General features: G+C 44.0%; 3 protein-coding genes, 2 long non-coding RNA genes and 1 other non-coding gene across 9 annotated transcripts; 2 read left to right on the top strand and 4 right to left on the bottom strand.

Moving 5' to 3' along the window:
- Positions 1–24,626: 24,626 nt before the first annotated feature.
- LOC133889660 (uncharacterized) lies at positions 24,627–32,226 on the top strand. Of its 2 annotated transcripts, XR_009903917.1 has the most exons (4): positions 24,627–27,238; positions 27,344–29,545; positions 29,631–29,768; positions 30,321–32,226. It is a non-coding gene; the product is annotated as an uncharacterized LOC133889660 (long non-coding RNA). The 2 variants fall into 2 exon arrangements; XR_009903916.1 differs by having other exon boundaries at positions 24,627–29,545.
- Positions 32,227–38,022: 5,796 nt separating this feature from the next.
- LOC133888542 (uncharacterized) lies at positions 38,023–40,003 on the bottom strand. Its single transcript, XR_009903803.1, has 2 exons — positions 39,648–40,003; positions 38,023–39,317 (listed from the first exon to the last, which is right to left on the bottom strand). It is a non-coding gene; the product is annotated as an uncharacterized LOC133888542 (long non-coding RNA).
- Positions 40,004–44,777: 4,774 nt separating this feature from the next.
- LOC133889872 (small nucleolar RNA Z247) lies at positions 44,778–44,916 on the bottom strand. The gene has a single exon (XR_009903953.1). It is a non-coding gene; the product is annotated as a small nucleolar RNA Z247 (small nucleolar RNA).
- Positions 44,917–45,726: 810 nt separating this feature from the next.
- LOC133888541 (auxin response factor 10-like) lies at positions 45,727–48,330 on the bottom strand. Its single transcript, XM_062328821.1, has 3 exons — positions 47,137–48,330; positions 46,067–47,040; positions 45,727–45,948 (listed from the first exon to the last, which is right to left on the bottom strand). Exons 1-3 carry the CDS (start codon positions 48,241–48,243, stop codon positions 45,879–45,881), a joined length of 2,151 nt encoding a protein of 716 aa, XP_062184805.1. The 5' UTR covers positions 48,244–48,330; the 3' UTR covers positions 45,727–45,878.
- An 8,921-nt stretch (positions 48,331–57,251) lies between these two features.
- LOC133888504 (pentatricopeptide repeat-containing protein At3g53360, mitochondrial-like) lies at positions 57,252–68,284 on the top strand. Of its 3 annotated transcripts, none has more exons than XM_062328778.1 (5): positions 57,252–59,816; positions 59,921–60,316; positions 63,817–64,639; positions 64,767–64,902; positions 67,370–68,284. In XM_062328778.1, exon 1 carries the CDS (start codon positions 57,273–57,275, stop codon positions 59,595–59,597), a length of 2,325 nt encoding a protein of 774 aa, XP_062184762.1. In that variant the 5' UTR covers positions 57,252–57,272; the 3' UTR covers positions 59,598–59,816; positions 59,921–60,316; positions 63,817–64,639; positions 64,767–64,902; positions 67,370–68,284. The 3 variants fall into 3 exon arrangements, with proteins under 3 accessions (XP_062184762.1, XP_062184763.1, XP_062184761.1); XM_062328779.1 differs by adding an exon at positions 61,783–62,018 and having other exon boundaries at positions 64,767–68,284; XM_062328777.1 differs by having other exon boundaries at positions 64,767–68,284.
- LOC133888505 (UDP-xylose transporter 1-like) lies at positions 60,479–68,019 on the bottom strand. The gene is made up of 8 exons (XM_062328780.1): positions 67,882–68,019; positions 64,726–64,867; positions 64,413–64,597; positions 64,270–64,337; positions 63,822–63,954; positions 63,321–63,482; positions 62,409–62,681; positions 60,479–60,735 (listed from the first exon to the last, which is right to left on the bottom strand). The coding sequence occupies exons 2-8, from the start codon at positions 64,838–64,840 to the stop codon at positions 60,649–60,651; spliced, it is 1,023 nt and encodes a 340-aa protein (XP_062184764.1). The 5' UTR covers positions 64,841–64,867; positions 67,882–68,019; the 3' UTR covers positions 60,479–60,648.
- Positions 68,285–71,792: the final 3,508 nt, after the last annotated feature.

The following is a 71,792-nucleotide window of genomic DNA, read 5'->3' as shown; positions in this document are numbered from 1 at the left end:
CCCGAACCAAGGCCAATGGATCCGGAAGGCGGCGCGCCTCCCCCTCAGACCATGGCTAAGGGTTTCCCTTCACAGCCCAAATTCCATCATAGAGGGATTTTTGTTCCTTTCGGCTGCTCCAACAGTTTCCCTTTACGATTCCCGTCACGAAAGGATTCCCAAGTTCATTTCCTCTAGGATAGGATTCTCTCTCCTTTTCTTTCGCGATTCTTCTTGAAGGAAAGATGTTGAAGATGAGAGAAAATAAAGGGAATAGGAACGCTAAAGAAAATCGAGAAGGGAACGAAATTAAGAGAATATAGTTGAAGATAGTCTGAGGTGTTCGCTCTCACACACTTCTTCCGCATTGACATGGCATTGTCGTATGCAGACTCTTCTGTTTACTAGGTCAATCTCCTCACAAGGGTCCTGATCTGTGACTGGCTCACATCACAAGAGCCTAAGTTCAGATTCATTCCGTTGCCCGAGGGTTATTCGACTAATGTCCTCCGCCGCCTACCCCCAACCCTCGGATGTCGTCCACAGTCTTTACGTATGAAAAACTATCTCAACTGTCTATCTCTCTCATATGATATTCATTTATCTGTAAATTCTTTTACTATTTTATGATTTTTTATTTAACTTTTTTAATAAATCTCAACATAAATAAATAGTTCTATAAGATATACGTCATAAACTCTAGTAGAATTTTCGTGTTCGCGGTCGGAAGAGTTCCATACCATGGGCTACATTCGCGACGTTATAAGTTTCTTGCCGTGGTTGATTACTATGAAAACTATCGCAGTAATGACATAATGCTGAAAACTTGGACTCTCTCACCTGACCTCAAGGAGTGGAAGGCAGGCACGCCGCTATGTATCGGAGATCTCTAGACAAGCAGGAGGTTTTGTGAAAGGGATTTTCCGCACCTTACGTCGTTGTTACTTGTCCTCAGAATGGATAAAATTGAAGTCGTGTTATATTCTGAAGAAGCAGTTGGCTACAAAGTACTCTTTAAATGTGTAATTAGTCAGATGACACAACTCAATAGTGGTTTTGCTCGTGGACACCGCTCCTTCATGTAAATTTGCCCATAGACACCAAAAAAAAAAAAAACCCGAAATAGTCGTTTCCTATTAGTGAGGAGAGAGAAAAGATGTAAAAAATCTATTTTATGCTTGGTTAAAATGGGGTCCGTAAGCCAGTTTTTCTTCCTCTCCTTTGCCGGCCGCCATGAGGGACTGAGTTCGCCCGCCACCGTCAGCAGGTCCCCATCGGAGCGAAATCTACTGGAAGGTGCGCTAGGAGCTCCTGAAGCCGTGGCCGCCACCCAATCCCCCTTTCCCCGCTGGAAGTTGCCGCGCCGCGGCCCTTCTTCTCCGCCTCCGGTCAAGGGCCGAGCTCCACTGTGCCCCCAAATCCGTCGCAGTGGTGAGCTCCTCCTTTGATTCCTCACGACCGTGACCTCCATATTGTCTTGCGCACTCCCTTGGCAGCTCCTCCTTGTGAATCCGCCGCTGTACAGGGTCTCTTTGCCATTTTCCCCTCCAGTCACCATTGCCGCCACAAAGGACCTTCACCGACAACCCACCGCCCTGAAGCTCTTCCACGTCAACAAGCATCACGTTGAGCTTATGCTCGCCCCGAGAATCCTAATGCGCGCACCGGTTTGCCCTTGGCCCGTCGCCGGTGCGGTGCTCACCGGGGTCCGAGCGCCGCCGAGCCGTCTCGCCGTCGCTGGCCATGCTCCGGTCGGGCCCGCCAGCCAAGAAGCCCCTGTGCCGGTTCGCAACGAAGCGTTGGTGCTGCTGTTGCCCTCCTCCGGCCACGACGCAGCTCAGCACGCCGCCGGCGAATGGCGCAAAGCCGACCGCCATGACGCACCGCGGGGCTCGAGGCGACGTCGGTTCCGATGCGGGCTCCATCTCCAGGCACAACGGAGGGGAGCAGGGAGGAGACAATAGCTGGGGCAGCAGGAGGAGTGGAACGAGCTTGCCGCCGGAGAAGAGCTCGTCGGCCGCGGAGAGCGAGACCGCGGCGACAGGGACGATGCGGAACTCGAACTTGTCGCCGTCTGCCTCAGCCGGAGCCGCTGCCGCAGGATCCACGGGGCAGTGGAACGTGAAGGATCAGGCGAGGTCACCGCCGCGGCAGCCATTGCCGGAGGTGGCGAGGCATGAACGCGTGAGGTGGCGAGCGGCAACTGACGAGGGACGACAGGGGCATTTGCCAATATAAATTCAGCGACTTGGATTATTAATGAACATAGCAAGATACATGTTGAACTTCAGTAATTAGTTTCTGAATTCAGGACGGCATGAGCTTAAGTTAAATCAAAAGTGTAGCATGCAGAAGCGTAAGTTCAAACTACTATAAGCGAAAACCAACTGAAGCGACAAGTTATGCCGACAAAAGTACAATAGCTTTAGCACATTTACCATGTCTGAGTTAACTATTTTGATTCAATGCCTATTGGAATTGACCTTAGCATGTGTGTGTGCATTATATTTGGAAAATACAACGATGTGGCTAGTGCGAATTTTGATGGAATATTATATGGCATCAAACCAAACCTTAAGCATTGTCCTTGTTGCAGTTGCACACGGCGTCTTTTCTTTCCACCTCGAAATCGTTCAAACTTCTCACTGAAACTTTGACATAGATATAGTCACTTTGGTCGGTACTCTAATTTTTTTAATATAGTGTATTAAGATTTGAAAAAATCTTTTAAAATATATTTTAACTATTAATTTCTCTTATAATATATTATTAATTGCTACAAAATCAATATCTTATTAAAAGATATGTAAAATATAAATCTGTTGATACATTTTCTTTACACTAAACATGTGCATTGACTAATTGTTAGTCAAAATTTATGAAGTTTGACTTCTTTGAATCCTAATACACCCAATAATTTGAAAGGGAGGGAGTATAAATTATAATGTTTGACAGACATGCGTATTTGTTCCTGCTAGGGAGGGTTAGAAGCAAGCAGGAAGCGGATGAAGCGTTGATTGGATCATCTTGTGGGATTTACACTGTTGCATGGTTTTGCTTACCTCCTGTGACATTCGAGGTTAAAGGTGCCTAGTTAAGTAGAAGATTTGTATCTTATCATCATCATAGCTTACCAGTTGGATTGAACGTCAAGCTAGTACATTAGGCCAGCTAGTACACAGGTTTTGCAACAGTTTTAAGCTCCAAGTCCAGCTAGTGCACGGGTTTCTTCTGAACGTCAAGTTCTGAACATTAGGCCTTCTAAAGCTGTTGCATTCGGTATCTAGAACTTTCGTACATGCATGCAACTCAAAGATGGATATCAAAAAGGAGAAAAACAAAATAAATTGCAAGCAAATATAAATCAGAAAAAGAGATGAACGAATAATTGAAAAGCAAAGAAAAATAAAGAAGAGAAAGAAAGAAAGAAGAGGCGGGTTTAGGGGGGGGGGGGGGTATTCCCCTGGGCCTTCAGCCCTCCATGCGCTCACATGGGTCACCGGTATGTTTGTCAGCCAGGTCCAAACTGGAGCATGATGTAAGATCCGGCTAATCTGTACTAGGTTGTAATGACATCCGGCTAATCTATTCTAGGTTGTAGTGACGTTTGTTTTTTATCACAAAATGACCACTACTGCAGCAAACGCACTGTCAGTTAAAAAGTTATATTACTGTCAATTTTTAAATCAATAATAAATAATTATAGATTATCGCTATCGGTTACAGAACTAATAGTGATATCACATATCACTACCGGTTCATATAACAAACCGATAGTAATACAAGCTCACTGCTATTTATTGAGTTTATTCTAACGAATTTAATATTTATCATTTATCATTGTCGATTCTTGCTACGAATCGGCAACGATACTCAATCTAGGAAAAAAATTAAACATTCATACATCAATTTAACTGAGATTTATATTATTAATAATTATAATATTTGAGTTTATATCTAACTAATCCTATTGCACACCAAAAACTACTACGTCATGCACGGCTACGCGCAAAACTATAAACCCACACATGCAAAAGCCCTAAATACGTGCGACTGAGCTACCTGTCGAAGAGCGAGAGAGTGAGTTGATTGAGTGTGAGAGAAGAATCATTTGAAGATGTTGGAGAAGTCGAGCAAACGCACATGTGAAGACATACAAATTTTATGTATTACTGTCGGTTCTTAAATACAATTATCAGTGATACATATTATCACTATCCATTTTTAAAGGTACTTCTTTTGATGAGCTAATATCACTATTGATTTTTATTGGCTCGGTTTTTTATACACATAGAGATTCCGAATTGACAATGAAGAGAGGGCGTAGATGACATTTTTTATACTAGTGGATTCACATACACACGTCACTAAACACGTATACCATACTCACACACATACGAGTGCCCCCATCATATGCATATAAATAGTACCACGGATAACATTCATATGTGTATAGATCATCGACATCTAGAATTAAATGTTGATTGTAGAATTGTACACTCACGCATCCATCACAAAGGTAAGAGGTGGTTCCTCGATACATAACCACTTGACGATCAAAATGTGCAGGCTAATACGGATTTTCTTCAAGAAGCGCATGCGCACGATTCTAACTAGTCAATTATATTCCAGAGGTCATTCCGGTTTAGGCCTTGAACGGAACATTTCGTGTCGATCCATTGCGGTGTACAGCTCCAAAGTGCGATATAATAATATTATTTAGAATGTATACTAAATAAGTGTATGTTGTCATGCTGAAAAGCTAGATTTTAAAGAAAAAGATATTAGCATGGATTAGATGGGCCGGCCCATTTTTGTAACAGCGATTTCGTTATGCAATGTCGTTTGTCTTGTTCTTTTATTCAGATGCAATGTCGTTTGCGTTGAGAAGAGAAGAATACCGGAGAACCGTGTCTCACCCGGTCGGTTCACCCTGGGCCTGGTCCACGAGCCCTTTTGGGTGTGTTCGTTGCGGGATGGCAGTTTTATATATTTACTTATTTACCCATAATTAAACATCCTAATAGAGTCGGAATTGTTTTCTTTTTATGCTCGTGGTTACGTGGGTACGTTCATGGACACGAATTGCTATCCGACGGGTATATGGGTACAAGTATGGTAAAACTTACCTGAGTACCCATGACACATATTTACCCGTATCTATATATAAGCCGTGGGCAGTTTAACCCTAAATCCATCCACCTGATGCCTGCCGTCACCATTTCACACCCACCGCCACCATTTCCCACGGTCACACCTGATCCCCATCCCCATCCATCGCCGTCTGAGATCCCCATCTCGAGTCGCTCCACTGGGCGTTGCCCCTTCCCTTCCTGAGCTGCTCCGTCCCTCCCTGTCCTCCCCGCTATGCTTCATCGGGCGGCACCTCTCCCCGCCCCGAGCTACTCCACCAGGCATCACCCATTCGTGCCTCGAGCCGCTTCGCCAGGCCCCTCCCTACTCTGAACTGATCCGCCGGGCGCCACTACTCCCCGCCTTGAGCTAATCCGCCAGGTGTCACCCCGAGCCGCTCCACTGGGCACCGCTTGCTTGTCGCCTTCCAAGCACCGGTCCATCAGGCGTCTAACCTCGCCAATCCATGAGTCACCACTTGAGCCTCGACCCCGCCCTGCTGCTCCCCGAGCCCCCGTCCTGCCCCGCTTCCGGTGGGTAAATGGGTATACGCACGGGCGACGAGTTTGGTCCTCACTCTTTGCCCATGAGCGTTCGTGGGTATACCCACAGGTAGAATAAAAACTGACAGATACAGATATAGATAAATACTATCCGTACATATCATACCCGATTATCATTTCTAGTTGTACCTGGAGTTTGCGATGTGAGAGGTACATGATGGCATGATATCGAGCACCGACAAGAGCCTCGTCGTACTCTACACCAGCGGTTACTGACCTGGCAACGGTGGATACTCTCGGTCCGGATACTACATGGTTTACGATGCCTCCAACAACTCCCTCTCCACGATTCCTCCGCTTCGCGATTCACCCAAATATTATTTTTGGGCTGGGCTCAGATTACTTCTAAATGATTGACAATTGTCCAAGCCCACCCACTAAACCCTAACATGTCTACTTTTTTGGGTTGAGCCTAAGGCGGGCACGACCTGGGCCTGATATGCTCAGGTCTGGAGCAATCACCTAATACTTCCCTCCCCTTTGTATCCACCATCAAACACTGGAGAGGCACGGAAAGGCAAACGATAAATCTAGGTTGTGAAACTAACCAAAACTACGAGAATATGAGCTTGCAATGGTGCATTGGCTCTTCCTAAATCAAGCCACATGCCACGCATAACTAGAGCACCAACACGTCATTGATATAGACATAGTCATGGAAAAAGGGATTCTCCCCTTTTTAAAGACGTGAGCATGTAGGTGCATCCATGCATGAATCCTAGAAAGGGACAAAAGATGTTAGGAAACTTGTTCAGTGATAATCTCAAGGTCTCGCCATGCCCTATGCTGCCTCCTCTCTCGGCCTCATCGGGCATCAGATCTGCCTTCTTCTTCCCCTTGTCCATTTGGTATCCAAGCAAAAACATCTAGCACATGTGGTGATTATATACATGAGGATTTGGGACCACCATTTCAATCAGTATATGGAAGGTCACAAGGGACATGCCTAACGTCCTTGCTGCATTGATGATGGGACAAAAGGTAGAGTGGTACTATTGAAAGGCTGGTGCACGATTAGAGAAACTAGCGTTACCATCTTTACAGGCATGCCGCGGTACAACTAGCCATTTGAGGTTGAGTTGTGATCCTTATCACTATCTACAATTTGTTGGTTTCAGTTACCATTGTGAGTCCTACAAAAGATATAGGACAATTGTTGGTGGAACATTGATGTTACTGGCGACCATATGAAGCAATGGTATGTCCCTTAACGGAAATTTGTTTTTTTTTGTCATCTTTATCAGAGGAAACTTGCTTTTGGATCCATGTGGACATAATTGGTGTAAGCAAATCGAACGGTTAAAACTTAGAAAATCAAGCCCAATCTGGTTAACAACAATACATGTGTTATGACTTTATGTATTCTCAATTGTCTGATCGCACAATCAACAACATAGATCAACATATTGATTCAAAAATAAATCTTATGTTTTCTTTTTAACTGTGTCCAATCCTAAAATGCCCCATTTAATTGGGGATCTGGTTAACAAAAAATGCTTACACTTTGCTAGGGATAGTAGTTTTCCAACAGAGATGGGTCCTAGCTGGCTTCCGATGTAGATTGGGCTTCTCGTTAACATAAATTGACTCAGACACCATTAATTTCCTGATGGGCCTAGGATTGGGAGAAGGACAGTTTTTGCCCCGTGGGCCACAAGAGCCTGAACAATATGGTGATGGGCATAATTTCCTTTCATTCTAGGCAGCCATGTACTATAATGCATAAGGGCCCATCATTTCATGGAATTAACACCATGGCTTGAGCCACCACCAAGGCAGGTGTAAAAAATACAACCCTTTCCATGTCATAGTTTGTTGTAGTATTAGTGATTTCGTGCAGCGCCACATGCTGATAAGGAGCGGTCACAAAACTTCCACAAGTTAGATGAATACATAGTCAGGTTGTACATGTTGTGGATACTACATGAATAGATTATGAACCATTATCCTATATTTCTCTGTTTTCCAATACACTTGGAAAGTTGACAAAGGAATTTGTGGACCTTGGCGATGAAGAGTTTTTTTGTGTGTGGAAGGAATATGACTATTGATTCTATAACATTTACAATGAAGTATGGCTGTTGGAGTTACAAGGAGAGAAATATTGGATGTAGCAAGTCTGTAGTTACAATGCTCCTTGTGGAAAGTGATTCAGTTACAGATGGTGCTCGACAACAATAATATTAGTTGATACCAAGTCATATACGCACCGGTTGCTCAAAATCAATAAATAGGAAATCAATGACTTCACAATTGAAGGTCAGTTGAACCATTAAATAGGTAAAAGTAGACCTAGGCAAATAGGCAGCCTAGTAACGTCACAGCCCAGTTAGGCCCGTTAGCCAAGCGACCCGTGCTGTGCCAGCTCGTGTGTCGTACCTTTGGCCCATGCACGACCGACATAAGGTTGGGCTAGGTTGGGCTGTGACATAGTAGGCCCAATGGGCCTTTTGGGCCTATTAAGCCCGTTAGCATGTGAAAAAATGGAAAAAAAAAGAAAAAATAGGAAAAAATCAGAATAATTCAACTCTAAGCCTCTGAGCTCCCATTGTAATACCCTAACAGTGTTTTTGATTCTGGCTCATGTGGCCCAAGTTTTCCAACGTAATGGATTTAGTACCACCTTGATAGTTTAGATATGTTGGGGCTAGCTTATAAGATTTCACGCTCCAAACATAGCACATCCGGATGAACTCTTTTACATGAATTAAGGACGAAAGTGTAAGGGTGCTATGCGTATGCGAGCCTGCCACATAGGTGGGCTGGGTTGTAAGCGAATTTTGGAGTCGAGGTGTTACATATGGTATTCAGAGCCAACTCTCGCTGCATGAGCACATGTGTGTTGACTCGTGGAGGGGACATGGCATTGCCGTGACACTGAGAGGAGATCCTGTATTTGTCTACCATGTACACGGTAAGCTGTCGAGGGCGTCAGCCCCGAAGGGGGGGAGGGGGGAATGTAATACCCGGGCTCATTAGTGTTTCTAGCCGTGTGGCTCAAGTGTTTTGGTGTGATGGATTGAGTACCACCTTGGTAGTTTAGATATGTTGGAGCCAGCTTATAAGCCTTCACGCTCTAAACATAGCACATCTGAGTTAACCTTTTTATACGAAACGAGGATGAAAGTGTGAGTGAGATATGTGCTATGTCTATGCAGGCCTGCCCCACAAGTGGGCTGGATTGTAAGTAAATTTTGAAGGCGGGGTGTTACACTCATATCCCATCTGATCATCCCTATGAGCACTGTTGCATGTGAGAGAGTGTGAGATTGTGTGTGAGAGAGAGTAGAGACTAGAGACGCATGAGCATTGTTGCCTCTGAGCTCTCATGTGACCATGCCCCATCTCTCTTAGCATTGTTGCATGTGAGAGTAGATAAGCAGACACGTAGGCACGCACGCACTGTACGACCGCCCTAGGTTGAGTCGCTAACGCATGAGGTCTGATGCTTTGTTGCTACACTTGCATGGATGCATGCGGCTGTAGTGCTATCGTGTTGCACTGCTACTACTAGTCTGCTATGCTACACAAAGAAAAGTATGGGGCCCATAGGTGATCGTTGTAAAATACCAAGGCGGAGGGACTCGCCCGAGTGCCGAAGGCTCGAAGTCGTGATGTGCCAACCGTTGCTGATGGGCCAGGCCGTACCATGCTAGACATGCCATGGGCCATGCTGTGTTGGCCCAACGTGTTGTGGTTCTGGCCCAAGCACGGCCCAACCCGTTGTAACACTCTGCGTTTTAGCATGTAGAAAAATAGCCAAAATCCACCCCTGTATAAAAATTTTCTTTGATAATTAAACCAACTTAAAATATAGGATATATATATATGTGTATTTGTATGTGCATATATACATGTATATTATTATTGGGTTATAAATTCTAAAATTCACTAGAGTTAATTTCTAAATGTAAACCCTGTATTAAATTGAGCAATTGCATTTGGTTTCTCGGAGTCCTTGTTTCTTTGTGTGGCGATTCAAATTTGAATGCCTCTCAAATTCTAATCCATTTTAGTTCTTATTGGCAGTTTCCTAGTTCAAATCAATCCGTGAAAATTGATCTTCCGATCTGCGTCCAATTCAAGTCTTAGATTTTCAATCATCTAAATCATCGTCTAAATCAAACCCTAGTTAAATAGTTAGATCTTTCTTTAAAATCAATCCAACTCTAGTTAATAGTTCAATTTTTAAATTGAATTATCCAAAACCGACTTCCCTTATCCCGAAATCAAATCCCAAACCTCTCAATTCTAGACTCATTCAAATCCTCATCGAGTTTCGTATTCGAATGCAATTTTGAATTGTTCGAGTTTTAATACAATTCGTAAATCTAATTCAATTCGTTTCAAATCTTGGTTCAATTTCAAATCCTCGTTCCAAAGTCAAGTCAATTCTAATTCAAATTCGATTTGAATTACCCCAACCAATTCAATTCAAGTTATTCAATTGAATTATCACAAGTCCAGTTTTCAAATTCAAATACATTCCTCCTCTCACAACCATGCCGGCCCCAGCATACATTCTTCCTCTCTCCAGATCCTTCTCTCTCAGTTCTCTTCTCCAAAGTCTTCACCTCGTCACTTGTGCCACCGCCCTGTTCCCTGGAGTTGAGCCACCGCCACACACCACCGTCCGCTTTCACACCATAGCAGCAGCGGCGGCGGCCATCTGCTCCTCTCTCTTCCTCCACCTGTAAAAGACCATCTCCCCACGCCATACATACAACAGCACAGAGCACCAACGCCGTTCTGCTCCCCTCCCTTCAGATGCACAAACACAGAGCTCCATCAGCACACAACCGCGTCACACCAACCGCCACCAGAAGCAACAGCAACTCGGCCGCACCGTCCATCCTCGGTGAGCCCCTCTGCTCTCTTCTCCCCTCTCCCTTGCGCTTAGCACAGATCATCATCCCTCTCCGCGCTCGGCTGCACGCACGCCGTCCCGGCTGTCACACCCTGTTTTAAAGGAAACAACCAGATGTATTCCACATGTATGCCAGGATCAAGTTTTACATACATGCAGCGACATCATTAGTGATAACATAAACTGTGCCTTAAATAACGTAAACATTCCTTACAAAAGGACCCGAAGGTCTGAAAGAAAATACAAAGAAATCTTCAAACGGCAGCGGAACACCCATCCATCCACAGGCGTTGTCCGGGGGAAACACCAGCCTAGGACATGGTCTTCAATCGACGCCTTCTTCCTTCTAGAATTCAGCGTCCTCGCCCGGGACTTCCTCGAAGACTTCACCTTCTGAGCAGCATCCGAGGATAGGGAAAAGGCAAGCGTGAGTACATAAAGTACTCAGCAAGTGGAGGAAAAATATGACATGCAGGCTATTGACAAGGAAAAGTCAACTTGAGGATTACTGCGACTATGCTCAGCTAAACCAGACTCAAACAACCTAGCAACCTATTTACAAGATTTTTATTCCAACAATTTAAGAACATAACTCATCGGATTTCATCCGACTACCAGACTCACCAGATACCCCATATCCGGCTACCGACTCATCGGGAGTACCACCACCCGACTACCCAAAACCAACCCTTAAGGTTCCCATCTAATCCTGAAGAAGTCTAAGCCGCTCTTGACCGTGAGCACGGCTGATCGATCAGTTTATTTACTCTGCAGAGTTTACACACTTTACCCACGAGTCGTGATTCCCGTTTTACCTTACACTTCCGAGGTGTATGGCCGGGGTCTCACTACAAGGCCGTTACAAAGTGCCTCCACATCTATAAGCACCCATTGAGATTTCACCGCTAACAGGGATTCCATCCACTGCAGAGGCCCCTCTTGTGCCACTGAATCAACCATAGGTGCGTACAGAATGTGAAGAACACTAATTACTTAGCCATGCCGTACCCATATAGGCCTCATGGTTGTGCTGTTTTGCCAGGTTACAGGCTCCAAGAACCGGTCCTTAGGATCCCACACAAGAACGTACACAAACCCTGCTGTGTAGCTCCACCACATACTAGCCGTCCAGTTGGGATCCCTAAGTTCAAGTGACTACAAGATTATCATTTCTCCCAAGTACTTGTTTCATAGTTATTAATCAAATTTCATAATAATTCTAATCCCTGACTGCACTAACATTACTACCCTTTTACATGACCCAAAACCCCAAAAGAGGCTACAAGGAAATGGCCACACAAATTCTAGTAAACCCTATTCATGGGATTTCAAAATTAGACAAGCATGCAACTAAGGAAAAGTAAACTATAATGATCTATGGTGAAATCAAGGTGATCAAGGACACTTGCCTTCGTAGGTTGGCTGCTCGGAATCTTCAAAAACTTGGTCCTGAATGTTGACACTCTGCTCTCCTCCTAAAGTCGAAGCACACACCGGAAAGAAATAACAAAACAGCTAAATACATCACACTAAACAGGAGAAACTAACTCTAAAAAGGCTATAAAAGGAAGGTACACGATGCTACGATCTCGGGAGCGCAAAAATCACCTAAATCGGAGTTCGTATGGAAAAGTTACACTAATTCTACTCTACAGGGGCTTTTCTGAAAGATTACATGGACTAAATTGTAAAAATAGAAAGTTCTAGGGGCTTATGTGCAAAGTTTAGGGACCTAACCATAATTATCCTAAAACTCAGGGGTTTAAATACAATTATCCTAAAGTCCAGGGGCCTAATTGCAATTATCCAGAACTATCTAAGGGCCTTTATGCAAAAATAGTGAAGCCTAGGGGTCTATCTATAAATTTCCCTAATTTCAAAGAATAGATTGAATTATTTTTATACTGAAAATCCTAATTAATGCGCAAGGCTGACGTCGCTGGCTGACTGGGCAGCTGACTAGGCATCCAGGGCTGACATGGCTCTGCCACGTAGGACAGGAACGCCCACGTGGCATGCTGACGTGGCTCGGCTGCTGACTGGATTAAAAGGGGACACGAGGCGCAATATGGACGGCTAGCGAAGGGGTATTTTGCGATCTAATCGGGGGCGTTCAAAATAGATCCGACGGCCGAGGTTGATTGGGGGAAACATAGGCCGACGGCGGTCGGAAAACGGCGGCGCCGCCTCGGATTTTGCCGGAGACACGCAAACTAACGCTGCCGGTCGCCAAACTCTTCGGGAAAAGGTGCAAACGGACGGGGGGAGCACGGGGAAACTCACCGGAAGCTTATCGACGGCCGGGGAGCTTCTGATGGCGGTTGGCGACTGTAATGGCGGGCGGCGGTGCTCGGAACTCGACGGGGACCCGGCTGCGACGGCGGAGAGGTGAAATCGACGGGCGCGGAAGCTTCCTGGGGGACATATGGTGCCGGAGGGGGGATTAGTTGGCCGCGGGGAGCTTCGGGCGCTGCTAGCGACGGTGAAGGGCGCCGGTGCTTACCGGCGTGCGATGAGGGCCCGGTCCGGCGGCGGAGATGCTTCGGCGAGCAGCAAAACGGGCTCCTCCCGCTACTGCGAAGCTGTCGGCGAACTCGGACGCGAGAGAGAGAGGGCTCGGCGCGGCGGATTGGCTCGGCGACGGCGGCGGCTATGGCGCTGCTCGGGTTTTCTCGGAAATTGGGGCAGATGAGGCGGCGGCACGCTGCGGGGTCGCTTTATAGGCGAGGCAGGCGCGTTGGTTGCGCACGCGCAGGCGCGAAGGGCGGGCGGCGCGGCGGATTCAGAGCGGTGGTTGCGGGGTTAGCTCGGATTCAGCGCGGGCGGTGCGGGCGCGGCGGGGACGATGGAGCTGACGGGCGGGGCCCTCTGATCAGCGGCGCGCGCGGGTGCGGGCTGGGCCAGAAGCAGACGGAGGCTGGGCTGGGCCAAGCGGTTAAACGGGCGTCACAAACCTACCCCCCTTAGGATGAATCTCGTCCTCGAGATTCGGAAAGATCAGGAAAAAGGCCGGGAAACTCTGTTTTAAGATCATCTTCTCTTTCCCAAGTAGCTTCTGCTTCTGAGTGATGTTTCCATTGTACTTTACACATTCAGAGCCTTTTGTTCCGGGTAACACGTTCAGATATTTCGAGAATCTTGATCGGGTATTCTGAATAGGACAGATCCTCCTGCATATTCAGTTCTTCCATGGGCTGCTGCTCTTCCGGGACTCTCAGGCATTTCTTCAGTTGCGAGATATGAAAGACATTGTGCACACCAGAGAGCTGAGGTGGTAGATCCAGTTGATAGGCCACTTCCCCTTTTCTTTCCAATATTTGGAAGGGTCCAATGTATCGAGGTGCTAACTTACCCTTGACTTTGAATCTGCGAAGACCTCTGATCGGGGAAACCTTGAGATACACGAAGTCTCCCACCTCAAAGATCATCTCTCGACGTCGATTGTCGGCATAACTCTTTTGCCTAGATTGTGCGGTCCGCAAGTTGTCCCGAATTTCCTGTACTTGCCTTTCTGCATCCCTTAAGACTTCCGGGCCAAACACTTGGCTCTCCCTGGTTTGATTCCAAAATAGTGGGGTCCTGCACTTTCTTCCGTATAGTGCCTCAAAAGGGGCCATCTTCAGGCTGGCTTGGTAACTGTTATTATATGAGAATTCTGCATAAGGGAGGTTCTTATCCTAACTCTTCCCATTCTTTAAGGCGCATGCCCTCAGCATATCCTCTAGAATCTGGTTGGTTCTTTCTGTCTGCCCATCGGTCTATGGGTGGTAGGCCGAGCTAAAGTTCAATCTGGTGTCCATAGACTCATGTAGTCGTTGCCAAAATCGTGAGGTGAACTGGGTACCACGATCAGAAACTATCCTTTTGGGTACTCCATGCAAACACACGATCCTAGACATGTACAATTCTGCGAGCTTTTGCCCCTTGTACGTCTCCTTGACTGGTATAAAGTGAGCGACCTTTGTCAGCCGGTCCACTATAACCCATATAGAATCGTACCCGGATTGGGTTCGGGGTAATCCCACTATAAAATCCATACCGATCTCTTCCCACTTCCATTCAGGTACTCTTAATGGTTGGAGTAATCCGGCAGGCCTCTGATGTTCAGCTTTGACTTGCTGGCAGGTATCACACAGGGCCACATATTCTGCTACTTCACGTTTCATTCCGTACCACCAATATTGATCCTTGAGGTCCTGGTACATCTTAGTGCTTCCTGGGTGAATAGAATAAGCTGAGTCATGGGCTTCTCTTAGAATTGTTTCTCGAATAGTTTTAATGTTCGGAACACATATCCTTCCCTTGTACCACACCACTCCCTGCTCATCCTCCGTAAATCCTGGGGCCTTGTCCCTTTTAATGAGTTGTTTGACCTCCAAAATTTTCTCATCTTCCTTTTGACCTTTCCTTATATCCTGCTCTAGTGTAGAATTCATTTCCATCACAACTGCTTCTGTATTGGACACAATACCCAAGTTAAGTTTTTCAAACTCGCTACACAGTCCAGGCTGCCTTTCTCGTAGGGTCATCATCCTAACATAAGCCTTTCTGCTCAGGGCGTCTGCTACCACATTTGCCTTTCCTGGGTGATAGTTGATTCTCAAGTTGTAATCCTTGATAAGTTCCAACCATCTACGCTGTCTAAGGTTAAGGTCAGGTTGGGTGAAGATATACTTCAGACTTTTATGATCAGAGAAGATCTCACACCTCTGCCCGATCAGGTAGTGTCTCCAAATCTTGAGTGCATGAACCACAGCTGCTAGTTCCAAATCATGGGTAGGGTAGTTCTCCTCGTGCTTCCTCAGTTGCCATGAGGCATAGGCTATCACGTGGCCCTCTTGCATTAGCACACACCCTAACCCTTGCCGCGAGGCATCACAGTACACCGAGAATGACTTTTGGGTGTCGGGCATAATTAACACTGGGGCAGTGGTTAGTCTCTTCTTAAGTTCATTGAAGCTGGCCTCTCGTGCAGTGGTCCATTTGAATTCATTTCGTTTCTCCAACAACTCCGTCATTGGTTTGGCGATCTTGGAGAATCCTTCTATGAAACGGCGATAGTATCCCGCCAAACCCAGAAAACTCCGAATCTCCGAGACGGTCTGTGATGACTTCCAATTTAGAACCTCTGTTACCTTACTAGGGTCCACAGCTACTCCTCCCGCCGAGATGATATGTCCCAAGAAGGACACTTCCGTCAACCAAAACTCACATTTACTCATCTTGGCATATAACTGATTCTCCTTGAGTTTCTGCAGGACCATTCTCAAGTGCTCCTCGTGTTCCTTCTCGTTCTTCGAGAAGACTAGGATATCATCGATGAACACCACAACAAACTTGTCTAGATAATCCATGAAAACCTTATTCATGAGATACATGAAGTATGCTGGGGCGTTGGTCAATCCAAAAGACATCACTGTAAACTCGTACAGACCATATCGGGTGACAAAAGCAGTTTTAGGGATATCCGATGCTCGGATCTTTAGCTGATGGTACCCCGACCGCAGATCAATCTTGGAGAAGACACATGCTCCTTTTAACTGATCAAACAAATCCTCAATTCGAGGCAAGGGGTACTTATTCTTAATGGTCACCTCATTAAGTGCACGATAATCAATGCACATTCTTTGGGTTCCATCCTTCTTTGGCACAAAGATAACCGGGTCTCCCCAGGGTGAAGTACTAGGACGAATGAACCCCTTATCTAATAGCTCTTGGATTTGCTCCTTGAGCTCGGCCAATTGATTGGCATCCATACGGTAGGGCCTTTTATATATGGGGGCAGTGGCAGGTACTAATTCAATAACAAACTCGATGTCTCGATCTGGTGGCATACCTGGTAGTTCCTCAGGGAAGACGTCCGGAAATTCATTAACTATCCTGACTTCTTCTACTGCCTTGGCTTGATTGAGCTTTACATTTCCTCCAGATTCCGTTGTGGCCTTGAACTCCACCTTGGTGCCACATGTGTGTGTTAACTAAACTGTCTTGGTGGCACATCCTATTACTCCATTGAACTTGGCCAGCCAATCCATCCCCAAAATGATGTCTATCCCTTTTGATTCCAGGACGATAAGGTTCGCAGGAAACTCTACCCCTTCTATGGTCAGGTTTATCTTAGGGCACACATATCTTGATTCCATCTCTCTTCCTGGAGAGCTAACTAACAATCGGCTTTTCATTACGGCTATGGGCAGTTTGTGTTTTTCTACAAACTTAGTTGAAACAAAAGAGTGTGTGGCTCCGGAATCGAATAAGACTGTAGCAAGGTAGGAGTTGGCGGGGAACATACCAAGCACCACATCTGGGGAGTCTTGAGCATCCTCTGTGGCGATGTGGTTGACTCGCCCGCTCATGTAGTTCTGACGAGACTGCTGCTGCTGCTGCCCTCCGGTGCGATTCTGCTGCTGTTGGTTAGCTTGAGCTTGCTGCTTCCTAGGACACCTATTAGCGAGATGCCCAAAATTCCCACAACTGAAGCACGGCCCAATAGTGTTGGTTCCTTGGCTAGTGCGGCCCTGCTGCTGTTGATTCTAGTTCACCGGGCGTGAGGCCTGATTGGTCGGGCGTTGCTGCTGCTGGAACTGCTGCTTTGGCTGATTAAAGGTCCCTGCAGCCTGGTTGGGTGCTCTCTGTTGTTGGTTCTAGCCAGACTGACGATGCACCTGTCCTGGAGGGGGTGGGTTGAAACGGGGACGGACATTGCTGCCCGAAGACTGTCCAGGCATCATCCTCTTGCGTTCTTCATTCATATTCTGCTCCTTCTTTTCCAGAATAAATGCTCTATCAACCAGCTTCTGGAAACTTGCATACTCACATACCGAAAGGGAGTAATTGAGTCCAGAGTTCAGACCCTCCAAAAAGCAATCTTGCTTCTTCTCATCCGTGTTCACATCTTTAGGGGCATAGCGAGACAGCTGCGTGAACTTGGTGAGGTACTCACGCACCGACATGGAGCCTTGCTTTAATGCCAAGAACTCCCTGCGTTTCAGCTTCACTTCTCCTTCTGGCACATGGTGCTTTCTGAAACTATCCTTGAATTCTCTCCAGGTAATCTCCTTGGGATCCTCGTGGGCAGCTGTGTACGCCGTCCACCATTCCGACGCGGGTCCCACAAGTTGGTGTGAAGCAAAGAGGACTCTCTCTCTGCCGGCGCATTGAGATATTTGCAGCTTGCTCTCAATTGTCCTGAGCCAATCATCTGCGTCCATCGGCTCTACTGCTTGCGCGAAGACAGGGGGTTTGGTGCTCAGGAATTCCTTCAACTTGTTTTGCGGCTGCATCTGTGGTGGCGGGGCCTGATGAGCTGGGGGCGCTTGTTGGAGTCTCGCCACTGTTTGTGCTAATCCTTGCAGGATTTGAGTCTGCGTAGCCATCATTTGCATCGCATCCACCCCATTCCGATTGGTCCGCCTGTTCCAGGAGGGGAACGTGTCCTGGTTATCATCCTGGGGGTGAGCATTTGGATTGTTGCCTTCGGTGTTGTTTCGGTTAGCGTCAGCACCATTCGGGTTCCTCATGTTCACCATCTGGCGATTGCAAGAATATGCGATTGAGCTCGAGAGTAGGGTAAGGATAGATGAAAAATTAATGCGGTCGGAAAACGGCAGCGCCGCCTCAGATTTCGCCGGAGGTTCGCCGGAGACACGCAAACTAACGCTGTCGGCCGCCAAACTCTTCGGGAAAAGGTGCAAACGGACGGGGGGGGGGGGGGGGGGAGCACGGGGAAACTCACCGGAAGCTTGTTGACGGCCGGGGAGCTTCTGATGGCAGTTGGCGACGGCAATGGCGGGCGGCGGCACTCGGAACTCGACGGGGACCCGGCTGCGACGGCGGAGAGGCAAAATCGACGGGCGCGTAAGCTTCCTGGGGGACATATGGTGCCAGAGGGGGGGGGGGTTAGTTGGCCGCGGGGAGCTTCGGGCGCTGCTAGCGACGGTGAAGGGCGGCGGCGCTTACCGGCGTGCGATGAGGGCCCGGTCCGGCGGCGGAGATGCTTCGGTGAGCAACAAAATGGGCTCCTCCCGCTACTGCGTAGCTGTCGGCGAACTCGGACGCGAGAGAGAGAGGGCTCGGCGCGGCGGATTGGCTCAGCGACGGCGGCGGCTATGGCGCTGCTCGGGTTTTCTCGGCAATTGGGGCAGATGAGGCGGAGCGCGCTGCGGGGTCGCTTTATAGGCGAGGCAGGCGTGTTGGTTGCGCACGCGCGGGCGCGAAGGGCGAGCGGCGCGGCGGATTCGGAGCGGTGGTTGCGGGGTTAGCTCGGATTCGGCGCGGGCGGTGCGGGCGCGGCGGGGACGATAGAGCTGACGGGCGGGGCCCTCAGATCAGCGGCGCGCACGTGTGCGGGCTGGGCCGGAAGCAGACGGAGGCTGGGCTGGGCCGAGCGGTTAAACGTGCGTCACGCCGGCCTCCCCGTCAAGCCACCGAGCCAATAGGCCAGCTCGCACGCGTTTCGCATAGCCCGGCCGGCCCACCCCGCTGAGGCGCCGTGCGCGCCGCCGCCGTGCCACGCTCTTCGCCGCCGCAGCACCCCATCCCACGCCGCGCCACGCCGCTCGGCTGGCCCTGGCCGCGCGTCGCCACGCCCTTCGCCACCCGTGCACAGACGCCACCGTGCTGGGCTCCGTCGCGCTGTGGCGCCTCCGTCTTCCCCCGCCGTTGCTCAGCCACGCCGCCTGCAGATCGGCTGAGAAGCTCAGCCGTCGCCGGCTCACTCCTGCACGCCGCCCAGTCCACCGGCCCGCTGCCCCACCAAGCGCGCCGCCCTATCTTCCTCCCACAGCCGTGCGCGTAGCCACCCACGCCGTCCCTCCGCGCGCCACGCTGCTCTGCGCTGCTCTCACATGCGCCGTCCCGCACGCCATCGCCGCGCGCCCTCCCTCAACCGCACCCCATCTCTCGCGCCGTCGCACGTGAGCAGTCACCAGCGAGCCCCACCGCAACCACGGCCCGACCGGATCCAGCTACCCCGCCGTGGAAGCCCCGCCCGCGAGCCATGCCGGTGAGCTACCCCCGGCCGGTCTTCCTCTCCACCGCCACGCTCCCTCCTTCCTCTCCGGCACGCCCCTCTTCACCCCGGAGCCCCACACTCCGTCAACTCGCCCTCCTCTTGGCTTTGCACCTTCGCGCCGCTGGTGGGCCCCCATCTACGCTGGTGTATCCTTCCTCCCCGGCCGGCCTCCATCTCCCCGGCGCCTCCCCACGCCCCCCCCCCCCCCCCCCGCGTTCTCTCCCTCAGTCTCTCTGGCTCTCCCCGTGAAACACCCCATGCTAGCCGGCGTTATCCACCCCCTCACACCGACAGGTGGGCCTCAATGTCCGGCCGGCCTGACCACTGGGTTGGTCCATAGTGGACCGGAAACCTGAGCCTCCCCGGTTCATCGGCCCATGAGCTGTGTCCACCACACAATCCCCCACCAGCCCACAAACTTGACCCAGCACTCTCCTCTCACAACTTGCTCCAATTCACAAACCACATGAGTTCGCAAAACAGTGTCATTTTCCTTTTTTCAAAATTTCCCTTTCCAGCAAAATCTTATGAGAGCCGTTTCTCCTCTATTTTAATTTTGATTTTGGTGATTATTTCACTGATATTCTTTTAAAATCATAATCTACCTACTGTCAAATCCTCTAATTTTTTAGAGCTTCTATTTTTTCGGTTTTTATTTTGTGTCATAACGTTTAACTAGAAATAGATTTTATCTTTTAGTAAATAAAGTTATGTTTAGTTAGTTCAATAATTATGTTTAGATTAGAATGTTATTACATATGCTATAAGTTTAATATTAATATAATTAATATAATAAATTAACTAGCGTAGCTACTTAGATAAATAAATACCGATCATTAGAATATAAAAGAATAATTTAATATTGGTAATTAATTAATTATTATTTTAATGACCAATAATTGATTAAAGAATAGTTTAACCTAGTTAATTACATGTCTACTTTTGCAATAACAATAGTTTATAGCTAGATAACCTTGGTACAGTACTATAGATTAGAATAATTAATCGATACTTAAGCATATATAATCACCTAGAGGTATACTTATGTATATATGTATATATATGCTCACATATATATAGATGTAAGTATCACACATATTTATATATAGGTATATGTGCACTTATCTACACGTAGAAGTTGTAACTGTTGCTTTCCGACAATTAAGCTATTAGACGCTTGTCGGTGTAATGGGTAAGAGGGTGCATCACGAAGTGGGATAGCCAACAGTAAGTATTGATAAGACCACGGCCTCATCACATGATCAGGGTGAGGTTCGTGCGACCAGCTTCCTAGTCGTAAAGCAAAATCCTACGACTAGCCCTTGCTGGTCGCAGAGCAGGTATACACCTAACAAGTTAAATCTCATTTAATACTATTCACTCGAGTGTTTTCCTTTCACACACTCCCTTTCGGCGAGCAAGGTCATGGGCAGATGTGGTGTTGTGGTGACCCGTCCTATAACATTCAATGTCGTAGGATGGTTTGATGGGTAAACATGATCTCGTTCAGTGATGGTATAGGGCATGCAAGACGACCAGAGCGGAGTGAGTGTGCTTACCCACCATCATGATGGGCTAGGAATAGACATGCTTCATCATGCGTAGATCTGTTACCTGTTTTGACACGATCCGTTTGTATGAACATCTTTTTTTCTGGTATATAAATGGGTGAATATCTGATTTAGGAGGGAAGGATATTTTGTAACTAGTTCACCTAATTCATAAGATACTATATAGGATGCATGACTATTATCCCGTGAGAGGTCTGAATTAGACAAATTCGAGTGTTTTTGAGTCTAGTTTGATATACACCCGCAATAAACATAGATAAACGCGCATGTCATCCGGTATATCTCGTATTCATTGTCAGAGATTATCCCCTGACAACGCTCACCTAGTTAAGCATGACTTGTTTTGCCCTTCTCTTAAGTTAATAAAATTACTAGGTTAACAACTTGACCTGGTTTCACTAAATGACTCTGCTAGACTCTATGTGTTAGTTTCATATAGCTAAGAGTTGCTGATCGTCTTTCTACTAGATTAGTTTTCTTTATTTTTCCAGTCGTTCTTCTTTCACTTTGGTGTTCCTTTGGTTTTATTCTAGTATTCCATTACTTAGTCGTTGTGCTCTTTTTGTCATTAATCTGTGTAGGCTCAAAACCAAGAATCTAAACAAGTGCGTAAGGAAGGAGCTGAAAGTAAGACCTGATGATGAAGAACCCGAAAGACTCGAATGACATGACCCATCAAGAATTGACCTTCTTCAAGGCAAGTTATATCCCCTTGATCATTTTAAGTATATGTTTTCAGTAATCTAAATCGATCAATTTAAAACATGACTTGTTATTACATGTGCTATGTATTGTGCTATTTCAATTGCTTACGGTAGTTAAATCTTATGTATTGTGCTATTTTAACTATTTGCGGTGGTTAAATACATATCACCCTAGGTGTTACCTATCATTATCTATATTAAAGTCGGATGACGCTATAATATCTAGCATGCTTAGGATAGAATACGTCTCTTCAGAGATGTTGCTAATGAAATACATCTCTTCAGAGATGTCATTTCACTGTTTAATCAATTCAACTCATATGACACGAATTTTTTTTATAAATGGGGAATCCTTGATGTGGTGTGGGATATGACAAGTGATGTGTAAAATAGATGAAAACTGTTTTGGCGGGGCAAGTACAATAGTCCTTTGGTGGAGGATGTTCTGGGGGGTTTGAATTACCTTTGTGGTATTCATTGCGAGCTGGAGATGCCTACCCCGGCCGTATAAGTACTGGATTATTTTGCCGTCATGCTAAGCCATCCCAGTGCGACCATGCGTCTGGTATAGGCAGGACTTAATCTCACACCCCATTAGCTGAGCTCAATACCCACTCTGGAGGTATGGGTGCAATGGGAACTCAGGAAAAGACTCGTTATTGTGTGTAGTACGACGGCTGGCTGGTGACATTGTAATGGCTACAAACACATGTTAAACTCATGAAAGAGCATTAGAGCACTCGGAAGAGAGTTTCATAAATCACGATTCAATAAAATGATACTAATTAATGGGGTTTAATTCAAGGATATGATACCAATTAAAATGAGAACATATGGATCACAATTCATGAAACTAAAAAAAACTCCCCTTACATGTGTACATACACATGATAAGAGTAAAATATATCCACAGCTAGATAATATGTAGAAATAGGAAGTTCATGCTATATTATATATGGAGGTAGCTTAAATGAACAAATGACTTGACAATGATACTAATTGAAGCATTTAAGTATTGCATACCTCTAGAGATTTATAAATTACTTCATTAGACTACAAAAGATATCATTTGAAACACATGTTAGTCTCAAAATCAAAACTCATAGGATATGCTCCCCTGAATACGTGCATACAAGCATTGAATACTTGTGAGATATATACACTTGTTGTTGATAATAATTGGGAATTTTTCCTATATATTGGACTTATGGCATATAAAGAGTATCAAATATAAAAACATGTCATGAAAAGAACCTACGAATAATAAATCATTTAGGTTGCTCATGGGTTAGTAAGAAAAATACAAACAATCTACCATATAAAAGACCTACACTAGGCATTGGAACAAATAGAAATAAGCATATGCAATATTAGACAAGATAAATGTATACATCAATCAAAAAGATCTTGCATTTAGTACCATTATCTTGTTTACCTTTGGATGATGATTTAGGTATATGATTATCAATGTCTTTATCAATGTGTCTAATCTTGTACACTTAGCTTTTTTTTTGCTTGAATATTCTCTTCATCTTATTGAAAGGACAATGATGTCGCTTAGAGGGGAGGTGAATATGCGTTTTACAAAAATTCGTCCATTTTTACCGTTGGCCTAAACTTGCAGCGGAATATAAACTAACGAGTTTTTCACAAGAGAAAAACCTAAATATGCTAGGCTCAACTAGTGCATAATCACCCTAAATAAGTGTGGAAATTACAATCCTAAGGTGACAAAAATTACTCAATTCTAGCAAGAGATATGCAATAAAACTTAAATTGAAAAAGGCTGAAAACACTGTTCATATGTCTGAAATTACTGTCCATCGGAGACTCCGGTGTAGTCCGCATACTCCGGTGTGTACAGGTCCGAAAACTCCGGTAAAGGCCGGATTCTCCGAGTTCTGTACAGAACTGAGCTCGAAACTGAATAAAATTAAAGAGTAGAGAGTTCTAGCTTAAACCAAGTGATGTCGTGTGTTCCCGGAGATGATTCCAAGTAGATTCACGAAGAACCTACACTCAAATACACACAAACAAGTAGATCGAATAATATGCACAAAGATTTGAGCAAGAACATAAAAGTAAGAAAATAAGAGAGGAGACAAAGATTTGTTTCCCGAAGTTCGGATTCACCACTGTGAATCCTACGTCTCCATTGAGGAAGCTCCAACGAGCCGGGTCTCTTTCAACTATTTTTCTCGATCCACTAGCTTTATCTCTTCCCTTTCGGAGGCGAGATCGACCTTCACAAACTTTTTCGCGGCTCACCACACGCGCAGGAGCTCACCGGGCAACACCTAGCCAGCTAGGAGGCTTCACCTCCAAGAATAACAAACGCAATCGAACTTCTTGCTGAGAACTCAAGTGCTCAAGAATGGATTTGGCTCACTTGCACTCAATCTTCCAATCTCACAACCCAACTCACTTTTCTTCTCAAATCACACACTAGAATGGAGTAGGAGAGGTTCTTTTGGCTCTAAAAATGTGTTCTTTCGTGCCCCTTGCAGCAGCCCCAAAGGATGGGGTGAGTGGGGTATAAATAGCCCACTCCAAAGAACTAGCCGTTACTGTTTTTGTCAGAACTGACCGGAGTATCCGGTGAACACCGGAGTATCCGGCCCTAAATCCAAATACGGCGTCAGAACGGTCACAGAACGTGTCAGAACTAGCCGTTATGCTCTTTTCTGGACTTTTACCGGAGTCTCCGGTCGGCACTTAACCCAGAAAACAGCCCCGGAGACTTCCCGGAGTCTCCGGCCACTTCAGGTACCGGAGTCTCCGGCCTTTCCAGGTACCGGAGTATCCGACCTACACCGGAGACTCCAGGTACAACATAGCTGACCTCCGAAAAACGGTGATAACTTTTGATTCCGGAGTCCGATTTCGACGATTTTGGACTCTATGGAAAGCTTATTCAGAGGGCTACACATCCCAACTGAATTCATGACCTAAAACACATAGGATTAAATTAGGAACACTCTAAAACCTATTTTGGACACTTCCGCACTTCCCGCTCCGGACTCTTAACGACAAACTCTCACTTTGGGTTTGGTTGGGAACTCTTGAGCACTGAGACGTGACAATTAGCTCACGTTGCATCCCTCTTAATAGTGCGGCATACCTATACTCAAATTCAAAGATAAAACTCGTTTGAACCACTTTGAGTATTTGAAAACTTTCAAGTATCGCTTCTTTTTCTTTCAAACCTTGAGGGTTGCCAACTTCCATATATTCTTCACTCTATCTCTTCTTGATTCTTCATATGATTGATGTGAATCATCCATATCTTCCTATAGCCTCGCACGGTCCATCGGCGCAAAGCCTTCACTCGCTCTTCACCACCGCCTTGGTCCTTCGGCGCCAAGCCATTTGCTTGCCCTTCACCACGGATGGTCCATCGCAGCTGAGTCTTGCTTGCCCTTCACCGTCTTGCCATAGAAAACCACTTTGTATTCGACATCTTCAAGGAATTCACTTTTTCATATATGGAGTCCACTCTTGTTCTTCACTGTTGGCACATATAATTTCAATTCAACTTATACCTTCTTATGAATCCTAACCCCAACTCACTCTTAAGCACAAAGCACATGGGTTAGTCCATGAAACCTAAATGATAACATTTATACCTTAAGTTACTTGATCTACACAAGTAACTTATTAGCCTTCATGCATATTGTCAATCTTCATATAGAACCTAACCCTACTCATTCTTAAACACATAGCACACGGGTTAGTCCATAAAACTCTATTGACAAGCATACCTTTAGTTACTTGATCTCCACAAGTAACTTAGCCTTCAAGCTTATTGCTAATCTTATTGAGCTTCTTCTTCTTCTTATGAGTATCACTAAAATCTCAATGACTTTTGATGCAATTCTTTGAACTCATGACATTTCTCAAAGAATCCATGCTTCATCATTTATGCATCTCCTATGGAATAACCTAATAGCAATTCTCAATATGATTGTTAGTCCATAGGCATTGTCATCACTTACCCGAGCATCACCTAGAGCTCATGCATCTTGATGCATTTTCAATCTCCCCATTTACTTAGAGCTCATACATATTTCTCATCCATGCATCACCTATGGAATAACCTACTAACAAACTCAACACCATTGTTAGTCCATAGGTATTGTCATTAATTATCAAAACTACACATAGAGGCTAGATGCACTTTCACTTATGACCTAAGTCTCCAAATCCCCAATACCAACTCAAGGCTTTCAAATCTTCTCTGGAACTAAAACTGATTGGGGCCACTTCATGTTGATGATAACTTTCTTGGACACCTAAATAGGTTGGTTCCACCTCCGGTCCTTTCTCCCAACCATATGTGTAACCACTTTACCATTTTTCTTTTTTTTAAGCTTTTAGTGGTTGTTTTGATCTTGATCTTGTAGTTGGGCTTGGTATAGAGGTTGGAAGTTTTGTTGGAGAGGTTCATCAGCTTTTTTCTCTTCTTGGTTTCTTTTTTGACTTGCTTGCATCGGAAAGACTTATGGCCTTCTTGATGATACTTGAAGCATGTCACGATTGACCCCTCTACAACCTTATTCACCATGGTTGTATGATTATCTTGAGTAAGTTGGACATGTTCTCTGCCCTTTAATCTTGCTAAGTCTTTTGTGGACCTCTCCACTTCTTGCTTGAGCGTATCATTCTCTTGTTCAATAAGGTCATTATATGATTCTACAAGAACATTTTTAACACATATCTTATTGCAAAGGGGTGAGCTAGATGTAATAATTAAATCATTACAAGAAGTGATAATATCTACCTTAGAATTGAAATTAAAAATAGAAGTAGATTGCTTTAAAGGGGCCTTATATTGCTATTCAATGCACTCAAATTTTTTCTTAAGCTTTTTATGCTCCTTGTTTAGCAATTCAATTTTACTCAACAATTATTTATAATTGGAAACAAAAGTAGCATAAACGTCAATAAGAGCATTGAATTTCTTAAGTTCTTTAGATTATTTCTTTAAGTCTCTTTGTTGCTCATTTATCAAATTAAGAAGTTCTTCTTGAAAGTGTGAATCCTTATTGGACTCATCATCACTCACATCATTTTTCATACCTTAGGCTATAAGGCACTTATGTGATGACTTACGTGATGATGATCTTGAAAAAGAGCTTCTCTTAGAGGAGTGGATGGTGAAACTCTCATCACTTGAGCTTAAATCTTCATCTCGACTTACTCATCTTTCTATGCTTGCAAATACTTTGCCTCTTCCTCTTGTCTTCCTCTTGTTTTTGATCTTCTTCTCTATCTTGATATGATCAATTATGTTGACCAAGTCTTTTATAGAGATTTGATGGTCAATCTTGGTATTAATCATCTTGTTGTTCTTCTCTACTTGTGAGATGAGCCTGGCGATCTTGGGATCAATCTATTCATCACTTGAGGTGTTTTGCTCATCTTCTTCCTAGCTCTCTTCATCTTTATCACCATCATTTTTGCTTGAGCTTGACTCTTACTCTTATCTCCTCATCTTTGCTTTCATGTGTCAGTATGATACTTGCTTGCTTGTGAGAGCAAAGTTCTTGGCTTCGGATGAGGAAGAAGCTTCCATCATCATGTTCATAGTTATCTCATGGGCAATGATCTTACTGAGCACTTAGCTTGGAGTTATCTTGGCGATATCGTTGTTGTCATAGATGATGTATACTATTAACTTGTACTTTAGATGAAGAGTTTAACGTATTCTTCTCACCACTTAATTATCTCCAATTGACGTCAAACCATCTCATTACGCACATCATTTATGCCTTCATGTATTTTAATGAGGCTAGTTCAAATATCATGTACATCTGTGAGAGAATAAACCTGATTAAATACATCAACACATAAAAATAATAAAATAATATTCTTCGCTAAAGTATCGCATTCTCTCTTTGTTTTCGAAGCGTTGCCTCATCCCTTCTTCGGTGACTCTCTAAACATCTAACCCCTTGGTTTGAAGAAAACATATCATTAGAATTTTTCATCAGGAAAAATTAGTGCCATCAAAATATAGTGTTATGGGTATCCATCCCAACCACAGATATCACAACTCTAGGAGGTTAAACCTTATCAAGAGCACAAGGCTTTGATACCAATTTTAGGGATCGATGATGTCTTAAGAGGAGGTGAATTAGGACATTTGAAACTAATCGGCTTCAAAAACTTCACAAAATAAACCTATATTAATTTTTTATCTAAACATAATCTAGATTTATCTAGTATGTCTACTCTACTATTCAAAAGAGATTGCAACCTATCTAAAAAGGTAAATTGCAAATATGTAAGTGCAGAAACGTAAACAAGGTAGAGAGAAAAAACTCGACACAAGGAATTTTTATTTCGTTGTATCGATGGCATAAATGCCACCTCTAGTCTATGTTGGAGCAGTCACCTAAGCTATAACTCTCGGACGACACCCCGTTATGACCATTGAGCCACCAAGGACATACGCAGGTAGAGTTACCAAGCCACTAATGCAAGGTCTCACCATAAGGCTCTATTCTGGTCACTTGTCGCCGTCTTCATTTTACATTTTAAAAAGCTTGAGCCACCAAGGCCCAAGGTGCCGGTGAGTCAAAAAGATTCTAAGGAGCCGACGTACCACTTGGTACAAGTCAGGATCACTCCTTGATCCCCTCTCTAAGCAGCAACACCTAGACACAACTATCTCTAGGTCTATTAGCACTAATCACTCTCTAATCATATGCTTAATTTCCTTGGATGATCACCTTAAGGTCTTTTGTGGCTTAGATATCTTTTCTAGTGTATGTGAGCTTCTCTGGACTCTAGTACTTCAAATGATCGAGTGGAGGAGCGTTTATAGCCTCAACCCTACAGACTAGTTGTTGCCCCAATATCTCAACTTTATTGTATACGCCGGATGTTTCTGTGTAAACAACATTATACTTACCGGACTATCTGGCGTGTACATCCTTTAAAAAACTAGCTATTGGAACCCCACTCAAATCCTCTGTGAATACCGGACATTTCGGTGTGTTCTTCACTTCATCGCCGGACCATTCAGCATGTTGTCTTAGTCTGATTGAGCCACTAAAATCTTCTCTGTAAGAATTTCTCCGTGTGTTGAACTTCTGAGCGCTAGATCATCCGGTGCATTGACCTTCAATCTTCAATACTTGGAACCTTCTCTGCAACTAGTACTCTATCGCGTACCATCCGGTGAGTACATCTCAGTGCGTGGGACCTTCCAATGTACACAAATACTCTGGTGAATGTTAGCATCGAACCTTCCAGTGTGCATAACTGTTTTCTCCCTCACTGTCAAAAATACTCTAGCGTGTTGTTCTCCAAAGTGCTGGACCATCTAGTGTGTTGATTCTTCTTTGAGCCCTTTTGACATAAATACTCTGGCGTATATAACTCGGGTATCATCGGACCTTTCGATGTAATCATTTTTCCTGAGACTTCTCCAATTCAGTCAAACTTTATCTCCGTTTCAGTAGTTTTTTCATGTATTACATCCATGAGACCTACTAAAGTATATACTTGACAAACATGTTAGTCTCATTGACTTATATTGTCATTAGTCACCAAAATCACATACATGCTCTAAGAGGGTCATGCGCTACACGCGCCTAAGTTGCCTATGGTATTGGATTGTTCCACTTTGTGTCGTTTCGTTCCATTGTAGGTGCATGGCTGGTCTACCATGGATCTTAGTCCACAAGATCATCGTTCGCTCTGTTTAGGTAATTATTTTATTCAAAATTTGTATTTAATATCATTCTGTTGAATTATGTATGTATTAACTATTTATTCTATGAACTGATACAGGAGGCACAGAGGACCCGAGACTAGGGTCGTTACACCCGTCGTGCTGTGCTAGCCCGGCATGATTATAAATGGATTGTGCTGTGCTTGGGCCGTGCCCACAGAACCTGGTTGTGTGTCAGCCTATTTGGCCAGCTCTAAGTAAAACCAGCAAAGTGATCCATACTAATAGCGTAGCTAGTCTCACTGCAATATTTTGTTATGATAGCATTTAATTAATTGTAATTTATATTGACTCTTTATTTAGGTATTTGATTTTCCTAAGACTGTATTTTATATTGATCTTTCTTTTTTCTATTTAACCTCAATTTCAACTATTATTTATTTGGACTCTTTATATAGATATTTTGCTTCCCTAGCCATATAAATATCGAACAGTTAATTTTCCATATTTTTTAATTTCGAATTTAGCTATTTATTAATCAGATTTACTATGAATTCTTTAGTTACTGTAGACCATTAGATGTTAATAAGTGATCTAAATATTTTATTTTTTTAATGCGGTGACTCCTTTTAGCATTTAAATAATAATATAATAGATTAACTTGTAAGTACATTTTGCTTAAAAATTATATAAGGTCATATCTAATTAGTCCACTTCTTCAGCTTGTCAGCTAGTTCTGATACCGATAGCATTGAACATTCTTGATAGTATGACTGTAGATGATTGACCTTTTCATTTATTATGTTCAGTGGATTCAGAAAAATTGTTCCTACCGGGTGATAAAGACTGAGGTAGATGGATGGCATACAATCCAGTTTGCAGGTGGCAAGAATTCGCCAAGAAAGTTCCAGCTAACTCTTTTCTGGTCAAGTAATGGTACCCATGCATCCATCTGCAAAAGGAGCTAAAGAAGCAGCAGATATCCTTTCTTATTAAAACTAAGAACAGATGTGAATAGAGTTACACCGAAGGTTGCAAAGGTTCCTCTCTTCCAAAAAAAAAAAAACTGCAAAGGTTCTTGAAAAGCTTCCACGATGGTTCACACCATTCGGCAAGTCCACTTCTTCTTACACACTAGCTTTCTTGACGATCCTTCGTGTCAACATTTAGGCGGTAAAATTCGTTCCTCCGACTTGGGTAATCACATAGCGTCCATTTATCCTGTATTTAGCTATGCACATTAGATTACCATCCAAAGATAGAATTTATAGACATCAAATATACTCCTCAACACCAAAGCTGCCAGAAGTTTTGAACTAAAAAAAATAAGCGTTGGACATAGATAAGAACTGGAGAAAGGTTCAAACACATGTCTTGCAAATTATTAGTTTCATGTTAAAATCCTTCGGATGGAATAATAGTTGTAAAAAGGATGGTTTCTGCATTCTCGATTTGCTTGCATTCGGTTCAGCTTCTCTACATTTTCGATTTCATGCTCCGACATGAGTTTGTGCTCCAGAAAGTACTCGTGGCTCATGAAACCATGCATGCGCCCGCTTTCTTTTGTTTGCTTCCATCCAGAGCATGGTGACGGTCAGCAATAGACCATGCAGCTGCCAAATCGATGCGTCCTCTTTACGGCTCAACCCATCGTGGTGGGAAATTGCCTGCCATTTTTGACCGCACTCTGAATCGTCCCTTCCGTCTGCCACCAGTGCTATATCTGAACAACTAACTCCGCAAAGCAGCTGAATGGTATAACTTGCGAGGCCCAGGAGCCAGGATTAGCAACAGTCCAGTGTGGAAGCAGCCACACCTTATCCTTGTCCACTCGGAGAAGCTAGTCCTGCCAGACAAACGACAGAACCGAGGATGCGTCCATCATGAGTGCGCACGAGCACAGTCCCAACGCCCAAGGCCGTTCGTGCGCGCGCGGGAGCATAGAGTCTTCCATTCCCGTCGCTCGCGCGCCCAACCGAGGCGAGCCTTTGACGACGGGGAGAGGAGCTCCAGGAACACCGAGCCGCGGTCCGAGGCCCCGGCACGGGAGCAAGTTTCGCCGGTTTTCCCTGGCCGAAGCCGTTGCCTGCCCACGCCGGTCAAACGAACACGACAAGAGATCACCGCAAACAAGGCCGCAGCAGCACTGGTAGTTTTGGCGCTATCGAGCACTGCAAGCACCGGGATCAGCGAGGCCACCTTTGCAGCGCGGGTGGTGTGTCGCCTAGTGGCTTGTTTTGCTGCTGCGAGGCACTGAAAGCAAGGAGGAGCCCGGCTGGCCATTAGCTGGGTTTTCTATGCCTTTGGCTGTGCGCACGCGTGGAGAGCAGCAGCTCAAACCGAGCGCGGCATGGCCATGTTATGTGTTGCGCCAGTAGGTTGCGCGGTGAGGTCCACTACGGGTGATGGTGCCGGCCTCTGCCCTTGTTACTGCCATGCACCCGCACGTGAGGCGTCGGGACAAAGTTCCCCTTGGGAGGAGGGCGATTGGGCATAGCGTGCTACTGCTCGTCATTGATGTTTCACAAGAGACAAGCTCGCGCTACTGTAGCATGGGGGTAGCTGTTAACGCGAGCATCATTTAAACTTGGAAGTGTATGCCAGTAACTTGAACATGAATGGCTCTACTGCTGTGGAACTACTCAGCATTTGTAACTTGCGTTGGTTGAACTGATCGGCTGGCAGTGGTTGGCTATGACCCTATGTAAGGTAGAATTACCCGATTCGGCTGAACACTGCACTGTCTTCCGGTATAGAGCTAACTCTCGACTTGACCCTCGCAGTGAAATATGAGGGTCAACGTGGTCAGGCAGGGAGGCAGGCGGCGCCCACGAGGCGGCGGAACATTCGCCCCCGCCGCTGTCGTCACCGGCGCATCACCCACACGAGCACCGCCCGCCCGGCCCCTTCCTTAACCAACCGTCCCTCCCTAATCTCTATGCCTAATTAAACACAGATAAACAAAGCACTGAGTCGATTGGATCAGCGGCTGATTAATTACTCGATGGAGTGGAGTGCGTGCGTCGTCGTCCAGACAGCTCCGGCATGGGGCATTGTGCCGCGGCGTCCACGCCGCCGTAGGTAGCCTCCCTCGTTGACTTCTTGATCCTGTTGACTTTCCCCGGTATGCGCCCAGGAGGAGTGCTCCTCTGCTCACTCGCCTCCCTCTGCGCTGTCCATTTGCTGTTGCTTCTCGTCCGTCGCTTGGCTCCCGCACGGGCCCCGACACGCCGGTCCCGGACGCCCCGACGACTGCACCTGCGCACCGCACCGACGCCTCTTTCTTTATTTCAATCAATCTCGCTGGTTGTGCATTACTACCAGAGGCAAATGCGCAGCGCACTGATAGCGCAGTAGCAATGCAATGTTGGCGTCCGTTCTTGCTGGATGCAGCATGAACCAAAGTTTACAGTACAGAATCATGTCCCGCCCATTTCCTTTCCTTAATTTGAATGGAAAGCAAGACCTAGCAGACAGCAACAATGGAGATGGTTGCAAGCACCGACAAACAGACAACCGAGGGGCCCAAGCAAAATGGGAGGACCTGCAAGCATAACCCGGAGTAAACGATCGATTAACTTCAAGTGACAGTACTGTGACGCCGACCCCTCAACCGTACGCCGCGGACACGGAGGTATGGAACGCTCACCAGTTTGTGCTTCCTTCGCTTTGCAGGGTTGCAGCAGCAGTAGCTAGCACGGACGCGTCATGAATACAATGAACAATGATGCTCCCTTCGATTCAGGGTCATGCTACCGTACGCTTTACACCAATTGCTGATCGTGTTTTTCATACTCGGCCTTGTCAACTATCGAACGAACCAATTCGATCAGAAAATCCTGCCGTACAACACATTAGTTTTTCAATCCCGGCAAGCCAGACATTTAGCTAGGTCAGGACTCGTTAGCAGGCCCGACACTTGCGCCACAAAGCATGGCAACTTGCTTCCAAAGTCATAAACTTGCGCGGGTCCCTTGACCTGCTGCCATAACAGTTGTTGTCAGGCTCACAGCAGGAGCCTCCCAGCTGATTAAACAACCAAATTTTCTGTTTAGGTAAGCAGCCACGTCTATTCTAATGACTAGTACTAATCCTGATTCCTGCACTCAATGACCAGACCCGTCGGCGTCATGTGTGAAACGCAGGACGGCAAGCAACTTCCCCTGCAGAGGCGCCTGTTTGATAGGATCACACGCACCAATCGCTTCGTGGTGCAGGATTCTGTCCGCGGTGACAGGCGCGCGGACGGGACAACGGCCCGCCTGTTGATTGGCATCGTTCGCCTGTTACTTGGCCCCTAAACCTCCTCAACTTGCCTTGTCTTCCTCCTGTTGCCGTCTTGACAAAGATGCGGTCAAGAACACCTACCAAACAAGCAAGCCGGGACCGAGCAAGTGACGGAGCCATCTCTGTCTCATGGTAAAGTGGTCCAGAGTCTAAAGTCTCCTGGTAAAGTGGTCCAGAGTCTAAAGTGTGCGGTGCGATTTGCACCGTCGTTGACGACCTTTTGTTGGTTAATTGCCATGTCTGTCGTCGGAGAGGAATTATAAGCACACAAAGAGCACCAAGTACTAGGTAATTACCTGTATATTGTAACGGGAGTCAATTTTTTTTATAAAATAATATAATTAACTGTGTTTAGCTAATGTAAAATGATAGTTGACCAACCAATGACTTATGAACTTGAGTGAATAACACACTCTTAAATTGATCAAAATGATAGAACACAAACATGAAGAGATAGTATTTGATCTCATAGCTTACTACAATATATTATTGGAATGTGAACTCGGTGTTAAATGCATCGGGCTATATATCGTTATCTTCAATTAGGCCATTGTTAAGTAACAAGCTGACAAACCTTAATATATAGGAAGATAAAGTGAAAGAAAAACTATCAATAACTTGACAACAAAGTAAGCCATAGTGAATTAGAACTTGATATAAATGATCATATGCGTTGCAATAGAAAACTAATGTTTTTTGGTGATTACAAAGACAAAACATGTGTGCACAAAGCACTACTCATCAACAAGTAAACACCCTCCGATTCATGTCAAGTACTATAGCTAGCAAAGAATATATTGAAAACATTGCCACCTAATTTTCAGTTGTTGGGCTCAAGAATCATAGATGGTGCTCGACTGTGAAAAGCCTAGCTTTCATCGCTATTTTATGAAATAACTTTTGCATAAAAAATCAGTTTGGACAAATGTAAGCAAGGGCACATCTCTCTTAATCAAATAAAATGATCATTTGGGAAAAGAAAAAAGTGACTTCACCTTAAGAAATCAGCACTATATGCATTCATGTTAGTTCTTTATCCCAATAGAAAGGGCACAAAAATACAAAATAGTACTTACTAATGTATATTAGATGTATATTAGCACACAAAAAATAACAATTACAAAACATTTACGGGAAAATGGCAAAGCAACACCAGCAAAGAAACTTGTACAGTTTATTAGTGTTTCATGAGTAGCAATCATCATTATGCGGGAATCAACCAACAAGCTTCTCCCTATATGTTTCAATGCTCGTGCTTGCTACAGCAAAGCATTTCAATAACAAACTAAACATATATGTGAGCATGATAATGTTAAAAGATAACAATTCACATACATGATTAGCCTGTGCATTGCTATAGAACAGGAATTGTGCATATTTTCAAAGGCTGCCTGTTTGAGAACGAAATAATAAAGACTTGAGCTGTAGGAGATTCAACCACTGAACACATTTTTTAGAATAGTGAAACATGTACTTAAAAATCAAGGGAGATTACTTCCTAAACAATCACATTTAAAGCTATAAGCAGTCATGGTTTGCATATTCAGTCTCATTCAATATGATCCCTGCGTTATTACTATTCTTTGTTCTTCTAATATGTATCCTTATACTGCTTATATGTTCTCACTTCTAAGAAATAGATAGATGTTTAAAAAAACCTATGACCTCAAAACATCATGTTCACAATCATGAGAGATAATTTGAAGTACAGGTGATCACGAACTTCTTTGGTTAATAGTAACTTTTCAACAACTACCACTTTCCCAAGCATTTAGACAAGGAAAAATCATGCAAATCTGGGAAATGAACTATCCTTCTACTGCTCTACTGACCCTGCCCAGGAAAACCGAAATGATCACCTACCAAAATCGTAGTTTATGATATCAAACTTTAACTCCAAATCTTCAATTCAGTATTACATCTCTACTTCTAGAACATGCATCACCACTTCCAGAACATCCTTCATATGAGAAAAATGAGAATTAATTTGAAGCTCCTAATAGGCCGAAGGCCTGAAAAAAAAACTTAAATAGCAAATGAGAAAATAAATAATTGAGATAATTGATAATTGAGAGAGAGAGAGAGAGAGAGAGAGAGAGAGAGAGAGAGAGAGAGAGAGAGAGAGAGAGAGAGAGAGAGAGGATTTGTACCCCAACAGCCCAATTGATACAAACACATGGGGAGTTGTCCAACTTGAGGCTGTTTTGGGCGGGATTAACAGGATGAGTAGCAAGCTTGTGGTAGAGAAGGCAAGGATGCCTATCGATTTAGTAATCCAAATTGGATAACCCGATCTAATGGGTGCACAGGACATCAAGATTGGTCTTCGTGTATGATATGGCTCCAAGCAATGACTGGAAGTCTGGAATACATTAGGCTTCTCTTCTCAATATGTCTATAGGTTTAGGGGAGTGCAAAGAGAATATTCGATTATTCAGATCCATTACTCCCTTAGCCAATAAATCATATGCAAGTATTACACCTATTACTCCTTCAACCAATAAATCCGATGCAGGTATTAGTTGGCAAACTTAGTGAATGTTTATGTAAAGGCAAATCACCAGTGAAGCAACCCACACTCATGGCTCAGGTAGAGATCAATCCTCACATCAGCCAACTCTAAAAAGCAAGAGTGTTGTCTTGTTGCATGTCAGTCATGCAAAAATTCTACAGTTCAAATTAGTGAAGCAAAACAAAAGTAGTATATCTATGATTGACGGCCTCTCTAGGAGCCAATAAATGCATGAACCTTCAGTAACAGCGTCGTTGAGGAGGAGAGCGAGTACGAGAGTGCCGGCATCCTGCCTGAATGTGACCATCTCCATCTCCATGGTGACCCTCGGGGCTCCCTTCACCCTGCCCTCCTCCTGGAGTGCAAGGAGGCAATTTTGGCGATATCTACAATGGCTTAACGGCTCTGAAGCCGCGTAGGGGCAGTGGGGAAGTGACTCCCAATCTCTGCCATGTGAGGCCCACAAGGGGCAATCGGGGCGATCACAAGGAAGGAGGCAGTGTTGGACTCATCAATGAAGTCGGTCACCTAATAACTTTTGTTATAGCTCGTCGTATGATACTCAGTCAACTATAGTACCTCGTGGAAATTTTCTGTTTTGGACAGGTTTTTTTTGCATGTTGCTTTATTCAATGTGCGGGTGGTCACAAGGGGCTAACGAGGCGATCACAAGGAAAGTAGGTGGTGTTGTACTCATCACACTACTATAGAAATAGGCTTATATGCCAGCCTATCACTGCTGATTTCTTACGAGCAAATTGAGTATCACTGCTAGTTCGTATCAAGAACTGACATTAAAAGGTCATTCGAAAAGAACTGACAGTGAAACTTGATTATTACTGTCGACTCTAGCTACAAACCAGCAGTGATAGTGGATGATAATTTATTTTAAAAAATTTATAATTTTTTCATACGAAGTCGGATGAGGATAAACTTTATACCAAAATTGTAGCCTTCGGCTAGATCTACAAATTTGTAGTTAAAAACTTTTTCATTTAAATTCATTTAGATATCCAAATAATCGTTTGAAGTTTCAAACAGAAGATGTCAAAAGGATTCCATATGCTAATGCTATCACTAGTACTTCTGTGGTGGGATGGTAAGGACGTATCACACGAACTGACAGCGCGAGCGTGGGGTTCCTTGGGTGCAAACAAATATTTTTCTTAATTTTTTTAGCCTAAAAAATATTGATTCGGCGCCCAACTATCACTGTAGGTCCCTAGGTCGATAGTGATAGTCCGGAACTATCACTGCCTGTTGCCCATTGCCGGCTCCAAAATCAGCAATGAAGGGCGTTTTGGAGTCGACAGTGAAAGAGATTTTTGTAGTAGTGTCAATTTATGTGGTAGTTTTGTATTTGAGTCTCCAGGTGTTGTGGTTATTCATTTTTGAGTTTCATCTATAGTCAAGACCTAAGTCTATATTTGAATCATTGGGAAAAAATGAACAAAAGTTGATCTTGCAGGTCACCAATTGAGAGCAAGTTATCATAGGAAAAATTCTAATGTGCAGCGACATGACGAACTATGAGGTATAGGAACTGAAATTGAGAGGAGCCACATGAGAAGGATTCAACATCGCTCCTCAATTTTAGAAGATTGTTATGCCAACATTTGCATGGAAAAACAAGTGAAATAATAGAAATGAAGTTAGCAGCAGACAACCATAACAAATAAATGATAGAGAGACATGGCTGAGGCCATTGCAAGGATGGGCAAACACAACAAAATTTTTAACTGATGGAACAACAAATCAATTCTAGTTCAGAAATAACAAACTAATGTCTGCATTGAGTGAACTCGTATGTCAAACAAAATAATGGAATGTATTCATTTAGATAGAATGATAAGAATCAAATAGGACTTTGGCCCAAACATGGGAAGTATTGAATTTGTTCGCTGGAAAAATGAAATAAAAAAAGGGAAGATTAAGGTTAGGTCTCTCCGAAATTGTAAACAAAAGAAAACCAAAAAGGAACTGAGGAACCTAAACATCATATTGAAAGCTTGACTGTATAAAAATAAAATAACATATGCAAATACAATACATGCTAAATATATAGCGACCTCCTCATATATATTGTCAATCTAGAAGTTAAAAATACAATTTGAGTAGGTATTTGGTATAGTTGAACGACGCCGATAGGACAACATCACACAAGCAGGCTGGCATGTGGAGTGAAAAAACACACAGAATTGCTACAATATCTTTGTTTTGTTGCAGTGAACAACGATAGGTGATAACAATAGTGGGTATCTTTATTCGAACAAATAATCAAAGAATGATGCAGCAAACAACGATATGTGATAACAATAGTGAATGTATCTACAAATGGAGATATTGATACTCTTATTAATACACAAGTGAATGCAAAAAAACAACATCAATGAGCATGCACAAGCGTGTGACCGAATTTATCTCATGATATTTGAGAATCACGTTGAATGTTTGTTGTATTATTCATTGTAGCTTTGGCAATAATAAGTTTAAGTGAACCCCTCACGAGCAAAAAAATTATCCGACTTCAAATCAGAGTACACTATCAGTTCCCTGTGTATTGTATTGATAGCTTCAAGCATTTGCTATAGCACAATAGAAGGGGGGAAATGAGTAGTCATTGAAATGCCTGGAATTAATTGAAAAAAATGAGTAGGCATTGAAATGAGTGTAATTAAAGGATACTAATCACACATGCAAAGATTTTTCATGCTATTATGCTGTAGTGAGTCTAGCCGTGCCATTAGAGCAGACCAACTTGCTAGTTTCAATTATCATATAGTTTGTTAAGCATTTCCCCTTTCAACGTAGCTTGCATAATAATACATTAATTATGTAGAAATGAATCAAATTGTGTCCATCACGTGGTGCAGAGGCTGAAAACTATTTCCTATTATAGGTACCGACAAAGCAGCTTAGAAAGTGATTGAACAAGACATAATTTACCACAATCTCACATGATGCCAAGATGCTTGGTGGTATCAAGACTGCATAAGCTCTCTCCTGCCTGCATTATAAAAAAACATTTGTCAAAACCTAAACTAGCGAACCACTGAAGCTATAACATATATAATGTCCAGTAGGAATTTTCGGCAATCACTCCATCTCCAAGTGTGACCCAAGATCAGATCAAGAATCATCGACAAATCCGGCAGACAATCACATCATGGAAGCAAGAAAACCTTCAGTGCACAAAATTCAACAAAGTGAAGGCTACCCTCGACCCCGATCTACCGCATTAGATCTGACAAGATCGGATCACAACCAGATCGCAAAAGAAGGGAACAAAAAGGAAAAAATGATCGCAAAACCTTCTCGGGGAAAGAAGATCACATACCTTCTCAGGGTCGCCATCCTTGTTGGGGTGGTTCCTGATGGCGGCCTTGCGGTAGGCCTTCCTGAGGTCGTCCTGGGAGCCACTGTGAAGGGAGGTGATCAGAAGAGGCAATGTCGCCTCTTTGAGTGCTCCACGCCGACGAGAGATGATGGTGGAGGCTGTAGGAAAATTTTTGTGCTATTAAAGAGGGAGATGGCAGGCTGAGACCGAACCTTCTTCTTAGGAGGGGGCAACGAGGAGACGGCCAGTGGGGTGGTGGAGAGCGTCGAGGTGGCCCATGGCACGAAATGTGACGGTGGCAATTAAAGGGGAGAGTAAGGGAAGCGGTTTGGTGGGTGCGGCGGCATGGAGGAGGATAGTGCGGCTGGGACGGGTGTCGGTGTGAGCGGCGTGGATGAGGTCAAGGAGGAGGACAGTGTGGATGAGGTCAAGGAGGACAACACTGCTGTGCACACAACGGCACGGATGGGGTTGAGGAGGAGGACGATTTCTGGGATGGGGATCGGGGGAGGAGATGCAAGGGAGCAGAGAAATCGGGAGGGACGAAACGTGGAGCGGAGAAATCGAGAGGTAGACTATGGGGGGAACACGGTTACGCGGGATGGAAACGACGGTTCGGGGAGCAGAGGAAGGCAAACCGCGGATGTGACACAGAGAGAAGGCGATCCACATGTAGGGATGTGGGATTCAGTAGGTGCAAGACTCATTATGTATTTTTTAAGTAGGACAGACTTCAAAACAACAATACTCTATTAGGATAAAATGAGCGAGCAGCACAATTATTTTCCCTTCTGCGGGCAAAGTACAGGGCCCTGGAGGCATCAACGCATCAAAGGCAGCGGGGATACGCAACGCAGCGCCCAGTATCCGCCCAGACAAAGAAGGTAACAAATGAAATGCCTGGAGCTGCTGGGAGTCTGACTGAGCCCCCCCAGGTTCAGAAGCTGCAGTGACTAGTAAAAATTCCAGTAGTAGGCAGTGGTATTCAAGGCTTCCACCTGCTGCTCTTTGTCTCTCTGGCGCGGTTGGGCCACCGATCAGGTTGTTAGAGGCCAGGAGCAGCCGGTTTTCTGAATCAGCACGAGGTTTGGAATCCGAAACGGGAAGCAAAGAAGTGCGTTTGATGTTCAAGGTTACATCTTGTTTGCATGATTAAAATAAATTTAACTGAACTGATTAAAAAGGATGAAAAAACAACCTTTCTGAATGTAAAAATCAGAGGGCAGAAGCTTTGGGTGAACGCCTGACCTCTTCCTGGCCGGCGGCTTCGTGTTTTATATGCAAGGAAGAGCCCCTTGCGTGGCATTTACATGGATGCCAGGAGATATGATATCGGCCAGAGGTTGTTTCCAAATACAAATCTATCTATAACAAGCAGATACTTTACCAAACTATACAATAACTACTAAAACAAACCTCCGGCCAAATCCTTCTCTTAAGGCAACATACATCGATTACAACTCGATTGATATCGATTTATATCTATCTGTCTAACAGCCCCTCTCAATCACAGCCGAGCTAGGTTGAGATTGTGCTTAAAATTTTCTAACTGTTTTACAGGAAGTGGCTTAGTAAATCCATCTGCTATTTGATCTCCTGAAGGAACATAATCAATCTCGAGTAATTTTCTGGATACTCTTTCTCTTACAAAATGATAGTCCACTTCTATATGTTTAGTTCGCGCATGGAACACAGGATTAGCAGAGAGATATTTTGCACCAATATTATCACACCATAATTTAGCAGCAGGTGGGCATTGTATACCAAGTTCTGATAGCAGAGTTTGAATCCACATTACCTCAGCAGTAGCATTAGCAATAGCCTTGTATTCTGCTTCTGTACTGGATCTTGAAACAGTCGCTTGCTTACGTGCACTCCATGAGATCAAGTTTGTTCCTAGAAAAATAGCAAAACCTCCAGTAGATCTTCTATCATCCAGAGATCCTGCCCAGTCTGCATCTGAAAAGGCACTGACAAGCAAAGATTTCGACCTGCAAATTTTCAATCCAATCTTTGTACATTGTTTCAGATACCTCAGTATCCTTTTTACAGTAGCCCAATGTGTTGTTGTTGGAGCATGCAAGAACTGACACACTTTATTTACTGAGAAAGCAATATCAGGTCTAGTGAGAGTCAAATACTGTAAAGCACCCACAATGCTTCTGTATTGTGTAGCATCATTATCACCAAGAGGTGTTCCATCAAAGACAGACAATCTTTCACTAGTTGATAGAGGAGTACTGACAGGCTTGCAATCATACATACCAACACGTTTAAGCAAATCCGAAGCATACTTATCTTGATTTAAAACAATTCCATCACATACCTTGCTTACTTCTATACCCAAGAAATAATGTAAATCCCCAAGATCTTTTAAAGCAAAGTCTTGCTTTAGACTGCCCAATAAACCTGTTGTCGCCTCAGGTGTTGAGCTTGCCACTATTATATCATCAACATAGATTAACACAAAAACAGTGACATTATTTTTACTGAAATAAAAGAGTGAAATGTCTGCCTTTGAAGCACTAAATCCAAGATCATGTAATTTGGCACTTAGCCGAGAATACCAAGCACGCGGTGCTTGTTTTAAACCATAAAGAGCTTTATCTAACTTACAAATATAGTTAGGTAAAGTTCTATCTTCATATCCTGGTGGCTGCCTCATATACACTTCTTCTTCTAAATATCCATGCAAGAAAGCATTCTGAACATCTAGTTGCCTTAAACTCCAGCCCTTTGAGATAGCAATAGACAAAATAATTCTGATGGTAGCAGCTTTAACAACAGGGCTAAAGGTATCTTCATAATCTACACCGTATCTTTGCTTAAACCCTTTTGCAACTAGACGAGCCTTATATCTGTCTAAGCTTCCATCAGCCTTACGTTTGATTTTGTATACCCACTTACAATCTATAATATTTCTTCCTTTCTGAGGTGGAACTAGATGCCAAGTTTTATTTTTCATGAGAGCATCATATTCAATGTCCATTGCATTCTTCCAATTCTTATCACATAAAGCTTCACTGACACTATGTGGTTCGCTACCAGAAGAAGCAAGACAGCCATAACGAATAGTGCCATCAGTGTATACCTTTGGTTTACGAATGCCATGCTGAAGTCGAGTCTGAGGACGTGCTGAAGTAGCTGGTTCATGCGCAGGCGGTAGAAGCGAATCCTCCTCAGCCCCCTCTATCTCCGCATGCAGCTGATGCTCGGGAAACGAGTCCAAGGATTGGCCCTGGAGAACCGCAGTGCGGGACGGTGTCTGCGCGCCTGCAGAAACTGATCCCGGAGAGTTCATCTCAGCAGGCGAGTCCATCTCGGCTACGGGACCTGGACTGGATATACCAGCCGTAGCTTCTTCTGTTATGTCATGTGAGTCCTGTGCATCTCCAGGGAGAACATTAGTATCCAAAACATTAGGCAATTGACCAGCTATAATTTCATCCCCAGTCCTAGGATTAAGCAAAGTAGGAGGAAGGAGAAGATTTTCGAATCTCAAACGAGCGCCAGCATTGGGGTGAAGTTTGGAGAAGGGAAAAATATTTTCATCAAAGACTACATCCCTGGATATGTAGATGCGCCATGTGGAAATATCTAAGCACTTGAATCCTTTATGCATATTGCTATAGCCAAGAAAGACACATTCTTTGGAACGAAATTGAAGCTTGCGACTATTATATGGGCGCAAATTTGGCCAACAAGCACACCCAAAAATGCGCAGGGAGGAAAACTCAGGCTTGATGTGAAAGAGGCGCTCTAAAGGTGTGGAGTATTCAATAACTTTACTAGGTGTACGGTTGATCAAATAGGTGGCAGCAAGGAATGCTTCGTCCCAAAACTTGAGTGGCATGTGAGCATGCGCAAGGATGGACAAACCTACTTCGACAATGTGTCGATGCTTGCGCTCAGCGGCTCCATTCTGCTGATGAGCATGAGGACAGGAAACAAGGTGAGATATACCAAGTTTAGAGAAAAAATCATCAAGTTTCCTATACTCACCACCCCAATCAGTTTGCATTGCAATAATTTTGCGATCAAAGAGTCTTTCAACAAGAACTTGAAATTCTTGGAATTTCTGAAAAACCTCAGATTTAAATTTTAGGAGGTAGATCCAGGTGAATTTACTGAAATCATCAATAAAGCTAACATAATATTTGTATCTTCCAACGGAATCAGGTGCAGGCCCCCAAACATCAGAAAACACAAGCTGTAAAGGATGATTTGATACACTGTTGGATTTAGGATATGGCAACTGATGACTTTTTGCTTGTTGACAAGCATCACACACAGAGTTTTTATTGGACTCATGCAAACAAGGAAGATTAAAATCTCTAATGACTCGCTGAATGATGGGAGCTGCAGGATGACCTAAGCGATTATGCCATCTGTCAAACGATGGTTTATTGACTCCAAAAGCTTGCTTGATGGGTGGTGCAGAAGGAAGAGGATAAAGCCCTCTCTGACATGTTCCTCTAACCAGTGTGCTTTTCGTGTCCTGATCCTTGATCAAAAAGAAATTAGGGTGAAATTCTAAAAAGACATTATTATCAGAAGCAAGGCGATGAACTGAAACAAGATTTTTTTTAGCCTTTGGGACATGCAGGATATTTTTAAGACTAAGATTACGACTGGGAGTATGAATAATAGACTGGCCAATGTGACTAATGTTCATACCTGCACCGCTTGCGGTGTGGATTTGATCTGTGCCATTGTATCTGTCATGAACTGCTAATTTCTCCAATTCCCCAGTGATATGATCAGTAGCACCAGTATCGGTGTACCAATTTGTATCCACCGTGTAGGAGTTTGTTGCAGCGGCTGCCACGCTTCTCTGATCTGGAACATATGATTCATCATACCTGTGCCAACACTTGTCGGCGGTGTGGCCGGTCTTGTGACAAACCTGACAGATGGCGCCGGTCCTGTTATTGCCGCGCCCCTGTCTAGTGCCACCACGACCTTGATTGCCGTTGAAGTTGTTCTGGGCGACATTGTTTCCATTGCCGCGACCACGTCCTGGCGCGCGTTCGCGACCAAAACCCCGTCCGCGGCCACCACGTCCCCCCCGGTTTGCCAAATTGGCCGAAGACCCGGAGGGTTGGTGATCACCGAGGAGCTCCATCCTGGTTTCGAAGGCAAGAAGCTGCGAATAAACTTCGCTTACCGAGACAGGATCCGTTCTTGCGAGAAGAGCAGACACAATAGGATTGAAGTCGTAGTCGAGCCCGGTGAGAATATATTCTACCAGTTCTTCATCTTCCAAAGGTCTCCCGGCGGCAGCCATCTCATCCCCTAGAGCCCTCATCTTGCCTACGTATTCTGCAATCGTCTGGCTTCCCTTCTTGGTGGTTGACAAGGCGAGTCGCGTGTTCACCGCACGCGCCCGCGTCTGCGACGAGAACATGATCTCGATCGCCTTCCATGCCTTTGTTGCAGTGTCATGCACCGCAACCTGGGACAGGACATCCTTCGACAGGGATCCGAGGAGAAAGCTCAGAACCTGTTGATCTGAGGCAAACCACTCCTCGTATGCTGGATTGGGCACCTTTACCGCCTTGTCACCATCTTTGCCGTCGAGTTCAGCAGCTGGTGCAAGCTTGGTGCCGGTGATGTGTTCGTGGAGACGAGCACCACGGACAGCAGCAAGTACTTGTGCCTTCCACGTTGCGTGGTTGTTCTTGGATAGCTTCTCCGTGACGGTCAGACCGAGCAGGGAGCTCATGCTGAAGCCGGCAGAGGAGGAGGACGCCATGGATTGAATCTTAGGTGTATGTGGCTCTGGTACCATGTAAAAATCAGAGGGCAGAAGCTTTGGGTGAACGCCTGACCTCTTCCTGGCCGGCAGCTTCGTGTTTTATATGCAAGGAAGAGCCCCTTGCGTGGCATTTACATGGATGCCAGGAGATATGATATCGGCCAGAGGTTGTTTCCAAATACAAATCTATCTATAACAAGCAGATACTTTACCAAACTATACAATAACTACTAAAACAAACCTCCGGCCAAATCCTTCTCTTAAGGCAACATACATCGATTACAACTCGATTGATATCGATTTATATCTATCTGTCTAACACTGAACACCGCATCAGGTTAATTCCTGGCTGAATTCTCTAGGCCTGATCGACGAAGAAGTAAAGAAACCGCAGCTCATTCGGCTGTCACGCATGTAGTTCGGCTTATTGCTTCCTAGGAAGTAATTTCGGCTGTCACGCATGTAGTTCGTTCCTAGCTCCGTATGTTGTCACTGCCGGCATCTGTCAGTATTGTGATCCTCCGCGCTGATTTCACGAACGCACTGCAAATAAGGGGAAAAAAGGCTCACCTTTTTCAGTTTACGAATCAAAAGGAGCGATAATATGGTCGTTTTGGATTGTAGAAAGAACTGAAGAGGAGTTGTTAGTGTGCTTACTCACCTGAAAGGCTCATCGCCTACGTGCTTAACCTCGCCCGCGGCGGTGCGGTAGAGCACATGGCTCTTCAGCTCCGTGCTCTCAATGCAAAACATGTCGGACAGGCGGGTGTACAGATTCTCGAACGAGCCCAGCGCCGAGAGATCAAGGTTTCGGCCGACGGCATCGGACTCGATGAACACCTTGCACTGGCCGGGCTCCAGGCCGAACTCAGATGTCCGGCTGCCATTATCTCCAAACCACTGCAATATCCAAGGGGACGAGTTGTTTTTGGTAGGACTGCCCTGAATGACACCAGAGCCGGAGCCTTCAGATGTGTTGGGTGCCTTCTCGGCGTCGCAGTCGGACTTGGACGAGCCATTCCCGGCGGCTCCCGCCGAGGCTGGGACAACGGAACTGTTAGTACCTTTGATCTGCTCCTCGGTCAGTATCGCGCGTCCGAAGAGCACTAGCCCCTGTGGCTTGACTTCGTCGGGCTTTTTGGCGCCAGATGACAGAGAGCACGGCGCGTCTTGGTGGGCTGGCGGGCTATCGATTGTCAGGTCGGTGCTGATCCTTGGTGGGCGAGGGGCGTGGTGATCTGCAGGGAAGCGGATGCTGGAGAACAGCGAGCTATGGTGCAGGTTGCTGATGTGGAGATCCGAAAAGGATGGAGCGAATTGCGCATGCCTGGCTCCCTGTATGCCTGCAGCAGCGCTGCTGTCCGGGAAGGGGAAGAATGGGACTGAACCGCGGTGGTTTTGGTCGTGATGTGGGTGGGGGTGGGGCGCCAGTGGCAGTGGGTAGTTGGGCGGGAAGGCCGGGTCGAAGAGCTGGCGGCCCTCGAAGGGTAACTCCGTGCACGGTGGGATGCGCGGCTTCTTGCGCGGCGGCGAGAAGGACGGCAGGTGGAGGTTGGGCATGCTCGACACCAGCTCCACCAACCACGGGCACACGCGCTTCACGTTCTGCAGCAGCTCTGGCTCGTCCCAGGTCACCTGTGAAGGGCAATTCAAGAACGCCACCAGTTTTACCAACGGTTCGAGAATCTCTAGCAGATCGAGTGATGGTGGTGTGCGCGTGCGCGGATGTACCTCAAGGAGTCGCCAGGGAGACTGCGGCCACCGGACAGGTTCGGCGGCCTGGACGCCGGCAATGGTGCCCATGAACCAGCTGATCCGCGACGAATCCTCGGTCTCGAACGCCATCTTGAACCGCATGCCCGGGCACCACTGCACATGCATGGCCGCCGTGACCGCGGCCGCACGGACGCAGAACTCGGGAGAGCTCGCCCGCGGGTAGTGGACCACCTCGAATGGCTGTCCGGCGGCGGCCAGCCTCGCTGCGGCGACCACGTCCTCCGCTGGGACCTTCCCGTTCGTATAGGCGTCTCCACCGGAGGAGCTCGCATGGCCGCGCACCAGGCCCCGGTAGTGGTCCCAGGAGGGGCTCTCCTCGCCCCCGTCGATGCAGAACCCGCGCTTGGCGCGCCGGATGCCGACGTGGACCTGGCCGCCCTCGCCGCGAAGGAAGACGATGGAGTCGCCGGCCAGGAGCTTCTTCTGGTTGACGAAGTTGCTCCACCCAGTGGTGAGCAGGTGCCGGCGCGGCGTGCCCCTGTAGATGTGCCGGAACTTCCACTCCACGCCGTGCACGTCCTTGGCGTAGACGTACTGCACGGGCGGCTCGGCCCTGTAGTCCAGCTCCGGGAAGATGGTCTCGGCGCAGAACCGCGGCACCGAAAAACCCCCGCCGTTGTTCGCGTCAGATTGCGTCAGCGTCTTGGCGAACGACGCCGGCTTTGTCTGCTCGTCCCCAGCGCCGCCCCTCATCGCCTCGTTCGCAGCCTCGCCCACGTCCACGATCGCCTCCCCGTGGCGGAGCGGGACGAGGCGCATCTTGGCGAAGACCTCGTCGCTCTGTGGGTCGGCCATGAACCGCACGGCGACGACGCGGCATGGCACGAGCGCCGGGACGCGCGCCGATGACAGGTCCACGGCCGCCTTAGCCTGCTCGGCGTGGCCCTGCGGGAAGTAGTAGACCGCGGCGCCCACGAGCGGCACGGTGCACATGGACCCCGCGCACGCCAGCCACAGCTGCGCGTCCACGGCCGGCTCGCCGGCGCCGGCGCCGGCCGGCCCCGCCAGCTCAGAGAACGTGAGCATGCCGACCCGCGGTGACGCGCAGGCTGCAGCAGACATTACTCTAGTCCACGAGAGGAGTAGCTTCCGGTGACTTTAGTAGTGGGGGAGCTGCGGTTGCAGGGGAACGGGCAGTTCGGGGGAAGTGGAAGGAGGCGCGGGTGCGTAGGGGTTAACATGCCGCTGTTCAGACGGTAACCAGTAACTAAACATCCACGGTGGTGCGATTTCTCAGCCCGTGTATGGTGTGACGTCAGCCATCTAGAAGGGATGAAGAATAGGATTTTTCATGAGCTGGAGAATAGTGAGAGAAAGAAGCCATGTTACGAGAAAAATACTCGCATAGATATATATTTTTTCATTATATAGATGATATATGTTATTTATGAATTTATGCTTTACATAGCATTTAATAATTAGATGTCATATATATTACTTATAGATAACTCATATAACGGCTTGTCTATAGATAACATGAAACTATATACAGAGTAGTCGTCTTTAATAGACAACTAATGCCTATAGTAGGGTTTTATATCATCTATAGAACATATAATAGACAAAACACTGTATGAGTTATCCGTAAGTAGTCTCTGTGGCACTCAATTATTGGATAACATGAGAAAAGTTGAGACCACATATAACATACAACATCTATATAATGGAAAAAAATCCTATCAATAACTACACGAGTATTTCTCTGATACTATAGATTGTTTATTAATTACTAGACGATATCTTTCTCTCGTTTATTTCTCTTTTCCCCCACCTTATGAAAAATTCTAGTTATCATCTTTCCTATAGGACTGATATCATCCCATTAAATATGTCCTAACCACCATAAGAATTAGCTATTCAAATTTCAAAGGCAGCATAACCTTCGCAGAATGAGCCTAGCTACCATAAGAATTTGCCTATTTAAAAACAAGATTTGTAGTTACAGTCTAAGATTATCTCCAATAACTACCTTAAATTTTCATCTAAAAACACTATTACAGCATTCCTTATTTTTTCATCTGCAACAGTTATCCTATTTCTTACCTTCTACTACTCTTTTTCTCCCTCCGAACCTACTGTCAGCCTCTGTCTACAGTACCCGACAATGTGTCCTCCACTTGCAGCCTCTGCGAATAGTACTGCTACAGTATTCGGATGCTACAGTACTTCCGCGAATTTACAGGACCATACTCCCCTCCGCAACACTGTAGCGCTTAGAGATGCTCCAGTGCCGTAAAAGTACTGTAGCACTAGAATTGTAAATTTGAGGATTTTGTTGGAGTTGGCCTACACCATGACTATCTTTGCGCAACAGCCTTTGCTGCTGTTCATACAAAGGTGCTAATTTTTTAAGTAAAAAAAATATTCATCTATGATAAAAGGCAAACTGACTTTAAAAAAAAAAACCGAAAAGCAGGTGGACTATAGATAATGCCGATATGTCAGCAGAGGCATCTTTGTTTGCTTTGACAATATATGCCGACATGGAGTTAATTTCCCTTAAACACGGGCATGTTGAAGGCGATGGGTTAGCCTTTATTTATCCGAACAGGCATCTTGACTTGTCTGATGAACTAACGTCACCATGTCACACAGTCTGAATTGCTTTCTACACTTTGGCATAGATTGGTTACCAAGGAATGATCTGGTTAGTTTGAAACTGCGCCCGCACAACGGTACCTAGCCACGGCACGGCTTCAGCAATCATCGCGCGCGGGCAGCGAATTGCAGTGGCGCACCTCGCGCGCGTCGCATGCACCGCTGCTCCACAACCCTCCGCGGATTCCTCTCCGAGCATCCGAGTCAAAACTCACTCCGAACGCACTGACACTGCCGGTTCGGCGCGGGCTCGGCGGTTTGACTGCTTACACTCTCACCCCGCCATGCGTTCCGGAACGGGGGAGAGCACATGTCCCGCGTCCAGATCTCGCCACGGCGCCATCGGCGACGGGCGCGGGACGGTGGATCGAGGACGGAACGGACCCAGGCGCGTGTTCTTCCACCACTTACCGAGCCACCCCACGGGCCGCGACGCCGCTTTCGCCAACCTGCGCTCGCCCGTGGCCTGGTGTGGGTTATGACGCGACAACCAGCGGTAGACGCCCTGCGGCAACGGGCCCACGGGCCCTTTGGGACAGCTACGGGACGGACACAGCGGCGCCCACAAAAGGGCAAGTCCACGTCGCTGGCGTGGGCTTGATGGGACGGGGGCCGACGCGTGGCCCAGACCAGAGACATGCGTGAAGGTGCTGTCTTGTTGCGGGGGATTTTTGGGTGCGTTTGGTAGCTTTCCTACCCGGAGCTATAGCTCAGCTGGGCAAACTTGCCCATTCTAGCAACAGCAAGCTTGACAATGCTAACCGTTTGGTTAGTATGTTAAGATGGCTAATCACTTGGTTATGGTTATAGTTTGCCAAGCTTACTTTTTGCCTGATCAGTTAATTAACGAAGAAATAGACATGTCTTATCTCTACCACTGCGAATGAGACTTGTCGAAGCTTAGTAATTGATACAACTTAAATACTCTGCACATCAAGCTTGGGATAACTGCAGCCAGAAACATACTGTCATATATTTATTTTAAGAAAATAGCAGATTTGGTTGGAGCTGCAAGCTCCTTAGTCAGTAACGAATGAAGTAAATGCGTTATACATGTGTTATTTGTCCTACTATGATCAAGAGAATAAAAGCAAACACTTATTACAAAATTCCAACTGAAAGGAAATCGTATCGGAGATGGATAGTTTTGAGCAATCCATCCTCGAACATACTCCTTGATTACCTCCGATGGCCTTCCCTTCAACATGGCAGCAGTCTTCTCATTGTCGGCTAGGAAGGTTTGCAACTCAAGTCTAGCAAATAATGAGTACTCCTCTATTACATAAATTATCTTGAATAATTCCTCATTTGGACGGGTCACATGAGTGAAGCGCATGGTGTCAGTATTACCCTCTTGAATAAATTGACATAAATTATCTTAAATTATCATGCAGAACATGAGTTACTTCTTTAATGATACCATCATCACGCTTAACCCTCTTTCCTTTATCAGTCTTGCCAACTATAGGATGCTTGCTAGAAGAGTTTCTAGCAGTATTACTTTCCTGTTCTTGTTCACAAAGACAGTCTGAATCATATTGCAAACCAGGATCAACATCAGAATGATTCGCATTCTTGTCACTAATTAAATCTCCATCTTCAGTGGATGGATGATCGTATGGTGCCTGAAGAACAGTGAACTCCCTAGTTGCATTCTTGTCTTGAAAGATGAATTCCATCTCATTGTACCAACGAATGAGGACGTTAAGAAATTTTGCCCTTGGATCTTTGTCCTGACAATTTTTAGTATGAATTTTAAAATCTACTGTACGATATGAAATTTAATAAAAACCAAATAAGGTTAATATGGACAAAATACTCACATTCATCATTCGAACAACCTCACTCATCATATAATATCCTTTTCTCGACATCATCAAAGTTCGCTCCACTTAAATTCTTTGTTTGTACTATAATCTTTCCGTTGACCTTTCAGCTTATGAAACTTGTGGTTAACTTGTCGCTGCGTAAAATTTGTGTGATACTTTGCATTGATCTGCTGTGCACACTGCTCATGATGCACCTCACAAAAAATCAATTATCTTCCTTCAGCCTGTATCTTCTCTTTGTAGTATCGCAGCATGTCCTCCACTACCTCGGACTATCATACAACATTGTTTCCTGCCATATCCCTATATGTAGTAATACTCAACAGAGTTTAGTAAGTAAGAGAAAAATAAAATAGCTCATGTGTATGTTGCTTAGCTGATGCAAAGAAGCTAGTTTAAATTCAAACAAAGTCATGATTACAATTAGGTGATGCATAAGATTTTCTAAACTAGAAAAACAAATTTATATATTCATAGAAGTTTGAACAACACAAATCACCCATGCCTAACATTGTTCCTATTTGTCCAAATCCTAGCAGCCATGGCATCTCTACCGCAAAGTACCTCCCTTTGTTCCTCATGTAAATCTTGTTGAACATGGCCAGCTGGTCTGTGTTCTCAGCCCAACTTTGTTTACTATACACTAGCTCATCAGGTCCGCTATTTTGTAAGATCCAATTGCGAAGAATGCAACATGCCATAACAACTCTTACTTGTGAAGGGAAATGATAATATGATCTTGTTGTCAGAACTTTGAAACGATTTTTAAAAATCCCAAATGCTCTATCAACGGTAGTACGAAGGGATGAATGCCTTAGGTTGAATGATTCATTTGGTGTCCGGGTTCTGTTACCCCTCCATCCACGCAAATTGTATCGAGTTTGGCAAAAAGGAGGTATGAACCTTCTCCTAGCTATATAACCAGAGTCTACAAGGTAGTACTTACATAACATGACATTATAAGCACAATCCATCTCTCTGTTACTCCGAACGTCACAACTCACTAGGCGGTGAAGCCCAACCAATCAAAAAATATGTGAAGCCTAGCTGTGGTCTCAAATACCACTTTGATTGGCGTATCGTTGTGAAAGGTGTGAGCCCCAGCTCTGATACCAATTGAAAGGGATCGATGGTATCCTAGAAGGGAGGTGAATTAGGACACTTGGAACTAATCGGCTCCCAAAAATTTATAAGATAAACGTATATTAATTTCTATTTAAATGTATATAGGTTCATCAAATGTATCTATTCTACTGTTCAAAAATATTTGCAACATATAAGAAATCGTAGCAAGCTACTCCAGGAAGGTAAATAAGCAAAAATAGATTGCAAGTATATAAATGCGAAAACATAAAGTAGAGAGAGCAAACTCGATACAAATAATTTTTATCTCATAGTATTGATGGCATAAACATCACCTCTAGTCCACGTTGGAGCAGCCACCTAGACTATTGCTCTTAGATGGCACTCGGTCACGACCCATGAACAACCTAGGTCTCAAGTAGGTTGAGCCACCAAGCTACTAAGGCAAGACTCACCACAAGCTTCTCTTTTGGTCACTTGCTGTCATCTTTACTTCAGAGCTTGAGCACTCCACACCAAGGCAAGGGTCTCTGCGTCCCTATACAAACGTATTACCACCACTTCATATCAAGTTAAAGGGTCAACAAGCTTGAGCCACCGAGGCTAACTGTGCCAACGAGTCACTAAGACTCCAAGACATTGATACATCACTTGGTACAAGGTAGGATCACTCTTTGATCCTCTCTCTAGGCAGCAACACCTAACAACAACTCTCTCTAGGCAGCAACACCTAACAACAACTCTCTCTAGGCCTAATAACACTAATTACTTCCTAACCTTGTACTAATTGTCTTAGATGATCACTTTTAGCACTTTGGTGGCTTGAATGTCTCCTTAAGTGTATGTGAGTTTCTTTGGACTCCAACACACTCAAATAACCGAGTTGGGGTATTTATAGCCTCAAACCAGCGTACTAGCTGTTGCCTCAATGGTCACATTTTTTGTGAATACCGAATGTTCCGGTGTGCACCACTTCCAGACATCGGACCATCCGATGTGTATCCTTCACTTACAGCCTGTTGTTGGTAGCTGTCACTAGCCGTTGCAGCTCTATGAATACTCTGGCAATTCCTCTGATTCAAGCACTAAAGCATCCAACGTGTATATCCCATTTTCCCACTGAACCGAAGGAAATCTCTCTGGGCATTGCTCCGGCGAGGCCTCCGATGTTTACGCCAGACCATCCAACATGTATAACTCTAAATCATTCTCTGAGAAACACTCTGGCATATTCAACACTTTATCGCCGGACCATCCGACATGTACAACTTCAAATTCTCACTTCTTACAAAACACTCCGGTGTGTACAAGCCCTTCAACGTCGAACCATCTGGCGTGTATATTTTTCCTGAGATTTGTCCAATTCAATCCAATCTTTGTCCCGCTTCGATGGCTCCTTCACATGTTACATTCATAAGACCTACTTAAGTATACACTTGACAAATCCTTGATTATATTATCATTAATCACCAAAATCATATATATATCTTAAAAAAATAATGTTCGCTACAACTATAAATATTAAACAATGACAATTGACAAGATCCAAAGTACAAATTGTTCATAACAATAAAAACAGTGAGCATATGAGAATATTGAATATGTCACTGACAATTGACAAGATCCAAAATACAAATTGTTCATAACAATAAAAACAATGAGAATATTAAAAAGTTCACTCCATTTCTCACTGACAGCATGGACTTACTATCTACATGGCTGCATAGTGCATAGTGCATAGCGAAAAATATAGCAAAGGGAATCATAAAGATTAAAGAGCACTGTACAGCACAACAAGTGGATTCAGTGATTAAAAAACTTTGGTATTTCATATTTGATTAGTTGAGTTCTTATGCACACACAACAAATGGATCATGCATATAGCATGAGCATTGCACATTTGTAATAACGTAACCTGAGTGTCTGCTGCATTGTACTTGGTCTTGGAAATTAGGCAATTACCTAGGCCTAACAACAGGAAGTCTCAGGTCAGATGAAAAGAAACGACTGCAGAGTACAGCACACCGTTTCCAGCTTTGTGATCTTGTTAATACCAAAGCATAGCACCAATCATAAGAAGGCAAGAACATGATAAATTCATCTCCCCCCCCCCCCCCCACCAGAAATCAACACCAAGAAAACAGACCCACAATGTTTCTCTACTCAAAGAACTATCTTAGTTTGCGTTTGGTTAGAGAGCGAGGTTGGATGGTATGGAGCCATCCATGTTTTTTATGATATGATGATCTAATTTTTTTGTTTGGTTGGAATTGATGGGATGAGTCAGTTTTTTATTTGGTTGGTAGGATTAGAATGGATAGTATGAGATAATTTTTTATTTGATTGGTGGGATTAAAGTGGATAGAATGATTCATTCTTATTTATGTGCATTTCATAAGCATTTAGATGAGTTTATGCATGTTTGAATTTAAATTGAATTAAAAACAGAATATCGCGTAAAATGATAAAAATGCATATAAATGGAGTATTACAAATAACTCATTTTTTCACCAAATAACCTAGGATTAGAAATATTTTTATAAATTAGTTTATCATATGAGAGGAATATTAGTAATTTTTTCTAGATTTTTAAGAATTTATTTGAGGCATTAAAAATTACTAGATGTTATAAAAGTAGGTTTTTTTTGGAGAATTTTAATTAAATATTGGTTCATACTTTTTGGATCAAACTAATTAAAATGGGTTGCTAGTGAGCTCTAGTTTACTCATAAAAACATTTAAAAAAATTTAACTATTCTTATAATTCCAAATAAAATCAAGCGTTAATAAAAAAATATGAACCAACATACTCACTAACGAAACGTAGCAGGCAACGCACTAACCAACGTGAATGGCTCCGTCCACTCAATTTTGGCTGGATCAGCTCATCAAATATATTAAACAATATTCCCTCATCCTATTCGCCTTATTCAACCCATCCAACAAACCAAATACCATAAACACTAAATGATCGTATCTTGAATTGGTTCATCCATTTAATCAAACACACCCTTATTGACACCAAAAGATTGCGCCCAAGCCATGGACAGTTTGACAACAAGACATTGAACAATGAAACCAGCAACATAAAAACATCAACAGTGTAGCACCAAGCCAATCAAGAATGTATTTTAAGATTGATGCTCGATTTACATTGCCTTTGCCTCCCTAACCCTGACTCGCTCTCACTCGCGCCACCGGCGCAGCCGTCATCACCGTCGCTACAGCATGGCCATTATCGCTTGGGTCTGGCTCATGCCCACGAGGGAGTGGCTCGTGTCGCCACTGCCTCTGTTGTTGCCCATGCCCAGATCCATCTCAAGAGAGGTAGTTGTCCTTATGCCCTCATGGGTCAGCGAGGCAGCGACTCAGCTATCTCAACATCACAGGGTTGGAGAATGGCCGAAAGGGGCATGGGTCGTGAGCCATGGGGCGTGGGCGCGTCTGTGTGATACGCGTGGTAGTGGGGTGCGGCTAGGCTTGGCTCACACGTGGGGTGTAGCTAGGCCTGGCTCACACGTGGTAGTGGGTTGTCTCTTTATTGGAGAAATAGCATCATGAATACTACCTATAGAAAAAAATTGTACAATTATTTGAATATACATATATACTCCCTTATCCCTTATTGGACCCGCCCCTGCCCGCATCACCTCTTCCCCTAGAAGAAGAGTTGTTGTACTAGTGAATCTTTGCTATATAAATACGAGTTGATTCTCGTCTCACCTCTTCCTATGTTCTCATCCTATTTAATAAAAACCCTTAAAATTTGAATAGTTTACTTAATTTTACCATCCACCCTAGTCCTTCAAGCTCCCTCGCTACCGCGGTAGATATGTGATCCATTTTACTAATAAAAATAAATATAGAAATCAGAAGAGAAATTATGTGATCATCTACTCCTTTTTCAGATCATATCTGAAATCAAACTACAATATTGCTCTCGACGTATTCATTCGGTGGCGCTCCTAAGACGTATCTATATTACTATATCTTGAGTTTGTGTTTAATGTTACTATATCTTATAATTATGTTTTTGTTACAATGCACGGACGCGTAGCTAGTTAATTGATTATTTGTAAGAAAAAAATTGGGCGGTTGGAGCTCCTCGTTGCATGGTTCGTCTCTGTTCTAGATGTCTATGGGCCGGCCTAAATTTGACCAAATATTTTGCAAGCGCAAATTTCATCCGGTCATCCGTCATCCCATTGCTTGTGGGCCGAGCGTCGCTGTGCTCCAGTTCCGCGGCCTGCATAGCCTTCCAGGAAATCAGATGGCCCAAAACATATCACTTGCACCAACCAAACTGCGCGCTCCCTGTATGGCAGTGTCCCCTTCCCGCCGCGGCGCCAATAGGTCCTGCTGTTTGGAGAGGTCTTGATTTAAATTATCTGGAAAAGTTTATGAAAATGATTTTTATTCTCAAGATAAATTTTATAGCAGAAACGATTCTATAAGAAAAGTAAATTAGAAAAATTAGCATTTAGTTTATTTAAAAAATTATTCTTACAAAATCACTTTAGAAGTTGAAAACTAATTTAATAGAACTCCATTGATTTCACTTTATGAGCTCGCGTGGGAGCTATGCGAAAGAGTCCCCTAGTCGCCTCCAACTCCGAGCGGGGAACCACCGGTCCGCCGCAGATGCAGAACGCCAACGGCACCATCCTCCAGCTCTACCACTCCGGCAGACTCTCCGCCGCGCTCCGCGCCTTCGAGTCCCTCACCTCCTCCTCCCCCGCCTCCGCTCCTCTCTCCGCTGCCGCCTACGCCGCGCTCGTCGCCGCCTGCTCCCGCCTCCGCTCTCTCCCCCACGGACGCCTCGTCCACCGACACCTCCTCGCCTCCAATGAAGCACTCCTCGCCGGTAACACCGTCCTCAGCAACCACCTCATCACCATGTACGGCCGGTGCGCCGCCCCCGACTCCGCCCGCATGGTGTTTGACGGAATGCCCGGCAGGAACCCCGTCTCCTGGGCCGCCGTCATCGCGGCGCACGCGCAGAACAGCCGTTGCGCTGACGCGATGGGTCTGTTCTCTTCCATGCTGCGGTCTGGGACCGCAGCCGACCAGTTTGCGCTTGGCAGCGCTGTCCGCGCCTGCGCTGAGCTTGGGGACGTGGGCCTTGGGAGGCAGGTGCATGCGCAGGTTATAAAGTCGGAGAATGGCAGTGACTTGATTGTGCAGAACGCACTCGTCACGATGTACTCCAAGAGCGGCTTGGTTGGGGATGGGTTCAAGCTCTTTGAGAGGATTAGGGACAAAGACTTGATATCTTGGGGATCGATTATTGCTGGGCTTGCACAGCAAGGGTGTGAAATGGAGGCACTACAGATTTTCAAGGAGATGATTGCTGAGGGCATGCATCACCCCAATGAGTTCCATTTTGGAAGTGTCTTTAGGGCATGCGGAATTGTTGATGGTTTGGAACATGGGGAGCAGATTCACTGTTTGTCTGTCAAGTATAGATTGGACCGTAATTCATACGCAGGGTGCTCATTAAGTGAAATGTATGCCCGCTGCAATAAGCTTGATTGTGCGAGGAAGGTGTTTTACAGGATTGAGGCACCTGATTTGGTTTCTTGGAATTCCTTAATAAATGCTTACTCTGCTGAGGGACTCCTTAGTGAGGCTATGGTCCTGTTCTCTGAGATGAGAGATTCTGGTCTGAGGCCTGATGGTATTACTATTAGGTGTTTGTTATGTGCGTGTGTCGGTTGTGATGCTTTGCATCATGGTAGAGCGATCCACTCCTACTTGGTCAAAATGGGTTTAGATGGGGACGTTTCAGTATGCAATGCTTTACTCAGCATGTATGCAAGGTGTATGGATTTCCCCTCTGCGATGGATGTCTTTCGTGAGACGAATGATTGTGACGTTGTCACCTGGAACAGCATTCTTACTGCTTGTGTACAGCACCAGCATCTGGAAGAAGTATTTAAGTTATTCAGCCTCTTGCACAGATCGGTGTCAAGTCTGGATAGGATCAGTTTAAACAATATTCTGAGTGCTTCTGCTGATTTGGGTTACATTGAAATGGTGAAACAGGTTCATGCGTATGCCTTCAAGGTAGGACTGGTGGGTGATACGATGCTGAACAATGGTCTGATTGATACTTATGCTAAATGTGGAAGTTTAGATGATGCCAAGAAGCTCTTTGAAATGATGGGCACTGGCTGTGATGTGTTCTCTTGGAGCAGCTTGATTGTTGGTAATGCTCAGTTTGGTTATGCAAAGGAAGCGCTTGATTTATTTGCCAGGATGAGAGACCTAGGAATCAAGCCGAATCATGTAACCTTTGTTGGGGTTCTCACAGCATGCACCCGTGTTGGATTTGTCAATGAAGGTTGCTATTACTACAGTATTATGGAGCTTGAATATGGCATTGTTCCAACAAGAGAGCATTGTTCATGTGTCATTGATTTGCTGGCACGTGCTGGGAGGCTAAGTGAGGCAGCCAAGTTTGTTGATCAAATGCCGTTTGAGCCTGATATTGTAATGTGGAAGACACTACTGGCTGCTAGCAGAACACATAATGATGTCGAGATGGGGAAGAGGGCAGCAGAAGGTATATTAAATATTGATCCTTCTCATTCAGCAGCCTATGTCCTGTTGTGCAACATATATGCTGCTTCTGGCAATTGGAATGAGTTTGCAAAATTGAAGAAGGCTATGAGAAGCAGTGGTGTTCAGAAATCACCTGGAAAAAGTTGGATTAAACTCAAGGGAGAGCTAAAAGTTTTTATCGTTGAGGACAGATCACATCAAGAGTCTGAGGAAATGTACACAATGCTGGAGTTAGTTGGAACGGAAATGATGAAAGCTGGTTATATTCCACAACTGCCATGTAAATATGCTAGTTTTGATCATACGGATAATGAATTGTCAAGCGAAGAAAATGTTAGCTGAATATGGATGAGTCAGTTCATAATAGTTATTGCTGACTTTGAGGATTTATCATTTATGTCATAAAAACTTCTTGTCAGTTGCCCAAGAAATCCTCTGAGGTTTTTAAGAACTGCACTGCAAAACATAGAGAAGCCACAAACTTACCTTTATGCTGCATTTTTCTGACTCGGTAACAACATGTTGTGGATTACCCCTTTCCGTGAATGAAAGGAAAGAAAGGTAAGGTTTGTGACCAGAAGCTACTCGTTTCCATCTGCTTCTTTCTCTGTTTCCATTTTTGAACTTGCTTACATGAGGAAGTATGTCTTACATTATGGTTGCAGAATGTACATAGTGATCCTGCTAGAGGGGAGTGATCTTGCTATTTGATAGATAAAGGGCAGGTTAGATCTGTTTGAGTTGCCACATATTCATTCTGAGTATGTTTCAAGCCAGTGAGCAAAAAACAGGAAGAATCTGAGCTCTTACAAAATGGTCAAAGACCTGTGTCTTTTAATCCACTGCTGAGAAACCCTGCCCTTTTTTAGGTTAGCTGCACATCAGTACCGCTACAGCGCACCTCATGCAAGCTATCTGCGAGGATACATATTTGATGAAGACCACTTTTGCAGAAATGAATCCACTAAGAGCAACAGAGACACAGTCTTCTATCCTCCAAACCTTTCGTCTACGAATTGGAACTGATTCTGAGCTGTGGTTGATTAGTTCGCCACTAGCAGGTATTATTACACATTTACAATATCAGTATAACAGTGGTCTGTGGAACGTCCTCAAGATTTTATTGGTTAATTTTGTTAGATTGGCTAAGAAAGTAGAAAACTACATATGCTAAAGTGTAGTTTAAGATCTTCACCAGTAAAGCTTCAGTTGGAACTGCTGGATGTGAAAAGTAGAATCAAATAATAATTCTAATGTCGAAATATACAATCTCTACACATATTAAATCTCCCCTTTCCTAAAAAGGAAATCAAGAAATGGAAAGAAATGGCTTTCCAGGTCCTTAAATTCGAAGAGCAATTGTTCATACTAGATCTACACTACAAGAAAAGTCTTAGCAGTCGTGAGATAAACCATTTGCTTTTTTGGTATCGTTGCTGTCTTTCGTTGCCAAAAGTGGTTCAGCCTCCTTATCTGGCATCTACAAATACATCGAAAACATTAAATGGGTGAACTGAACACGGAAACTATATGAAAGTGTACTTCAAGGACAATTTGCCAATTTTTATTGCATACAATCATCATGTAAGTTATGTTGGAGTTGTGTAGAGATGTTTGATATCCCATCCAGAAGCTATAATAATTCACTATTGTATGACGTTTGTAGCCCATATGATTCTCTACTTTACAAGCTCCAGTTTGGTTCCCAATACTGGATAATTTGGACACATATTTTGTGAATATCTATGCCATTTTAATTCTTGTTACTTTTTTTAATGCCAGATGCAGTTTAAAATATTGATTTTTGTCAGTATGCTAATTTCATTCAATTTAAATAGAGTGAATTGCACAAAACTACAACTATTGCGCCATTTGTAACATAAAACTACAACTATTGTGCATAGTAATATAAAACTACAAGTTTTGTACACCAATTTCACACATAACCCGATTTCCGTTATCTCTGTCGTCGACATTCACTATTCACCGATACAAAAATCAGTGATCTTCTGTTTCTCCAAAAATCCTAGAACTTTTTGTACGTGTTTCATAATCCATGTGCAACTCATTTTAATCAGATTCATCCAAAAAGCCTATGTAGAATTTAAACTAAAATTCTCCAAAAAAAGACTATTTTTAACTTTTAAAAACTGTTAGGGCATCAAATAAAATCTGAAAAAACTAGTAAAATTCACTAATATTTTTCTTATATAATGGAGTAATTTATTAAATTATTTTAGACCCTAGGTTATATGGTGAAAAAGTGAGTTCCTTTGTAATGCTCCATTTATATACATCATTGCATATAAACAGAGCAATACAAAAGAAGTCACTTTTTCACTATACAATTGTTAGAAGTTATAAAAGTAGTATTTTTTTAGAATTTTAGTTTAAATTCTAAAAAAAATATTTTCCAATGTGCAACCCATTTTAATTGTATAAATCAGTAGTCTTCTGTTTCTCCAAAAATCCTAAATTTTTTTGTACGTGTTTCATAATCCATGTGCAACTCATTTTAATTGTATAGTGAACAGGTAATCAGAGGGTCATATTACATTTAGGATGTTGACTTTTTGGATGGTCGGTGGCGCTATAAACTCGATACCGTCCTACGCGATATGGAATGACGGCTCTAGCAACTTGAGGCCAAAGGGGAAGCTGGCAAGAAGAATGAACTAAGAGGAAAAAACCTTGGTCTAAAAATAGCAGCGCACCCTCCCAAATTAATACTTAGAGCTGAGGTGGATTGGAACTGCTCGTCAGGTGAGCATGGTCAAATGTCGATTCCTTAAACACAGTGCAAATTGAAATATTAGCATCACATATATGGTTGAAAGTGAAAGTTATTGTTAAATGTGATTCAAAGTGCACCAAGTACACTAATAAATGGTCCAAAGTGAAATTTACTCTTTCAAATTTGAATGTTCATTTCATTGTGATTGTATCATCATAGAAGATTCGGTCACAACTTTATTTAGTTTAGATGAAAATGGACTCGTGATTATTGCTGCTGAGACTAGGAAGCAGATCAGTTATCAGCATGAGTGACATATGCATATTAGTTTTAATTTCTTTTGTATGATAACAAATATATCTCCATAATAAATATGATTTTTAATTTTATGTTATACAAGGATTGGGACAAAATCAAACCTGTGAAACTGGCAGAGCATCATTTGTTGACTTCTTCTTGCTCTCTCTCACTGAGAAGTAGGAGTACAAAGCCATCCCAAATATGGCTATTAGAATGCCCAGTATGTTCCTTAGAGTGAAAGGATCGTGTAATAGGGTGTAGCCAAATGATAGAACCAGACATGTCTTAAGGTGGCCAAGCACCTGGTATGTCACTGGGGATGTTGTTCCAATTACAAGAAATGTACTGAAGTTCACAGAAACCGCAATTAAACAAGATAGGATGATGAAACCCTGCATATAATTAGAGAAAATCATTTTTCATGTTTTGTTCATCCAAATTTGAGGCATACATGAGAATATTTTCAAATAACGAGGCAAGTGGAAACATGCAAGAACATGACAACTGGGTAATACCGTTTTCAAAATGCTGGTGCATTCTAGCAATAACTGCTTAATCCATTATAAAATTTGATTTACTGTTTACTCCATAGGTAACTATTTTATAATACATGAATAAATTTGCATGTTAGGCGCTACATATGATTAAAAACACTTTATCATGTCTTATTTTTTCCTTCATAATACAGGGTCTTATTTTCGTACATTTAAATCATCAAAAAGCATCAAATAGAAAATGTGTTTATAGGCTACAACAATTTTAGGCCTGGACATCCAACATGGTGGCTGCATCATTAAATTATATTTCCAATTATTAGGTTTAAGCATTTGGCATGTTACTGTGGAAATAACATACTTTCATTTTCAGTTATCACCCCTAACAATCTTCTAGATCTCAGAATGATGAACTTTATGTTCTGAATTATAGAATTGGCTGGTTGGGTATCTTGACCTTCTCCAATCTTAAATCAGTTCCCAAAATAATTACAAGAATACCATTTTCATATATTTGGATAAAGTATGAGAACATACCAAGACTGGAGCAGAATATTTGTGTGCGAAGACACTACGGTTAGTAAGTAGTTGATCCACAAAAGGGCCAGTTGCAAACAGAATTGCCGCTTGGTAAGGTGCAGATTGGTACAGAAGCTGTGTTGAGGAGACCTTCAACCTCTTCTGTATTGTATTTGTTAGCTTTATTCATAAATTTTTTGGTTAAGGATACATTGTGACAACATATATAAAGCAGGAGTTTACCAATTTTTATTTTGGTAGAATGGATAATGCAAATTCATACCAAGTGATTCATAAAGGAACTCGCGACAAGTAATTAGAACCTCAAAGGTCTGCGTACTAATTTTCTCATTACTGGGTCCTTGCATGCTTTTTCAAGAGAACCTACTTTATCGATACTGTACATTGCAATGAAAAGTGAGGTTATGAAGAACTAAAAAAATTATTTGTTTTCTTTGCTTTTATCTTACAGTTTTTGAAACTTTAATGATAAGTGAAGAAGTATTATATGTAGGATACAATTTGGCCAACACAAGTGGTGGCAATGGCGAGGCCAGAAAGGACGGACCCGAGCAGATTTAGCTTAAGATCAGTAACTGAAGCAATGCCTACTCCAAGAAGTAAGACCAGAAGAGAAAGCCTGATACTCTCACTGCACATTGTTGAATTAGTATTAGCTCAATGGAAATAACAGTAAATACCGCAAGGACCATCGAGTCCCAGAAAACAAAACAAATGTGCAATTAATCATTTGATCCAAGAGTTTATGTGAAAATATCTGAGAGTTACTTGCCCTCGTGAATCAAAAATATGATTTCAGAAGATTTCTGGTGTGTCATTTTCAGTGTTTACTTCAGCATTATACATACAGCATCAGTTATCTTGTATCTTTGCTTTCAACCTAAACGAGGTCCAGTCGATAATTTATAACTTATTAAGAGAAAATACTCAGTTTATATTTCAATACCTGAATCTTTTCTTCAGGAAAATTGTCTCCAATAGCACAGTGAAAGGTATGATCGCCAATTTTGTCATCTGCAGAACATTCCAAATTTTATGTATTTGATCATGTTTTATATTAAAAAAAGTTGATACCCAGATGGACCTTACCTGGTAGAATCCAATGGAGTTGAATCCTAAACTGAGGTTGAGAAGGCCAATCGAGGTGCCGTTCAGCAACCCAAAGAGTATCACTGTCTGTCCATCAATTGCCTTGGGCTCAAAGAAATGTAAGCGCTGAGCCACATGGAGGGTGCAGAAGGTCACCATGAGATGCCAGCTTGTTAATGTTGTAGCTGCATAGGTTCAGAAACAACACAATTCAGCATCAATCTCTGGTAAGTATGTAAATTTGATACATCCATGGCGTTTTGCTATTCAAGTTCCATTGATGCTTGGAATCACCGGAGTCTATTTTACTAACCAAATGGAAAACCAAGCGTGCTGATGAGAGCTTTGTTGCAGATGACAATGGCAACCGAAGATGCAACAGAGAGTGCAAGTGACCCGATCACACCGAGCTGGAAACCAGATGACATCTTACCAGGTGGTATTTCTCTGCTTGTCTGAATCAAATTATCATGAAGAGAGTTAGTTCAAGGTACGCATACTACTCACTTGAGAAAAATAAAAGCATGTCAAGTTTGTTCCTGCCTATTTGGCTTGAATTCATTGCTGCTGTACAACCATACAGTTTTTTGTTGGAGCAGTAGTGTATTTATTCTTGTAAGTTGCCTGTGAGTACATCTTTCCTTATTTTTACTCGTGAAAAATAGTATCAATGTTAAGGTTGTTAGATTATAATTCTGAATATTATTACACGTCACATAGACGTCAGAAAGACCTAAGCTTGGCACTTGCAATCAGGGTTTGAAAATTTTGATGAAAACTGCTCGGTGTTTGTGATATTCAGTCCACACCGTATTCTGAATTTGACCGGTTTTCAAATTTGAAATAAAAAAAAATAAAAAATCACAAAAAATTCTAAAAATACTAGAGACAATTCTAAGACATTATGTGAAAAAAATCAAAAAATAATATCGTTTACATCATATTTCATGAAGAGGAAGTTTGAAAAAAATTGATGAAATGGGTCATATGAACAGGATGATTTGGCCTATCACATTAAGGTAAAGCTTAACATGCAAACACATTTTTTTTGTGTGTAGAGTGTATCTTAAGAGAATCTTTAAAATTGGTTTCACTTCATTTAGAGTTTTATTAATTTCTTCATGATTTTTTACAAAGTTCATAAGCATAAAGTGAACATGTTAAGAAACGACACTATAATTAACTTGTTCATGTCTACCATTATTTTTCCTACATAAAGCATAGTATAAGTAAACTAATAAAAGTGGTTTCACTAATTTTGGAGGTGTGATGGGTGAGTTGTGAATTAATCTAGTTGCAACATATTTACACAATCATGCATGTTACAATAACTATTTCATGAGTTCATGTATTTTTAAAAGACATAGGATCATGTAAAAAGACTAACAAAATTGGTTTCATGATTTGTGGATTAGCAAAGACTTAACTATGCATTTAACTAGGTTTAGCAAATACATTTTCTCATAGAAAATATTCAATTCTTTATGAGTATAAATATTTTTATCATGTAGATCATGTTACAAGGAAGTCAACAAAATTTGTTTCACTTGATTTGAAGCTCATATGAATTAGTTATTCATTTTACAAGGTTGAGCAATTTTTTGGTTTTTTTGTTGAACTTCACTGCAATTTGGGAAATGCGCTCGATAAATCAAGAAACTGAACAGTTTTCAAAGAATTCGTTCAAAATGCGTTCAATGTGGAAAATGCGGTCGGTTTTCGATGTATATTCGATCGATTTTTAGTTGAATTTGAGCGGTTTCCAAATGATCGATTTGATCGAATTCTCACCGAATTTTACAACTTTGACCGAGTGAATTTGGCCGAATTCTCACCGAATTTTGAGTGGTTTTTTGGATATTTGCGAATTTCGGAAATTCGGTAGGTCCTGATTTTCGACTATAAAACGAATTTGTAAACCCCGCTTGCAATAACCAGCATCGGCATATTATATGTTAGCACCTACTTGTACACCAAATCAGGCTAATCATTACCACGTTAGTGCTAAAAAAACAAGCACATAAAGCCAAAGAGTGCAAATGTACTTGCCTATATATTGACTAACTACGGGTCAGCCCAAGAGCACGAAGTGCAATATATGCTGCTTTATTTAACATGACTGTACATTGTACCCGACCTGACTCTCCTGAGCCAGTAGCTAGTCTTAACTGTTGGCTTTTGCCCTATAATTTGGAGAGTTGGTACCTTACTACCTACTGGGGCTCAGATACACAACAAACGAAAGGGTGGTTCCAGTCGCTGTCAAATGATTCATAGGAAGATCAGAAGAGAAGAAACTGAACACATGCAAGGTCATATAATCGATATCCAATCCACTGCACCCTTCATGTGTTTAGTGGTCACTTAGTATGATACGTTGCTTTAGAAGTAGCTTTGCATGGCTGGTGAGCTCGAAGTGGTTGAAAAGGAAATATGGTATCTAGATGGAAAATTCTAATACATCTATCTTTCAGACACAGGCTTGCATGCCTTTTTTTTACATTGGATTCTTCTTCCCTTCTCTTGCCATTTAAAATGATGGAGAAATCAGAAATTTACACTCTGTTATACTAGTAGGACTGAATTTTTTTTCTTTTAAAAAATGATGGTAGGAAACAATGTCTTTTTATGTTAAAACTTATGAAATTCAATCAGCCTAAAGTAGCAAACTCTCATGTTTATGCGGATGTACGGGCTGACAAGTTAGTTGCGTCTAACATAGCTAGCATTTTCGTAAAGGCGCTGGTAGACAGCTGGACTCAATTATGTCATGGGATTCATCACATGATCCATAAACTTTTCAGTTAATCGAATAGCATCCAGCAAACGCTGAGTAGGGCTAATATGATAATATCAACTGCACTAACTCGATGTCTGTGAGATTACTTATTTTAGTTCTTCTGCTGATACTTTACCGCTTGGTGATTTTATTGATTTATGGGTATGTTGTTTGACAGAGCATGGGATCTCAGAAGACACATGCGAACACCTTACCAGACCAGGTAACATTCAAATGCCTAAGTGTGCTAAGAACAAAATTAGGAAAAAATGACTATTGACATGTGGAAAATAAAAAATTCTACAAATCATCATCAATCAGGAGAAAATGAGAAGGATACTCAATGCTATTTTTGTGGCTTCAGATTATAACAGTGTAAATTAATTAGTAGATATGTCACAAATGTTGATACAATTATTTTGATAATAAGCATTAGAGTTCTGTAGCAAAATAATTATTTCTCCGAATCTGGCAGAGCGAATGCACAGGGTATTCAACAAGTTTATGAAATGCCTACATTATTAGGGGAAAAAACGTAGAATAAAGAAATGAGCACAAAATTTGAACCACAATCAAATACAGATATTGATCCCGGAGCACCACTTAACAGGAATCCAAAACTTATTAACATGGAAAGTGGGAAGCAAGTAACAGTAAGATCAGACGCACTTCGAATGAATGAATGCTTACTTCAGATTTCAGGCCGGCTCCGCAACTTCTTCTCTGCTCCCTGTCCCTTCCTCCTCTCCAGATTTCAAGAACAAGAACAGCAGAGAGAGAGAGGTGGCTGTGCTCGCCTTGGAAGAGGAAGAGAGGGAAGGAGATAAACTTTTATGTTCAAAGCTTCCAGGGGGGGAAGGTGCAGAGGCGCGTGTGTATGGTGGGCGATTAGGCGCTTGCCTCGATGCTGCTCACTGGTCAGTGGATGCTTCCTTCACGAGCCTATAAGGTATCGTGCAGCATGCTGCCATGTTGTTGCTACAGGAGGGGAAATAGTATGGTATATTTTCGTAGGTGCATGACAACTTCATTGTCTACTACTGTAGCAAAATGTTCTAGATTTATAGTCTCGGGCCACCGCCAACATTGAAAATGATGCTAGGAACAGTGAGTTGGTGCCCAAAAGATGAATTGCGATATTGCATGGTACCGTAGAGGTGCAAACACGTCCAGCCCGTGACACTCAAAATTTAAGGGGGAACTGTGATAAGGGTAAAAAAATGAAGCTGTTTTTTTTTTTGTTTTGAAAAAAATGAGCTGTTTTTATTTTGGGACACTCAATTTGAATGAAAGTTTGCTGGCGCAGAGGCAATGTACCTAAAGGAACATGTGTATCTATTAACTTGTGGTTATTCCAATCTGAATGGTACCTGTGTCTTGTGGCTGACAATAAAGTCTCTGTAGTATGGTATATTTTGACACTATAAAGTCTCTTATGGCAAACAAGGTGAGGCGAGAGCCTCTTCTAGATAGAAGACTCGAGCTTAGAGAAGATGTCGAGAGGCAGGATAATACAAAATGTATTGATTGTAAAAAGATGTCCCCCTTGGCTTGATGGCCATAGCCGGATATTTATAATGCTATGTGAGACGCGGCACACAAGTTGTTACTATGTAACAAAGACTTAGGACCGGTCGGGTTATATGGTTCGGGTCTAGCTAAAATACTTTTAACTCTGCTTAGAAGATATTATCTGCTACGGTAGAGTAAGGACATCAAATGGTGGTAGACTTGGTCGGTCACCGAATGCGACGCCAGCCCTATCCTATGTGTCAGATTGGCTGACGAGGTGACCAGCATTTAATACCAATTACTTCATAGCAGGTGAACGACGATCAGTGGACTCCCTTTGGTTGATCTTCATGGGGACTTGATGACTCCCCTTCCTCCCATGCTTCGAGGGCAGGCAGGCTCGAGGGTCCACATGTTTCGGAGTAACTTCGGAGCCTAAGAGCTCTGGGTGCCTCGTAGGTCTAGGGCCCATGAACTAACGCTAGCGAAGGGCGTGGTGCCGAGCTGGTTGTCAATTGTGACACGACGTTGTACTGTCACATATGTCAGGGTGTCCACCACTTGTACTGCAATCAACTGTCGATCGCTTCATACTAGACCAATTGCAGTGAGTGTTCTCCTCTTGTTGAGATTCTCTGGGAGGCTAGCTGCTTCCCCCGTCCTGAGAGGTAGTGGCCTAAGGAGCTTCATAGTCTCTGGAAACTTGAGTCTTGGCAGAGAGTCCAGGGCCCTAGGGCTTCAGAAGAGCTCTTGATATTGACTCCCTAATAATGCCTGTGGGTTAGGACATTTTCTCCAACAATACCCCCTCATCTGCTGGTCCAAGGTTCGAAGGAGTAGGCAGATGTAGAAGGAACTAGCTCTAGCCCAACCTCATGGTTGAGATATCATAAACAACCTCTCATCATTGAAGGGCATCCATGTGATGACTGCAAGCGATGGTGACGACGTTTGATGGGGACGGTGTGATATGAAGGAAGTTGTGTGGTCCGAAACCCAATGGTGAGAGTAGGAGATATCGACTTGGTTTTATTTGAAGCTCGATGGGAGTGATGCAGTCCAGAGCCCGGCGGGGGTCGCCCAAGGTTGAACTGATGTCTAAGCCAAGGGTCGTAGGGGTTTGCTGGGATCTATGTGCACCGGAGCCTATGCTGAGGTCAGAGGCGTAGGGGGTTGGAACCACAGGATGTTGAGATTTGAACGGAGGTAATACGCTCCAAAGCCTGTATTGAGGCTGGAGGTGTAGAGGCATTAGAGCCAAAGGACGTCGAGGTCTGAACAGAGGTAATGCGCTCTAGAGCCCATGCTGAGGCTGGAGGTGCAAAGGCATTGGGGGCCAATACCTGTTTGAAGCCCTGCAACGGTCAGAGCAAGCTCTTCAGCTTCTCTAATGGCAAGCCTTTCCGCCATTCAAGCCGTCATAATGGATATCGTATGTAGAGGCAAGATATTCTCCCCGTTTTTTGGCATAAGTGCTTAATGACGTGTGGTAACATCAGTGCGCCTGACAGGGTAATGCGCCGGTTCTCCTGGGATCTTGTGTCGGTTGCCTTTGCATGCGTCAAAAGGGATTCAAATAATAAATGCAACGGGATGCGTACGCAAAAAACTAGGGCGTTGTCCTAGGGAGTTGTCACGTGTGCACAATTTTGACCGGATGTGGCCACGACCTCTTAGGATAATAATTGGGAAGGATACGGGACGATACCTGTGGTGGTTCTATTTCCTTCCCTAGGCGTGCGCAAATGATTGGCATGGCTATAAAAATTGGATCTACCTAGTTGATCCTTCACTGCTGTGTAAGCGAGTGACTCTTCTTTGGCTTGATCATGGCATCCTTCTCCTCCTTATTGACAGAGATGTCGATGATTTTGACTCGCTTAACTAGGATGGGGTCACCTCTGGTGCCGGCGCTGATTCCACCTGCCATGGTGCCTTCGAGGGTGAGCGGTTCTACAACCATATTTGCAAGGTTGGAGCCGACCACCATCGTGCTTCCATCCTTGCAGAGAGAGCCATCCCCTGCCACTCTGTCTCGATCTCCAGTCCGATTGGTCGCTCCAGTGGAGATTATCGATATCTCTGATAACAAAGAAGAGAAGGTGGAAGTGAAGAAGGAGGTAGTCAGGGTGGAGAAGAAGAAGGCCAAGTAGGAGGGAGAGAAGGCCGCGTAGGAGTTCTCTTCGTCCTCATCCTCTGACAATAAGGGGCTGGCTACTGCATCAGTCTCCGCAGTGATAGGCCGCAGATGAAGAGCATACGTCGCCTCATGCGCCGTTGTTAGGGCTTGTTGTTTCCTTCCCCATCTTTTGTCAGTGCTTTTGGTCCCGAATAGTCCAAATACTAGGAACTCGGGAAGGCATGTAAGCATTTTTTTATGTGAAATTTATTAATATAACTAAGTCCTTAGGTCCGCTTAGTGTTGTTCTTTTTGTGTGTGCATCTAACCTAAGCTCTAGTGCCATATCTTCCCCGGCCCCCTCGCACGTAGTGGTTGTTAGCGGTCGAAGAGTGCGATTGTGCTTTAGGGGTGACTGGAGCGATGAAGTCTTACACAGGTTTAGGCCTCAATGCAGCCATGATAGGTGTCGTTGACGTGCAGAGGGTTTGGACCTCGTCATCCCTAGTGGAGGAGGTGTAGTCGATAGTGGGGCCATGAGATGACTTATTTGATGGAGGCGAGGTAGTTTCGAAGCCTAGTGGTGGTAGATGGAGGTGAAGCCGACTATTATGGCCGAGGGAGGCAGTTCGCGACCTCCTCAGCCCTGGTTACCGCTAGGCTCCAGTATGATATGAACATTCTTCTATTCGATGCTAGTACAGATTCCTCTCCAAATTTGTTCTAGATTTCCGACTCAAAGCAATCCATTCAGAGCCTGATGGTGAGGCTTTGGAGGCCCGTGACCACCTCGGCCCTTAGTTGTGGCGAGGCTCCAGAGGAAGGAACATCCAGAGCCCTATGACTATTGTTGGAGCTGAAGCTGATAGCTACGTTGAGGGAGGCAGTCCGTGACCCTCTCGGCCCTTAGCCGTAGCGCGGCTCCAGAGGTATGGCCATCCGGAGCCCGGCGACGGTTGCCGGAGGTGAA

The sequence above is a fragment of the Phragmites australis genome, chromosome 13 (genome assembly GCF_958298935.1).
Source record: "Phragmites australis chromosome 13, lpPhrAust1.1, whole genome shotgun sequence".
Lineage (NCBI taxonomy): Eukaryota > Viridiplantae > Streptophyta > Magnoliopsida > Poales > Poaceae > Phragmites > Phragmites australis.
The sequence above is the reverse complement of the archived record's forward strand: the minus strand, read 5'-3'. Positions and strand labels throughout refer to the sequence as shown.

Coding starts and splice junctions, on each gene's coding strand:
- LOC133888541 (XM_062328821.1), bottom strand. CDS start 48,243: ATGTCTGCTGCAGCCTGCGCGTCACCGCGGGTCGGCATGCTCACGTTC. Junction 47,041..47,136: donor CTCCCTGGCGACTCCTTGAG/GTACATCCGCGC, acceptor TGCCCTTCACAG/GTGACCTGGGACGAGCCAGA. Junction 45,949..46,066: donor GTAGGCGATGAGCCTTTCAG/GTGAGTAAGCAC, acceptor CCTTATTTGCAG/TGCGTTCGTGAAATCAGCGC.
- LOC133888504 (XM_062328778.1), top strand. CDS start 57,273: ATGCGAAAGAGTCCCCTAGTCGCCTCCAACTCCGAGCGGGGAACCACC.
- LOC133888505 (XM_062328780.1), bottom strand. CDS start 64,840: ATGTCATCTGGTTTCCAGCTCGGTGTGATCGGGTCACTTGCACTCTCT. Junction 64,598..64,725: donor CACGCTTGGTTTTCCATTTG/GTTAGTAAAATA, acceptor GAACCTATGCAG/CTACAACATTAACAAGCTGG. Junction 63,955..64,269: donor TTCCTGAAGAAAAGATTCAG/GTATTGAAATAT, acceptor AACAATGTGCAG/TGAGAGTATCAGGCTTTCTC.